We start from the raw sequence: 60,948 nt of genomic DNA on the forward strand, positions 1-60,948 counted from the left end.
TACATACTACTGGTGTTTATAATATAAGCGCTGTGTTGTCATGAATGCGTGTGTGTGTATGTGTGTGTGTGTGTGAACAAGTGGGGTGGGGGGAGAAAAAACCCCACTTGGGTATGGTATATTCCCTCACCACTCACCAATGCGAAAACACAAGCAAACACACACATACACACCCACAAACAAGCAAACAACAACAACAGCAACAACACCGGAATCACATCCGACACCAGCTACATGTACTTGAGGTATTCACCCCATAAGAATGAAACCCCTTGAAACTTTGGCATCGGAATCCATTGTGTTCATCTGGTTGAACAATTCTTCGGCCTTGACCCACTCCTCCTCGCCATCGAGCCAGGTATCCATCAGGAGGAAACGGTCGGTCCCCTCGTGGTACGCCGCCAGCGGGCTGTAGTGGCCGACCCGGACCACTTTGTCGCCCTGCTTCCAGTGGTACTCGTAGTTGACCACGACTCCCTGGCTGGAATCGGTGTGTGAGAGCGCCGCCTTCGCCAGGGAACGGAATTCATCCAAGCTGCTGCCGTCTGCATGGTTCTTTTTGGCGGGAATCCCGAAGGCCAGTAGGAGATCCTGGAGCTGTTGCATCGTGCTCCCGACTTGGCGCAGTCGTTCTTCGTCGAGGACCTTGGTCGTCTCAGGAAAGGAGAACAAATTGGTGTCCTTGTAGGGAACGTCGCTGACATCGCAGTCGGTGTATTCCTTTTCGTCGGGGTACTTTTTCCCGAAGTAGCGCGCGCTCATGAGGAGGCCGACCGTCTGGACTCCGCAGTATCCCATGGAGCGCTGCTTGCTGAAGACGCGGACTAAAAGTATCTGTTTGATGGCCGTGTCGTTCAGAAGATTCTGACCGTCGGCAGAGTGAAGGACGACCACATCTCCGGACTCCATGATTGTTACTAGAAAGGAAAGCCGAGTGGCAAAATGAAGGGTATATAACTGTATTAAGCAACGCAAGAAAGCAAGCAACGACCACTACAATAACCTCTTGCAACACGATATCTATGAATATCTTCAAGAATATATTTATGAAACATCATCACAGGGGTAAGCCTTCCCCATTCGTTCCGTTGAAATATCTACCTCTAGAACATAGCTCAACTCCATCAATCGTTTCAATACCGACGATTTTGATTTGTCGATTGTTTTTAAACTTAAGCCGTCGCATTTTCCTATCCCTCTTATCAAATGAAAGGCGTCACAGACAAAATTCAAAATTAGTTTCCGCTTAGCTTTTATTTTTACATCTTAACATGAGTCTTGCATTATCGATATGAATTTGTTTTGTGCATGTTTTAAGCTCCTTCACTTTTTAAGTTCTTCACGTACAAACAAGGTTAAAAAAAAATCACAAAATTATACAGCTTTGTTTTGCATCATGTTGCACTTAACATTTCATTTCATCACCCCTTGAATCGTTGTACCTTTGCTGGTCAATCTAATTAGTTTAGATTAACGTTTTACTTTTAAATCGTATCGCATTCCCGCAAGCATTATAGAAACATTATCAATCGCGATAGAAAGAGAATATTGATGTAGAGAGGCGAGGTGTGTCAAAATCGTATTGACGTGGAAGTCAACTTGATTGGTTTAAACTACACGTTGTTTTCGTTTTCTCTCAATATTCCCATTACATGAAGAGATTTATGTTTATTCAACTGTCGTTGCGGGCTTGGCAACATCCTTTCTGTAACAGCTTTCTTTTCTTTGTCTTTGTCCTACAATTTGGGCTTGGCGACATCAAACAGAACATTTTCTTTATTCGCTCTTTGTCTTGATGTTTGTGTACTCTGCAATGTATTCCGTTTGGATAGATGTTTAAAGTGCATCGCTAGAGTTAGAAACAATACTAATCGTATTGACGTGGAACTCAGCTTGATTGGTCTGAACTAGATGTTATTTCCGTTCCTTGTTATCTTTCAAGGAGAGACCTTCGCGAAGCAAGTTTATTCTGCTGTCTCTATCTTCAAGAAGGTTTGGCGACATCCTCTTTTTAATCTGAAACAGCTTTCTTTTCTCTGTCTTTGTTCTCATTCAGGCTTGGCAACATCCTTCCAGGACCAGAGATTTTATCTTTTGCCACATGTTACATTCTTAAAGGTCTTGTTTACCTTTGGGAGAAGTGATTTAAAAAATGTCCAAGATATCACATTCCATGCATTATGTACAGTTCTGTTGTACCACAAAACATCGTACCGTACAAAGTTTTACAATAAAGCGTAAAATATAAGGAAATATCAGTATTTTTCTCAATAAACCGTAACTGTAAACGGTTTAGTCTGGAAACATTTTTATTATAACTATTTTCACATTTTGTACATATAACAAATACTTAACATCGCTTTTACTGATTAAGAATTTTACTGCGGTTGTTTCTATCCCTAACTCACATTAATAGAACTATTCTAAGCCACTAATGCTGGGTTTTTGTTTCATCTGCAAATGGTAAATCATGCCTTTAATGTTCCCTCTCCTTGATCCGTCAAGTCTGTTCGTTGAGTTTCAATAAAGTTTGAATAAATATTATGAACTGAATTGCATTGTCACAAACAAAGAAACATTATCAATCCTACGGACGTGAACATATGATTTGGTCTGAATTACGGAGGCGTTTTTTTTTTTTTCAACATGTCACCTACCATGAAGTACATTAAAGAAGTTATGTCCTCTGCACTTAGAGCGTATCTCTCACTATACACAAGATCAATGTTTCTACTGATAACTAAAGCATATATGTAGAATATAGGCAAAATGTAAATCCCATAAAAATGTTATTATGCCAGATTTGGTTTGTTCTCCGGTACTTTTTTTTTAATTTGCCAATAGGCTGCAGGATAATTTCTGGCTTCTAAATCTTATATCGCGTCGAGTACTTGCAAACTGGAATCATGAATATCATTCGAGACTTGAGATTATCAAGACTACTGATGACAGGCGAATTAGTTCACTAATTTGCGTTTTTCTTGTGTCGAAGTATAGAACTTGACAGACATGCAATTCGCAGGTGGAGTTTTAAAAGTGCTGAAATCAGACGTGGTTCTATACTCCGAGGGTTTCAGGTCCTGATCCTGTGTCTCTATACAATATACCTTCTTTTCGCCTTCTTTCATCATCATCACCATCATCATCATCATCTCCTTCTTCTATAAAAAAAGAAAAAAGTGTCGAGTGTCGAATCCTGATATATCTATCCCTGTCACAACCTGTACATCTCTACATAACCTGCGTTATAGGTCCACTAGGATCTAATTTAACGAAAGAGAACGCCCTTTACTTCAGGTAAAAGTTCGTTATTCTGAAGGTTCGTTAATCCGAATATGAAAGTTGGTATTCCCAAGGTTCGTTTATCCGAAGACGAGATAATATTCGTAATTCCGAAGATTATTCAGTTTACACGTCATGTATTTTTTCCATTTTCGGATTAAAGAACTTTATTGCATTTTCGAACTATCGAACCTTGGGAATAATGAAACTTATTCCATATTCGGATTAACGAACCTTCAGAAAAACGAACTTTTGAATAACTGTAACTGTGAAATGAAGGGCAATCTCTTTCGTTAAATTAGATCCGAGTGCACCCAGGGTGTAGAGGTGTAGAGGTTGTGGATTGAATAAAGAAACTTCGGAACAACAAACCCTATTTTATTTTTGGATGGATAACGAACCTTCAGAATAATGAATATTCGGAATAACGCCACCCTGTTTCATTTTCGGATTTATGGACATTAAGGTACAGGGAATTTGAGAGTTTCGAAATTGCAAACATTTATTTCGGGATTAATGAATCTTTTGAATAACGAACATCCCAATGCTCCGGGTGGACCTCAACTTCCCAATCATCTATCCTCATTTCCACTGTTCGTAACTGTATTTCTACTCGGAACTTTTTCTCTTTTTTTTTTTTTTTTGGCAGTAAATGGATACCTCATCTTCATTGCTCTTCGCTCACCTATTTCTATCGTCTCTAACAGTAATATAAGTTTTTCTTTGGATAATATTACATAATATGTTAGCGTATAGCTATTATATTCGTCAGGAAACCTTAAGTAACCACATTTCCAAAAGGAGAAGACATTGAAACAAAGTTTTTAAGTTTTGGATCTAACGAAGAATGTGACATCTCTACGGGTGATGCTCGTTATTTCGTTGTCATTGTCTTTAGGTTCGTTATTTCGAAGGTTCATATACCGCCCCCCCCCCCCCCCCCACTCAGGTGGTCATTCTGTACCTCATGCGCGTTCCCGATTTTTCGGGAAAGGGGTACTTTTTCGGGGCTCAGCTCGGGGAAAAAATCCCCGAAAATTACTTGAAATAGTGGTTCTTTTATGTTTTCTACTTAGGGGTAGTTTACAAATCTTTCCCAAGCAATCGTGAAACAGCCAGATACCGAAAATAAGAATAAAAATAGATAAAAATCTGAAACATAGCTGCATGCTTTGCTGCAGTGCATCCAGGCTCTAGCTGGCTTCTTTTCATAGAACATTTCGCTATATGCGTTATAGACGTACGTCATGCTACGAATGGCTGTCCGTCTGTTCAAGCACGGCTTATAACGGCGGCCCTCTGCATCATATGTATATATTATATATTGTACTGTGAATTAAGTCATTATTGGCCATATAAACATTTTGTATGTTATTTAACGTTTCATTTGTCTTTACATACAAAATATGACTTACTATGTAATATGTCAATAATTTTCAGAATTGTATTTGTGTAATTGAACCTGCCTTTGTTATTTTTGTTATTCTGAAAGAAAATATGAAATGCAGAAAATAAAATCTTTTCAAACAAAAAAGAATACATACACGACTCTATAGGCGCTTCAGCACTTCCAAAAACATGTGATAGAGAGGCAATTCTGCTGCCTCCCTTCCAAAACCCTGAAATAGGGGGGTATAGTTTTGATTGTCCCTTTGATTGATTCCCTTCCGTAAAGCGAATATCTCTATATGAATTTGGAACAAGCATTATGGTCGACCGTCTGGGGGGGGGGGTATACCGAAATTTCGTTATTCTGAACATGCAAAAGTCATAGAACTAATATTTGATTGTCGTATTAATAACTCTTATTTTACTTTTTTATATAAACCCTTTATCATGGTCAGATATGATTGTGCATCCTTTCTCATTTTCGAATTGAAGAACTCTTTTACATTTTTTGGATATAACAAAGTAAATGATCCTTCGGAATGGGTCTTTGCAATAACAAACCTTCTGAACAACGAGCCAAAACAACCTCTATTTACAGCACGTCCATGGAAGATAGACACTAATACCTGGCCATGTATAATCAACTTCGGGAGAGTGGTGTATTACGGTACTTTCCACGTAAGAAAAAACATCTCCAACTGTATGCTCCATGCAATGTACATATTGTAAATGATGACATATTTTGCCTTAAAAACATCCTTTCCATGTCAAATATACCTACAGAAAGAAACTCAAGCTAACAAGTAATTTTGAAAAAAATTAGCCGTTGAGGTGTACTTACACGATTCACAGAATTAAACAAAAATAGCAATGTTAGATATATTGTTATTATGCTATGTCTTTTTAATTTCCTCCCATATTTCAAAATGGCAACATTCTAATCACGAGACTCCACAAAACCACCGCACAATACATTCTTTCCTTCATTCCAGAGTCGTTGAAAACTATTATGCCATTATTCTGTTTGTGCATAGAAATGCCCATCCACTCGGAGGCTCGATTTTTTTTTTTTCAGGTATGGCTAATGCTGACCGGTTCAACCTCAATCACTCAATCTCAAGCGTGAAAGGATGTTTTTCTTCCAAAAGCAATCCATTTATTCAATAAACCTCATTCAATCAATCAGTCTATCAATCAATCAATTAATCAATCAATCAATCAATCAATCAATCAATCAATCAATCAATCAATCAATCAATCAATCAATCAATCATTAGCGGAACTCAGCTACAACAGTAAGGGAAGGAAAACGGGTACAATGAAAGAAAGGACTAGTGCAGATTTGATAAAGCAAAATCGATAAAAAACAGAGTGTGGTCGTCGTCATTTCTCGTTCTTCGTATGAAGATTCTAATAGACATTATAAAGACAATTCTAATAAAGCCCTAAGTATACCCGTTTTACGAGTTAGGGCAAAGTCCCGATAAAAGTTTCTTATACGCAAACGAGATTCGAGCAAAGTTGGTTGTGGTATGGACAAGAAGGTTGCAATTCTTTATTGCGAAGGTTCCTTAATCATGTTGAAATCCGAAAATGAAATTAGGGGCATTGTTCCAAAAGTTTTGGCCTGTCTAACCTTTGAATTCAGAATAACGATTCCGTATTTTTTTTTTTCGGACTAACGAACCTTCTGAGTAACGCCCTAAAATAACCGGATTAACAGACATTAGGCCTGCTTAATTTGCGGAGTGATGAACATCTCTGTAAAGAGAATTATTGTGCCGTTCGGAATAACGAACCTCCGGGATAACGTACATCATCCGGATAAGAAATATGACGTAAGGTTGTCAACAAATAGTATGAAAAACAAAGACATTTGTGAGTATCATTGTTGTGTGCCGGCGAAGGGCTGTAATACTTACCAGGCGCTGTGCGTAGAGAGAACTACTGACACTGTCTTGACACCTTGGAATGTACAAGTGTGATTTTATTCGGGTAGCAGCTGCGGAGACCTCAACGCCAGTTTCTCACCGCGTGCAAAATGGTGATAGAAATCTAAGTCCATTTCAAGACGGTATTTATTATAACTGCTGTCTTTCCATTTCAAGAAAGCGAGCACGCTCATGCGCGTTCATTACAGCACTCGCGAGAGATACAGTAGTCTGTAACTGCACCACAATGTAATTTCGGTAGCTGGTCCTGTTACGTGAAATGCTAAGGGTTAAACTCAGTGAAGTTATGGTTACGCACTGTATCAGTGACACTGATCATGCTCATGAGAGTGCGTAATCTCGTATGCATTGAATTTGATTGTGTAAGCATGGCGTATATGCAACTTACTGAGCCCATCACCCTAATGGCTATGCTCTTTTACTAAGGTCGGATGTTCAACATTTAACACTGCATTTGAAGTGCTTGAGCAGTCTAGAATACTGTACTAGTAAATTACAGAACATGTACATAATTTATTGTAAATAAGGGTACAGAATAATCAACCGGTGGGAAATTCTCATGGGTATGTCGCTCGACCGTTCAATGCTTTGCCGAAATATCATAGTGATGCTGAATGCCATGTGGTGGTATATAGTCAATCTGAAAACAACCATGTTGATTGTGTGCACACATTTTCTAAGTCACGCAAAATAAAATGTAAACTTGCCGTCTGATAAACGGAGTATATAATATATCATGTTAGCATGTTGCATAGAAGACAACAATTCAATATCGTGTGCGAATGTATTGTAAACACAGCTGTGCGCACCGAGCGCGTCCTTGGTTTCTTTGCTGGTGCCCTGTTACATGTATATTGTCTTGGCCTTTTATATCATTCAACTACAGTGTCAATTAAATGCAGCTCCATAGCTCCGTGATTGAAAAAACAGTAGCAGCAGTGACGAAGTGAAGGATGATTTGGAGTGATAGGAACATCACAGTGAAGTCTAAAATGAGGCCGATGCGTATCCTGGTATTCTCTTTCATTTATTTATTTATTTATTTATTTGTTTATTTATTTATTTGTCTATTTATTTATCTATCTATTCATCTATTTATCTATTCATGCATTTATTCATGCATTTATTTATTTACATATATATATATATTTATTTATATATATATATATATATATATATATCTATTTATTTATTTATTTATTTATTTATTTACTTTACTTTATTATATACTCTCTAAAAAATCGAGTGAAAATATTCACTCTTGAAGGAGTGAATACAAAAAAGAGTGAATTTTGAGTGAAAATGTTCATTTTCACTCCAAAACGAGTGAAAATGAACATTTTCACTCGAAATTCACTCCAATTTCACTATATAAGCTTTTGTGTGTATGTGTGTGTTGTACCAGAGGGCTTAGATGTGCGGGTAAGGCCTTTTTATTTTTTGCTTGTCAGCTGAAGAAACCCGGAAGTGGCACCAGAAATATAAACTGGAGCTCCCCCCCCCCCGAAAAAAAAAAAATGTGGCACCGCGGCCGTGGATTGTGAAGACATTACCTTGTGGTTAAACATTTAGACTGCTTTATAATCCCACCATCACTCCCCTTCCACACACACACACACACACACACACACACACACACACACACACACACAATCTTTAGTAAATACCGTTACATTCGCTTTTACATCGATCGCATACCGCCGCGCATATGCTAACACAATACATGTTCCAACGAAGAAGCAGTATAGAAGAGACGAAGAGAGAAAAAAGTAAAATTAAAGAATATGCAATTTATATTTGTAATCATTTTTATATACATGTATCGTTATTCCGAACAACAGATATGCCTTTAATTTTCACACAATTTGGTATATCGCTGCATAATCCTCATTGTTATCATGCAGGCATGATATAAAGAGAAAGTATATCCATTTGAGCTTTAAATAGAATTACTGAAAGACATTAAATGGAAAAATCCGAACATCCTAAATTAGTACGGGTGAAAAAAACAACAACAACAACAAAATAGCTTTAAATGCAGCAATCACAGGATAATCTTTATACGAGCAAGTGAAACACTGCATTAGCTGCTGCTGCAGCATTAGATGTATAGGCCCTACTTTTGATTATTCTTGTGAAATGTTCCCTATCACTTCCAAAACCGTTGTGTATTTGGATGGTATTCTATTATATCCTTTTACTCCTAGATCATTGGGACCTACTAAAAAGTTTGATCGAAATTATGACGGCATGCACACGAGACCAGCCTTACGAAAGATCGACCTTGTGTTTGTTTGTTTGTTTGTTTGTTGTTTTTCTTTGCGCGTGTAAGAATAAAGTACCAAGGTCCGTCGAGCGAGAAATGCCATTACTTCCTGACCATAGAGGGCAGCAGAGAAAGAATATAAACATAATACGGGAGCTTGTACTGTTTAGTTAACCCTTCGAGTGTTCTATAATACATGTATGATGTGCCGATTGGCACAGATGACTCCGTAACACACTGTCAAATCTATTATGTGACGCATGTGGCAGGAAGGGTTGGGATCATCGCTATGGTGGTATTTGACTTAGAAACGGGAATGTAGGTTCAAAGAGTTAGCCGTCTTACCACTTTCTATAAACACAAAATTGATATGGCACTTGCCCATGAGGTAAATTCTAACCGAAACAACATCCATTACAAAGGAAACAAGCATAAAGCCGCCATATTACAACAATAGACACTATACACTCTTTCACACACACACACACACACACACACACACACACACACACACGCCTATTCTTTTGAGATCAGAATGATGACGTCATGCTGTACTGTTCCATGCGATTGAATGTCATACTATTTCAGTTCCAACATAAAAAAAGAAATGCAACTACTTATTTCGTCATACAAGAATGGCTATATGATATAATTGATTAGACGATATCTTTTGAGGATAAAAGTGACCGCGCTAACAATTGTGCTCATCAATTTTGAAGTCATTGAGTAATTAGCATTCTATGAGATTTTACAAGGAATCAAAAGAAGAATGTTCTTCCTGTGGTGATCTGATCACGCTGAGTAGCATGCAGTATTGAGGTAGACTAAGAAAACATATTACCAAGCACCAAATGCGATGAGTATACTTGCACCCTGATACAATGGTATTAATTTCCAGACATCCAAACGATTGTGCAATTTTGTGCTTAATTCGAAATAACCATAACGACCTCAGAGAAGTAGGAGATTGAGAACAAGCAGTGCGTTAGTCTGGTCATCCGGTCTGACTGCATGGTTGAGTTTACAAACCCATGATCAAAAATCCTCTGCTCAGTCCCGAATCTGAATCAGTGGTGGACATCTGACGGAATATGTCCACCGTGGGAGCCCAGACCACTTGACCGTCGAGACACGAGTCCATCATGAGAAAGCGATCGCTTTGCTCGTGGTAGGCTGCCAGTGCGCAGAAGTGACCATCCACCATCGTTTTGCCATCCTTCACCCAGTGGTACTCATAGTTGACCACGACTCCCTGGCTGGAATTGGCGTGTGAGAGCGCCGCTGTTGCTAGGGAACGGAATTCACCCACGTGGGTGTCGTCTGCATGAATTCTTCTGGCGGAAAGTCCAAACGACTGGAGCAATTCTTGGAGCTGTTTCAAGGTGATTCCAACTCGAAGCAGTCGATCTTCGTCTATGACGGCTGTAGTCTGTGGAAAGGAGAACAAATTGGTATCCCTGTAGGGAACGTCGCTGACGTCACAGAGTGTCTGTTCCAGTTGCTCGGGGTACTTTTTCCCGAAGCAGCGCGCGCTCATGAGTAGACCGGCGGTCTGGACTCCACAGTATCCCATGGCGCGCTGCTTGCTGAAGATGCGGACCAAAAGTGTCTGTCTGATGGCCGTGCCGTTCAGAAGGTTCTGGCCCTTCGCGGACTCAAATGGCACGAGATCTTTGGACTGCATCCTTAGTCCTAGAACGTGAGTAGAAACCAAAGATAAGGCATAATAAAGTCATAATACAGTAAATTAAATTGAAAGACATAATGTTCCTATCTACCGAAGATGATCCTTTCCGTAAATCATCTGGTGTATAATTGTACAATTTATTCGATCCACTTCTCCCTTTTCAAATTTCTAGTGGTCCACTTTGGGCATAATACAATGACCTGCTGGGCCCCGTTTCACAAAGATGTTAGGATAACAACTCTTTCCGGAATGGCAATTTCAATAGCAACAGCCACTCAGTAAGCTGGATTCTTGTCGTTACCATGACAACTGCCATTCCAACAAGAGTTGCTGTCATATCAACTTTTTATGAAATTGGGCACAGGTATTTCTGATGGTATATAGGCCTAGTAGGTTGTACCCCTAGTTGTTTTCTAAAGGTTATAGAATAGACTCTTTACAGTTTTCTAATTATCAAAATGTAATAGAATTCGACCTGGGATTACAATCAATACTTCTGCAAGGTATATGAGAAAATGCATAAGAGTAAAGTGTATTCATCTAATAAAAAACAAACAAACAAACCCGATACTGATATACAGTTTTTGGCTAGTATACACTGCACATTAAGCTTCAAATTTTGAGTATAATTCAGATACCCATATCTCTATAATTCACGATCACGCAGCCCGGGTTCGAACCCGAGTCTGGACCGAGCAATGTTGTGTGTAAGCATACCGTCCCCTCTAGCAAGAGGCAAAACACTCTGTCCCTCGGATAGGACATAAAATGGAGGTCCCGTGTATGAGAGAGTAACAACTCATGCACGTAAAAGAACCCGCTTCATTCATTCATCGCAAAGAGCAGGGTGTTTAACCCGGTGAAGTGGTCCCACCTCACATCCAACTGGACCCCATGGAAGACCAGCTTAGCATAGCTGAATATGGGCTATCCAGCCATCTTCACAGATGGAAAATGAGCAAACAAACAAACAAACATGTCGAGTATATGTATCGATTGAGAATTAAACACAAAATCATACTATTCCGTATTTAAGGCATCCGCTGACGGACTAGATGCATACTCCGTCAAACATGCCACAAAAATGAAGAGAGAAACTAGGAATTCTAGTCGGGATCATTTTCCACTGATGCATTTCTTCATTGACCATATTGGTTGATATTGTAAGTGGCGGATCCAGAGGGGAGCCCAACCGGCGCATATTAGTTGCCCCCCCCCCCCTTTAGAGAATCCCTGGATCCGCCCCTGATACACCACAGATATAGCAAAAGGCATGGAGATGACGCACTTATTTCCGAAAATGTAGGCAAAATCTCTCATTTTCCCTTGGGGTTAGTATATTTAGGCCCATCTCTACGCCCATTAAAATATCCGTTTGATATTACCTGCAAATAGATCAGTATTACGGCAGAAATCTGACAATAAAACTTACTCGGAAAATCAATGTATATCAGCGAACCGTGGTGGCAGCCTCCCTGAAAATCATTTGTAGCCACTGGCATGCCATGTACCACGAATTAAGCTGCGCCGACCATCGATCCTGGTGAAATATAGATATTGCATAAAATAAAATATGATACGATATGTCTAAGCTAAGTAAACATAGGTAGAGTACCGCATTAAAATACTTTACACCGTGACTGTGCGATATCGGGAGATAGTGCGCTGTAATGTGCAGTGTCATTCACTCGTTGTAAAAGCCTACGAACTGCTATTCTTCAATACTCCCTAGTTACATAGCATGCGCTTCGCAAGGTCAGCTCTTCACATAGAATATCTCCTCTGTTTCGGGCAAATTCTACAGCAAACCCTCCGGTTTATATAGGTCTACGCACTAAAACAGGACGTACAGCATAATATATTGTGTATGTACAGTGATTACTTATATAATAGAGCAAGCCAATGCTTCTCACCTCAACCACCTCCTGATCAGCTACGCTGATAGTTATTTTTGACGTGGCATCTGCGTTTCTCGCTATCGTTGAATATAACCTCACTTACACGCTAATCAACGAGTCCATCGATGTTTTGGTATTATAACAATTATCGCTGTTGATTTTGTGTGGCTTAGCTTTGAGCTTGGTGTTGAACAGTCCTAAAACCAGTTAAGAATGGGAAAACTCGCAAGGTTTATGTACACTGGAATATGCACACCATCTTTCTACAATGCAAGCTGCGGCTGGCAGGCGGTGAAGACTATTGTACTCGTGTATATCGAATAGACTCATAGACTTAAATGATAGGTGTTTGCTCTCGCACCAATGCACACCAATGCACACCAATTCACATTCATTCTTTCATGACTGAGTTGCCTCCAACCGCGGGCCCTGCCCATACTCTCCGAAACAGGTCCATGAAGATGTTTATAGCGCACCCAATAGTGCACCTGACTAAATTGACGCAAACAGTCAAAATGAAATTAACAGGCTCACAGAAAATCTCTTGATAAAAAACAAAGTCGGAGCACTTATTTCCCTGAAAAACTTAATTACATTTTACAGATTAAGTGACCTAACTTTTCTAGTATGTCCAAAGTTTGCACATGTATTGTGTTCCTGACGTCCGTCAGACATTCATTTGTCATTAAGTTGTTAGCACTTTTACTTTACTATACATGTACTATATACGTGGACTATTGTACGCCATTCTCTGATGTGTTCACATTGACTTTCATCCAAAGAGAAGTAAAGTTGTGGGGTATAGTCAGATAGTTCCATCATAAGTCGGAAGACACTTTAAAAATTTCAAGTAGGCCCATTATAATCCTTCAGTTATAAACTAATAAGGCAATTATTGTGACAGGTTCACATCGGAAAATTCGTCTGTGATTATGACCAACTTGAACATCATTGTTCACGCTTATGAAACTTTCAAAATCAGAAATAATTGTCTTGCTTGTTATACGTACGCCCGATTTTGATGTAATCCGCAAGTTCCTCATAGGCAACCATGCACCTCTCAGGTACAAAGTCCTGACCGCTCAGAGCAAAGGGCAAATTCTCAATCACGCCATCTTGCTCTTGCCCTAGCTGTCTGATCTTGGGTCATGATAAGGAAAAACTCGATATAACGTATACACATACATTGTACAACGACCATTGGGGGGGGGGGGGGGGGATCTAGCTTTTTGTTAAGAGATGGGGGGGGGGGGTGGCCCAATTACAATTCTCTCGTCAACTAGCTGACAAGCGAAACTGTTTTTTTTTTGTGTGTGTTTTTTTTTTTTTTTTTTCGTGCCATCTCTGGCAACGTAGGTTGAGGAGCCTCCCCTAACCTACGTTGCCAGAGATGGCACGAAAAAAAAAAAAAAAAAAACACACACCAAAACCCCCAAATAACCGTTTCGACTTGTCAGCCGAAGGGGGAGGGGGGGGGGTAGGTCAAACCCGGTAAACCCCCCCCCCCCACCACCACCACACACACACATACACACACATCGGATGTTTCTGTGGTCCCGCTTACAAAGCAATGTAGGCCTAATATAAGTTGTTTTTATCATCGGAGATCTGCTATAAGGGATAGCCGTCATAATAGCAGCAAAATCTTATGGTTTGCAAACTCTTAACGAAAAAAAAAAAGAGGAAATGCAATATAAAGCGAGAGAAAAATACAATGATTACCTGCGTGACAAAACATGCAAACAAAACAAACCCCAAAGCAAAAACAAAAATATACAACAAATATATTCCTTGCCGGCATTACTAATGTACGTATTGGTGTCGTGTATACAAAAAAGTGTTCATATCATTATATCCTTTCAGGGAAGTGGAAAACAGAGCCTCTGTCTATACCTCCCTGATCCCATAATATGCGACCCATACTAAAACTTTCGTATTGGGGAGCGTAGTTATGGGTATTGTTATGACCATCAAAAAGACCTCCTGCAACAAAACAGGGGCCTACAATTTACGAAGTTTCCCCTGTAGTTCCATATTATGAGGAATCGCTGTTGCATGTGGGTTGATCAATGGTCACAGAAATATATATATATATATATATATATATATATATATATATATATATATATATATATATATATATATATATATATATATATATATTGCGTATCATGTTCTTTACTTCCGCGGTTTGTATTGTTTGTGTTTGTGTGTTTGTGTTTTTGTGTGCTTCAGTTCATACAGATTATGCCTGCCTTCAGCACAAAATAGGCCTACAGTTAATTGTCTGAAGAATATGCCCTACATGTACAGGGCACTCCCGTTAAAGGTCATTAAGACCTGCGGTTTTCTTTCGTTTCTATCAAAATTTCGTTATGAACAAACAGTAAAACACGTATAGGCCTATTTATAAGGGCGAGCGATAATCTTTGACGTGAATTTCTACTTCATTGTAACGAGCACTTCGTGTTAACCGTGTTTGTTATAACAGGAGTTCACTGTATGCGGATACAGTCCCCCCCCCCCCCTCTTTCTCTCATCCTAATACTCTTTATTCGACACAATTCACAATGTCTCTGTTTAGGTTGAAAAAGCTTTCTTTGATACTATTCAGTGTAATGAGCTTACGATATACATGTGTTTTCTCACCTTTCTCACCTATATGGCAAGATAAAAACGAAATATTTGTTTCAGCTATTTTTGTACTTCACATTTTTTTTTTCACTCACCTAAATTGAGCTTTTGTTATCATACTTCTGATGTTTATAGAAAAATACTGGTAATATACTCAAGTTCCAACTTCTATATCTTTCCATAATAATCTGATGAAGATGGAAATGCCAGTAGGTATACTTTCCTCCCCCTCCCTCTCTCTCTCTCTTTCTTTCTGTCTCTCTTTCTCTTTCTCTCTCTCTTCTCTCTCTCTCTTATGGCAGATTTGGAACTGTGAACAGTAAAGTTTCCTAAATACAAATGTATGCTAAGATAGTCAAACAGTAGCCTACTGCTTTAGGGGTTGTGGCCATTTGATCTGAAAGAGCATCCCTTTTCCAGCTTAGTGTACATCAGAAGCTTGGAAGCACTAAGTAAAAGTTACATAACATTCTTTACAGTTTCATAGAAGTATATTTATTGCTTTGACCATGCTTTTGTCTTTTTTTTACAACCACAAGGTTCATAATAAGTATGCATGAAGACACCTCAAAAACTTTCAAGCAGATGATTTCAACAATACCTTTAAATATTTGGGAACACACTGTGCTTAACCAGTGCTGTACTACATTTTACCAATACATGTATTCAAGATATCACAACCCCCACTGACAGGGTTGTTATCTGCAAAGCTTTAAATTTCCATTGTAATACAGTGTAAGTATAGTATACATGTATTTCAATAGACCGTTCATTGCAAACCTCTAATTCTCAAATGTCACTTTCACTGTGAAGGGATTTCCTTTGATAGTTGTCCCTGGCTAGGCATAAGAGATTCCTTCATATTTTTCTTGGGACATTTTTTATTCTTTTTTTTGTGTGTGTCTTTGTGTGTTGTCATGAAGACGCATATCAATCCTTTTGGATGTATGGCTAAATGAGCATTTGTGATACACAAATCGTCTGCTCGATTTTTATCTTTCAGGTCAAAAGACAAAGCAGTACCATAATGTTTGCAATGATTTCAGAGGGTCTGACTAACAAACTAACAATAACCTTTTTTCACTGGGTAAGGAGTATTAGAGTTTGTTATACAGGTAGTTGTTCACACAGTGATCCTTACTTTGAGGATAAGCTCATAGTTAAGTATGGGGCGTCAAGTGTCACATGGTCTCCTTTGTCATGAAATGACATTTTCCGAACAAACTTGCCATTTTGTCGGCAAATGATAATTTTGTCATGAAATAGTCATTTCGTTGACAAAATTGTAATTTCATGATGAAAAAGACCATGCAACACTTGGCACCTCAAACTTAACTACAAGCTCATCCTCGAAGTTAGCTTATCCTCAAGGTTAATGATCACCGTCTGAATGTTGTGATGGAGAACAGCAGTGCAAAACTACCTCCTTGGTGAAACCAGGGTGGGGTGAAATAAAAGTGTCCATTCGGGACATGACAGTTGGAGTTGGCAAACATGGCGTGAACGGTTGTAGTCATTCGGTGCTGATCCAAGAATGTTTTGTCGGTGTATGACAGATGTTATGTCGGTGCTGACGGGTGTTCTGTTGGTGCATGACAATGTACAAATGTAACTGACGATTTACATTCATGTCATTTAATCTCATAATCTCTGCCCTCAAAATCTGAACTAGTCTAAAAGCATATTTCACATGTATCTTCTGTTGCTGTTGTAAAGTAAAATCACAAGTAATTTCTGGAATGGAAGAATCTTGGAAGACCTCTACAAGGATGTGATGCCATAGTTGGACAATGTACAACAATTTTACTACATGTGTAGCAATAAGCATCTATATATATCATACATGCTCACAAGAGGAGGAATGTGTACATAATTCTCAAAATAAATCTAATATTTACACAATTTCTCCTGATTTATTTGTCAAGACATTGGTACTTCATGCAACATCAAATCATGTAAATCTACAGAGTAACACAACACATAAGACAAATCACTTTCATACTTTTGTGTGTTTGAATAACAACAATGAAAGCTCTGTGGATATATTCAAGAAATTTCCATTTTTTTTTTCCGTCTGGTCTATCAAGAATGTTCAAGACATTGACTTACTAGAGTTGGCTGTCGGAGTGTAATACATCATGTACTCGTAATCTTAGACTTTGCAAACATAAATCTAATGATACTGTACCTGGTGAAGTGTAGACAATGTCAACTTTGACACAAGACAAATAGCTCGCCATAGGCCACTATTCAACAACAGTACTGTGTTCACTTGTTTTTATTGCAACTGATAGACAAAAAAAAAATGTTGTTCATTGAGGTAAATAAACATTGATTATGGCAGTGTTTGAGTAGTAGCCATGATAAAAATCATGTGTATATACGATCCTATCCAAGTATGTATGCCCATTGACTTTTATCAAGGCTACAACTTAATTTGTTTTTAATGCAAATGATTGAGAAATGTCCTTTCTTAATTTAAACATCCACAGATTATTCAGTGTTTGAGTAGTAGCCATGATAAAAATCATGGGCATACAGGATCCCACCCTATGTACACCCATGACTTTTATCATGGCAACTTTTCAAACCCTGAATAACAGATATAAATGAAGGACAATTTTTCGATCAGTTGCAACAGCACTGCGTCTTATCAGTAGCAGCACTGCCCTCTTAAATCTCTCACAATGTTTACCAGATAATAGTCTTTCATTCAACCCTTCAACAGCATACACTGGCCTGAAACTCTAAATCATACTTGTTCACTGACAGACAAAGTTGACAGGGTTAAAATTTGTCTGTGATGCATCAGGCACAACGTGTAATGCTCATCTCATATCTGTCAAAGCCAACGAAAGTGTTGCTTTAGGAGAGAAAATACAGTAACTAAGTATTTTATGATGTGACCCTTAGAGCAAGACCAAAATGCCCCCTATTTTTTTTTTTTAATTATATACTTCCAGGGTACTTTTTGTACACATTAAGAGGCTTCTTAAATGATGAAGCTATCTGTTTAATAATTTGGACCTCCCCATTACATACCCCCCCCCCCCAATGGAGAATAGAAAAGTCCACAGAGTTTGGGTGAGGAGAAGCAGTGGCAGGATCCGGAAGTCGTAGCAGCTAGTGTGCCATTCCATGCATATACGCTGCTACCACAACCATCTACATGTTTCTTCTCAGCCTTTTATCATTCCATCACCCCGTACCCCTGCAGGGGTGTTATATTTTCTGGAGGCACTGCCCGGATGGTGTATAACCAGTGATGTCTGCAACACCTATGCGGCATTACTAGTTAATGCATCATCCACACACCCTAAGAGAACTGGAGACCAGCCTAGTAATATCTGCAAAACAGTTGTGACTTTGGCTGCATGCAAGTCATTACCAGGGTTTCAGTGACAATGACAGGGCAGATGGGAGAGCTAATGACCAACATGCTTGGAAAATCAAAGGCCAGCAATGAGGGGGAGCTCCTTGAGATAGCTGAGATGCTGCACCTGAAGGAGGCAAATGTTGCCAAGGCTAAGTTGAAAGGACACACTGGGCTCCTTTGACTCCTGCACTACTGAGCAGTGAGGAAGTCGAGGATCAGGATGACGAAGGTGAGGCGTTACGGTTGAAGCTCAAGTAGGCTCTTGGCAAGAGTACAGATGAGGAGGGTGCTGATGAAAAGCCTGACCAGATGGGTGGACCAGATCAAAGAGTGAGGGAGGAGGTAATGGAAGTGCAGACAGCTGCAATTGGCAAACCATTACAGATCCCTGGATCCCAACAAGACCAACCTGGAATCCTCCCACTTCCTCTTCAGGTCCGAAACCTGTCTCTTCGCCGTGAGTTCAAGATCTTTGGGCTGATAGGTGAACCACAACAGAAAGATCACCAAACTTTTTTAGCCCGATTCGACAGATAGATAGTGGCTCAAGGAAGGGATGCCTGGAAGAGGACATAGTAAAACAGGTAATATGAGCAATTGTCCCCAGATTAAGGCTTCGCAGTTTCGAGGGAAGAACAGGACTAGATCTTCCAACCCTGAGAAGGATTCCCCGGGCTCATTATAGGGAGAAAGATGCCACCACTTTTTTTCCAGGAGCTCTCCACAACAGCCCAAGATAGGAAAGAGGCAAAGCACGACTTCATCCTCAGGGCAAAGGACTCAAGACAAAAGATGTCGTATGCCTGTAACGAGAACGAATCCGGCAAAACATATGAGGAGCATCAGGTGCAGATGTTTCTTCACGCCATCACGAAGGGTTTACATAGTGATATGATCAGCAGGAGCTCAAGCCATTTCTGAGCAGTGATGAGCCAGATGAGACACTTGTTGAAGAGGAGACGTTTGCCGTTGGTAATGAGGCAGGGGGAAAAAGAAGTAGGCTTTGAAACACAGCAAAACTCCATCGGTTAACAAAGTTTCTGCACATCAGACAACAACAGAAGACCCCCAAACCAAGCAACCCAAGAGAAACGAGCAGCGGCAGCCTGATTTACCCAACTGGGAGAATATGCAAGGAGATACAGACACAACAACCCTGCCCCAACCTCGTCTACATCACTGTCACAGGGGTGCATCAATTGTCAAGAGGCCAGTCAAAGAGACAACTGCATGCACTGTTTCCGATGTGGGAGCAGTGAGCACTATGCCTGAGGATGCCACAGCCACAGAAATGGCAATTGGGTGCCCAGACGGGACATGGAGCGCCCTAAGCAGTGTCATCCCGATAGCCAGTAGGAAGTACCACAGTCCAGGGAATCGACTCAGGGTGGTCAGATTGGTAGATGACAGGTGCAATATCTACTGATACACTGGAGAGAGAATTTCCAAGGCACTATGGGATACAGGAGCCCAAGTTTCTGTGCTCTCCAAGGAATGGCTGAAGAAGCACCAAACAAGGAAGGAGATTCAACTGATTTCAGATTTGTTTCCTGATGACTATCTACACCTTTCCGCTGCCAACAGCACCACCATACCATTCTTGGGGTATGCTGAGTTCTGTGTTTGTCTGGATCAGCCAACAAAGATTGAGATTTTGGTAATGTTCCCGATAACCCAAGTGTGGAGGTAGGGGCAGTCGTGTCTGCTATACTGCTGGACCAACCCCAGCCAACAGGCAATGCCATTGTAGACCTAATAACCACACCGTACACAATGCCCGTCACACTGGTAAAATCAGAGAAGACCACAAAACGCATCCCTCCTGGTAGCTCTATCTTCACCTGCAAGTTACATTCTGGAGACTTACGTGGTCATACAGCGTTGTTAGAACCCGCCCTTGACCCTTCATTACATGAAGTCCTGGTTGTAAACCCAGCAGTTGTGAAGATTGGAAAGGAAAAGTTCAGTAAGGTAAAAATCGTGGTGATTAACTCTTCCAAAGGGGATGTAGTGGTACCAAAACAATTCATGATTGCTATACTGGAACCAATTTCTGGCATTGAATCAGTCCCAACTGTCAAGCTGGCTAGCGCTGAAGAAGTGAAAACAACCCTCGAAGATGACTGGCTAACAAATTTCTGTCTAGACTACCTGTGCCCTCCAAGAAGGTTATGGTCCTTCAGATGATGCTAGAAGAGAGGGAAGCATTTTCAATGTGGGAAGAAGACACTGGGAATATAAGTAGCCTTCACATGAAGATAAACCTACCGATCTAATCCCAGTGCAGAAAACATACATGTCTTTTCCTCGCACACTGCTTCGTGAAGTTAAAGACTACATCCAAAATCTCTTGTAGAAGAACTGGATAAGGAAATCTTGGATCAGCCAACAAAGATTGAGATTTTGGTAATGTTCCTCATAACCAATGCCACAGATAACCAAATCATATTTGGTACAATGTAATTGCAAAAGTTGTCTTGGTTCCCGATAACTCAAGTGTGGAGGCAGGGGCAGTCATGTACGCTTTACTGCTGGACCAACCCCAGCCAACAGCCAATGCCACTGTAGACCTCATAACCACACCATACACAATGCCCATCACACCGGTACTATTAGAGAGGACCACAAAAGGTATCCCTCCTCATAGCTCTATCTTCACCTGCAAGTTACATTCTGGATACTTACGTGGTCATAAAGCATTGTTAGAACCCGCCCTTGACCCTTCATTACATGAAACCCTGGTGGTAAACCCAGCAGTTGTGGAGATTGGAAAGGAAAAGTTCAGTAAGGTAAAAATCGTGGTGATTAACTCTTCCAAAGGGGATGTAGTGGTACCAAAACAATTCATGATTGCTGTACTGGACCAATTTTTGGCATTGAATCAGTCTCAGCTGTCAAGCTGGCTAGCGCTGAGGAAGTGAAAAAGACCCTCGAAGATGATTGGCTATCAAATTTCTGTCTAGATCATCTGTGCCCTCAAAGAAGGTTATGGTCCTTCAGATGATACGAGAAGAGAGGGAAGCATTTTCAATGTGAGAAGACATTGGGAATATAAGTAGCCTTCACATGAAGATAACCCTACTGATCTAATCCCAGTGCAGAAAACGTACATATCTATTCCTCGCACACTGCTTTGTGAAGTTAAAGACTACATCCAAGGTCTCTTATAGAAGAACTGGATAAGGAAATCTTCTCCCTGTACTCTTCCCCAGTGGTTTGCATGTGGAAGCAAGATGGATCACTGCGCCTGCATTATCGAGCCCTCTATGCTAAGACCATACCTCACATACAGGATGTTCTCGACAGCCTTGGTGGAAACTAGTGGTTTTCCACCCTTAACCAAGGGAAAGCCTATCACCAGGGTTTCGTTGCAGAGGGATGCAAGAACGTGACAACATATGTCACCCCTGGGGGTTGTACGAATGGAACAGGATCCCATTTGGTTTCACACATGCCCCTGCTGTGTTCCAAAGGTGCATGTAGAGTTGTCTGGAGGAGTTGAGTGGTGATATCTCTCATGTCTACCTTTATGATGTGTTGGTCTCCACTTCAACTATCGGAGACCCCACCAAACATCTATGGCAAGTCCGCCTGAGGTTGAAAGCCAAAGGGATCAAACTGAAACCATCCAAGTGTCATTTCTTTGAGAGGGAAGTGAAGCACTTCGGAAGGATTGTATCCTCTGAGGGCCATCGTTCAGATCCAGCAGGAGTCCAGGCTGTGGAAGCTCTTCAGGAAAAGACACGCAAGACAGAAGGTGAGCTGAGGTGTGTACTTGGACTCCTGGGCTACTGTCAGCAGTATCTTCCAAAATTTCTCAAAGACAGCTACACCACTGTATAACCTCCTTTCCATCTCCCCTGAGTACGAGGGAGGGACAGCGTGCGGGAAAGGGAAGAAGAGTGACCATGTACTTCCTTTTAATCACCCAATCGAGGGGACAGACAACCACCACAAGATCCCGAGCTCCTTGATTGATAGCATGTGGCAAGCACCTGTCATGGCATTTCCAGATTTTGAGAAACCGTTTGTGTTGCACACAGATGCTTCCAACCAGGGACGAGGGGCTGTGCTGTACCAGAAGAAAGGAGAGAAACTCAGGGTGATTGCCTACGCCTCATGAACCTTGACAACAGTGGAAAAACGGTATCACCTTCATTCTGGGAAACTGGAATTTCTCACACTGAAATGGGCCATTGATATGTGATCAATTCAGAACTACATGTACCTGTATTACCACCTTTCATAGTGTACACCGAAAATAATCCATTCATGTATGTTCTGACTTCCGCAAAGCTCAATGCTACAGGTCTGCGCTTGGTGGGAGAGCTAGCAGATTTCTCCTTCACAGCAAGTACTGGCCTGGAAGAATCAACATGGATGCTGACTCCCTTTCCCGTGAGCCCTTGGACTACTCCGCAATGCATGATTTTACTGAGTGCATCTCCCCTACAACACTCGGTGCTGTCCGCACAGAATATGGACTGCTCTGAAAGTGTTTCATGAAGGAAAACATCCAGTATCCAAGAGAGGCAGCAGCTGCCCAGACAGACATGCCAAATCCTGGGGGAATGGAAGAAGCTTGAAATTGATGAACATGGTATACTTCGTTGCAGAACTGCATGTCTCCAGCTCGTCCTCAAAAAAGAATATTGCGCCCTGGTTTAAAGGGAATGATACATCATTATGGGCCATCTTGGACGAGAAAAGGTACATCTGGACAGAGAACATTTCTTCTGGCCAAACATGGTGGACGATGCCACTGATTTCATCACACACAAGTGCAAGTGTCTCAGACAGAAGAAACCAGATTACTAAGGCACCTCTTGTCAACAGTGAATCTACCCATTCCTTCGAGTTAGTCTCCACTGACTTTGTTCACTTAGAGAAGAGCACAGTAGCTACTAATATTCTAATGATCATAGGCCACATCACCCCAATTCCCAGGCATATCCCACCTGAAACAAGAGTAGGAAAATAGCTGCAGACATCATCTTTAATCATTATTGTCCAGTACGGTTTCCCCAACAACTGCACCATAACCATGGGAGAGAGTTTGAAAACAACCTCTTCAAGTGACTGCAAGAACTTTTCAGTGTTGGCCATTCTAGGACTACCCCACACCATCCTCAAGGTAATGGCTATATTGAATGGTTTACCCGCACCCTGCTAGGAATGTCACGTTCACTACCAAAAGGGGAAAATGCCCACTGAAAGGCATCTGTTGACAAAGTCGTGCATGCATACAACTGTATGCGGAATGAAATAGGTTTCTCCCCCTCATTCCTGTTGTTCAGCCGTCATCCAAGGCTACTGATCGACCTTGCCTTTGGCTTTGAACATGAGACAGAGGAACAGAGTGAGAGCATGGAGGCCTTCGTCACATGCTTGCAGAGACAAATGGAGCAGGTCTATGACATCGCTGTGAGGAATGCTGGACAGGCAGCTGCCTGTTCCATTTCATCCTTTTATCATCTTAGCACCCTGTACACTTACAGGGGTGTCACAATGATATAAAGGTACTAATTAAGAAAATGAATCCCCTCCTACACATAGGAAATTCTGTAAGTCTTGCATAAAAGAGGTATTTCCAGAATGAAAGATTGTTTTGTATACGGTACTCATATAAAGCAAACACAATGTACTTTTTTGGTATGGGACCTACAGTGTATGTACATGTATATGATATACCACATACCACAATATACCACAAATTTTGTGTCAGTGACCAGTATGAAAACAGAAAGCTGTGTATGGGAATGTCCTAATATTTCAAAGCAACTGCTGTACACATTCAATGCCCTTCCCACAAGAATGGTCTTATGGGTCTGCACTCAAAGGTATAGAGAATGTGGTCAGAGCACACTGCTTTAGAGCAAGTTCCTTCTTCAAGGCATGTAACTATTGTGCGGGTACATAATGCGGTCAACACATTAATACAATGTTTATAAAGATTTTTCGAGGTAATCATGTAACATATAAAATGTCTACTACTAAAAGATGATAGGATTTCTGTAAGAAGTTGACAGGTTCTTTCATATGATACAGACAAAAAAAAAAATAACTGTAATCCACATTAATAGACTTTTTTTCATATGACACAAAGCATTAGGCTACTATGCCACATAAAAAAAGATTCCACCTTAAAAACAGCTCAGTTTTAGAAAATGTACTAAGCATGGAAACAAATGCTGATTTTCACAACACCACACCACCAAAATTACCCGATACACACAATTTCATTAAATATATACCCAACTGTATATACCTATACCCACAGTACACAATTTTTGACAAACGACATAATTAGCAAGAGTTGACTATGAGTAAAATCAGCCCAATTTTCAAACAACCTCCACCTCTCAAAATAATTCCCAACAGAGTAACTTGAAAGCCCCTAAATGTGAGGATAATTATCAACAGAAGGTAAACACATCGATTAAAAAAAAAGGAATCATTTTTGTCACAAGCCAATGCCTCTCCTTCATAGGTATGTACACAATTTGGCCAAGAATATGCAAAGTCTGCAAAGTTACAGCACATATACACAGGCGACTCCTGCTACAATACAGTCCTCAGGATTGGCAGTTTTCTTTTGGTATATCAAAATATTGTTATAGCAAAGATACACAGACAATAATTTTGGTACCTAAATATTGTACTTTGTTGTACATAACAAAATTTGTTATTACAATGTTTGGAATAATGGCAGCAGACTGTACTTTCAAAGGTGGTCATTTACTTTCCCTCATCCTACTATCATGAAACCGCGGTACTTCCCAGCATCTTTATCAAAGGTGTTCATGCAGCGGAACAGGTCTTCCGCTTTGACCCAGCAGTCGGTGGTGTTGAACCATGTGTCCAGCAGCAAGAACCGGTCGGACGGCTGGTGGTACCCCGCTAGCAGGCTGAAGTGACCATGCACAAAATCATTCTGCCCCAAGTCGTACTCATCAAAGTTTACGATCACGCCCTTTTGGGAGTCGACAAGAGATAGAGCGGATGATGCCATGGTGCGAAACTCATCCACGCTGCTCTCATCGACATGAACCTTGACCACCGGGAGTCCGTGAGCCTTCAGGAGGGTTTCAATTTCCAGCATCGTTGCTCCAGCTTTGTCGATAGTCTCAAAGTCCAGAGCTCTTTTGGTCTCGTCAAAATCAAACATGTTGCCCTCCTTGTATGGCACGTCCTCAAGGGGGCACTCGGATTGGTCTGACGGTTTGGGATACTTTCTTCCAAGATGCCTGGCGCTCATCACCAGTGCGGAGGACTGGATGCCACAGAACGTATCGTTCTCCTGCTCCTTGAAGAGTCGGATAAGGAGCTTCTGGTGGGCGGGGCTCTCATCCAGCATCCTCCGGCCTTCATCGCTATGGAAAGGGATCTTGTCCTGCACACGATCAGCCATGCTGTTTCCTGCAAAGAAAACAGCATGTATGTTTGTAGGGTTACGATAAATATGGTGACATCAAACTCAAGTAACCTGAGAGGATTTCCTTAGGTACAGTATGCAATAAACTCTGCATCTAGATATTAAAATGGAATGACCTCTATAGGCATTTGATCAACTTTCATTTGTAGGATGTAGAATATTTTTCAGAGACTGCCTTTCCTTTTTCTTTTTTTTCCTTGAGATTTGCATAAGCAAATTATAATGGGACTTTACAGTAAATTGTCTTTATTCTTGAATACCAAGGTACCTGTTAAAATGCCTCGATAAACCTCAGTAATTTTTTCCAGGTGTAATTTTTATATCTGTCACGTTTTGCACACAAAAGAAAAATAATTCTCTCTTAGTCTTACAATACCATGACAGCCCAGTTTGTTCAAACTACAGTGTAAAAACTGTACCTGTATTATAAAAGCTTGAACTTGAAGTATACTGCTCAGTGGTCAATAGAGCAATCTAGTTGCTTTTATACAGGAAAACAAACACAACAATATAAATGGTACAAAGTTAAAGGGATGGTATTGTTGTGTAATGATACACAAAGTTATCACTACCCCCTCCCATTCTACATTGATGACTGGACATACACCACCAGTTCACCTCCACCAGTCAATGACCTCTACCAATACTCTCCACCTCATCCAGTGAGTCATCGACCTTCATCATCCCTTGAGTACTTCTAGCCCCATCTAATTTACGACCAGGCTAAGCCAAACCTAAACATCCTGCCCTTCCTCCATTGATTACTTAGAATTGTTGTTAAATCCAAATCCAAGAATACTACCTCCTCTTTAAAACTAGTCCCGCCTTTGTTCCTATACCAACCAAAGTTTTGCCCAATTAAAACCCCTCTTTAACATGAAGACTCCACCCCCATTCACCCATCCATAGTGTGTCACAACAGTGTAACCAGTAACCAGCAGTGTAATCCTCGTGACTGAATGTATGATCAGAGAATTGGATCATGTCTTGAAGAAGACTTAAGGAGTTCGGATTCAACATCCACCATGGGAACATGCCACCTTCGGATTGCTCTCTGATATTATTGTAAAGGCGACTTGCACTTGTAAACTTTTGGAGTCTTGAGTTATAAACTTAAACTCAAGAAATAAATATACTCTGAAAGACAAATCCAGTCTCCGGAGCCTACGTTTCTCTTGCGTCTTCATATGCATATCTGGACTTGGTACCTCTATATCAATCAATGAACATACCGATCCCGAGTAGCTAAACACCGCTACACAACAGTATAGTTCTGAATTGGTTGAGGTGAGGATACAGGTTTCACTTTTTGCGAGAAAATTAGAATGGCTGAGATATCCAAAAACAAAGAGATCCTTTCTAAAAAAATAAAAATAAAAAGTGTAACCCACCTTTTATCAGGACCACTTTGTTTTGCTTTGTTTTTGGATATCTCAGCCTTTCCAAAACTGATTTTCATCAAATAAACTTTGAATTCCTCTTAGAATTCATATCCTCTTAAATATTATATATGGGCCTATTAAAAGTGGTTTCTAATTATATTGCAAAAAGGTAAAATCTGAATCCCCATCATATATGGGATGTACAGATGTAATCTAGACAGTAGAGAAAGTGCTGGTTATATGTGTGTAGGTGAATGAAAGCTCTTCTCTGAAATCAAAGCTTTAATTGGAAGGGTACGTGGCAGTCATTAAAACATGAACACACCATGATGAATACAATAAAACTTATGTACAAGTAATATTACGGTAGATACCCGGTATAGGCTAGACAGTGAATCCTGTATTCACTACTTTGAAATGTCAACAATATTCAGTAAACTCTACATCCCGAAAGAAACCACTGAGATAACATATTGTAACAAGTCCCCTTCGGCCTTGCGTCTCGCGTCTGCTGCTAGAGGCACAGCTCTGAATGAGACCAGGGAGGTTTTCTCTTCCCATCTCCCTGATGAGACAGCTGACAGACGAACGATCGTCTTTCGGGGGTTGCCCAAGCCAAGCCCAGACAATTACACAAGCAATTAAAGGCCAGGGTGGTGAGATTACCTGATGAGTTGCGGTGTACCTGCTGCCTTCTGGGTGCTGGCAGAGAGCTAGGAAGCTGGGAGCTGGTGTACTTCTGTTCCTATTCAGAGCATATGCATTTGGGCCTTGGCCTTGTTCAGTGCTTCTGAGCCGTTTTATATTCAAAGATTCTACAATCTTTGATATATTGCTATATTGCTGAGCGTGGACAGGTGTCATTGCATGGCGCATCCACACGACACCGACTGTTCTCTATGATTTTCTCACCTCACACAGAGCAGCATGCATGAGAAATAATGCTGCAAACTTCTAGTCTAAATTCAGGCAATGCTCTTGACAGTCTTGTCGTCAATATACGTTTCGTGTCTAAAAAATATCATGCATGTTTCATAAACAAATAATACGGCAAATTATGCTGATATGTACATTTATAATAATACTATGATCAAGAATTTGAATCGTGATATAAGAATTGATAATTCCAATTAAAGACAAATTCTCATTCTGTCTTGCAAGCAAGCTAACATCAACAAACCGGAAGAGCACCCCGAGGGCCCACCACACTGCACTGCACTACTACACACATCAACGGTGTCGTCTACTACTGTATCACGCATGGACTGTGTGTGTGTGGTGTTGGTAAATTCTGCGCTTGCGACAGACAGAATCATCCCGATCTCCATCCCCTGATTTCACTCTACGAGTGCACAATAATGACTTAATTGTGGTAGTCGTAATACCAGTATTGGACAGCCAATTTAGAATCGTTACCTTCCACCAAATTAGTGTGGGTATTCGTTGAACATTTTCATTTAATTTTTCACTGCCTGCGGTCACTCCACGTACGCACATATTGTGCCATACGTTCGCCACAGCTCTCGCGATCGCGATCGCGGTCACTCGGATCTCGATCGCGGTCACTCGGATCTCGGATCCGCTAGCCGTGCTGTTCACGTTGATGCCAAATTTCTGAGTTTTTCAAGATGGGGAAGAACAAAAAGAGACGTGAGTATTTCTAAACTGTTTGCTTGAATAAGTATATTAATTGTATTGACGGGAAACTGATGTTTGTTGACAGTTCATCTAAACGTCTAACGTATTCTAGATTCTACACTGTAGGTCTACCGTCTAGTCCCCGGCATACCCCATCTATCTGTCATGTCTGTGCGGACGAGTGATAGTCTATTTTACATTTTAACGTAAAAACTAACGTTGGAGTAGAGAGGTGATCTAGATCAAAATCATGCTGTGTTATTTCTGTCTCTTTCTGTTTGAATTCATTGTTCTGAATGTCTGAATGTTAGCAATGGTAACTGGGTGCACATTATATGCTTCTCTTTTGTTTTGTTTTTTTCCCGTGGATGCAGCAAACCTCTCTCATGCAGAAATGATGATGATGACGGTCTCCGACATCGTCAACCAGCTCATCAGTGCTCATGAAGAGAACAAAGATGTCAACCTTAACAGGTAACTCACTGCTACTTTAACCCATTCCTCCCGTAAATTCTATGGTTGAGAGCCTTCAAATGCCCCAAAATGAGATTCTTTTTACCTATTTACTGTCAACAGAAAACAGCTAGTCTCTACAGGTTGGTAATCAGCCTGAGCGAAAGCAGTCAAGCAGTGTATGCACATGTGTCCCCTTTCCATGGTCAACTTCATGTGCTTGAACAACAGAAATATCGATAGAGCATGCACTTTGGGCTCACAAACTCTTTTAATTTGTATGTTTTACACACAAGAGGCACCTGAATGGAGTCAGCAAAAGCTGAAATCTACTACAAAGCATGTTTGCTGCAGTTTGTTGAGTTAAGCTTTTGTTTGGTGAACATAATTCACATTAATGCAGTAAAATGCATCTGATGATTTGAAAGTGAGTTTATAATTGCACGAGACTGTCAGATATGATTATTGTTGTAGACTTGTTTCACCCTATGACAATCGCACTTATACTATAGTCACTCATGGTTTGCTATGAAATATTGCATTTCTTTTTCAAATGAAACAGGATCAAGAGTTTGACAGCCAAGAAGTACGGACTGACCTCTCAGCCAAGACTGGTGGACATCATCGCAGCTGTGCCACAGGCTCACAAAAAGGTTTGATGTACAATGATATCTGTCCAGAAACTGTCTAAAAGCATCTAGTACAGTAGCCCGACCAGACGCTGTTAATACGCTACGCGAATACAGCGTCTGACCAACGAGCGGGCACCTACAAAGTGGGGAACCACAACACAACTACAAAACTTATGAAAATTTATACGTTCTTTATAAACAATGTACACGTTACCAAACGTTACTCACCGTAAGTGCATGCTTGTATTACAGAAGGTTCGTAAGTCCATTGAGAGCCCTCGTGATAAGTCCGTGGAACCAAAAAATGATACTTTCTGGCGGATTCCCTAACACCGTCAGGGTTCATCGTTGCAGAATTCAAAATGGCGCCTTGATCTCTGCGGAAATCTTTTGCGTGCGTGCGATGCGCTGCTTGAGTGTTGGTCTAGCAGCACGGTCGACAGCGCGACCTTTTGAAAGGGCATTCAGGTCATGTGACCTCCCGGATATTGGAAATGGCCTGGCGTGAAAGACGATGTACCGTTCGTGAACCGTTCACACATGCTGCATATAACCATCATTTTAGGTAAGTTATTAAATATAAATTTCAATATTCATAGCATAGATATGAAGTCTCATTATCATTTTGTTCGTCAGATGAGTTTGAAGTGACAAAAAAATGATCTAAAGTATCAAAATTCAATCCGATCGCATGCGATCGTTGGACCCTCTTCGTGTTTGGAGCTTCGTTGGTACAGCCCTGTCGCGCTACGTATGTACAGCGGCGACTGGGCTGTGTATAGTTACTAGTACAGTGGACTCCCGTTATAACGAAGTCCTCGGGACCGGCAGTTTTCTTTCATTATAACGAAATTTCGTTATAACCGAATGAAGAAACAATAAAAATACGTAGAGTTGATAATGTTGCGGCCCTAAATTTCATTTCGTTGTAACCGGAATTTCGTTATAACCGTGTTCGTTATAACGGGAGTGCACTGTATTGGCAAGCCATACTTGAGAACTGTTGGAGGGGAGTGCATGCAATGGCAGTTTGTAGGGAATTATGAGCCAATATTCTTTACATCATCTAATCAGAGTTCATAACCCTGTAGCAAGTGTTTCCTTCAACAGAGGACATTAATTCACAGAGCAGGCAGTTTTTGCCTTTAGAACAGTAGCAGTGAGGCTGCTAAATTTGTTACGTAACTGTTTTTGTTGTGTAAAACTAGTTTGTCTTGTTGTAGTTAAGTGAACCGACAGTTGGTTGAAACTGTTTATTCATTTATCTGTGTATGAGGCCCCAATATCAAGCTCGGCTTACTGGGGATCCTCCTGTATGGTACCTTGACTTTTTGTTTATTATCATTATGTCTTTGTTCTTTGTCACTAAGATTTGATTACCTGTCATGTGCAAAGTCAGCCATGAATTATTATGAATCATATGTTTATCTCTGAAAGTGATCAGAGTTGATTATATTGTGCCATACAGAAACAATAAAATGAAAAATGAAATGAATGAAATGAAATAAATTGTACACTGCACTTACATGTGCTCTCAAAGGATATTGCATCATGCCTGTTTTATCCTTTATGGTGCAACATGCAACAGTCCTACAAATTGGTTGCTGGAAAGGGATGCTACTTCTGTTGATAATGATAGTGATAGTGATGATGATGATGATAATGATAATGATAATTTAATGGTGATGATGATGACCATGATAATGACAATGATGATATCATGATGGGCTATCTGTGTATTTTACTAAATCTTGTTCTTTCTTCATTACAGGCCCTGATTCCAAAGCTGAAGGCCAAGCCAATCAGAACAGCCAGTGGGGTGAGAAACTTGTGCAAACTCTCAGCTTTAAAGATAATAAAAAGTTTTGGTACCTCAAAAGTGTCCTTGAATTTCCTTGTCTTAGTTTGACAGGACCTTAGGAGAGCTACATACAGTACACTGAATACTACAGCCAGTGCCTGCGAACACATCACATGCGCACAAATTTCAAATCCATGAACGGATAAGATGTTTGTGTGCGCATGCGCTGGCCATAGTATCCAGTGTATGTAGCTCTCCCAAGGTCCTCTCCACCGAGTCACATTCAGTCATCAATACGAACAGAAAGGGACTATTGGCAGAACCAAACGTTGTTCGAAGCCTGTTTTCAATACTTCAACTTAATTGGTAAGTCTTCAAATCGAAGAAATTTTTGGATTTTAAGTTGACATTTACCCGCGATACTAATTCTGTCATGATCCTGAATGCTACAATGCGAAGCCCCATTACGCTCTGCGTAAGGGGCTGCTGGTCGCAGTTAGCTATGCGTACAATGGGCTGCACGCTGCTGGTCGCAGTCAGTGGTTTCGTACAATATTTATCGACGGTTCGGCTCTGGTACGAAACCATTATTGCATGATTACTAAGACATGAGAGCACTTTGGGTCGAGTAATTCTCACGGACAACGTACTTTAACCCGAAACACAAACCAAGACAAGGAAATTCAGGGAAGCTTTTGAGGTACCAAAACTTTTTATTATCTTTAAAGTCATTGAAGTCATGAGGTCATTATGTCATGCCTTTCCAGCATCCCTTGATAATCATGAATGTTGTTCAGATTTTTAGGGCTTGTCACCCCCCCCCCCCCCCAAAAAAAAAAAAAAGAAATTAAAAAAAAATGGGGGAAAAAATGCACTCTTACTGGCCAGAATGGATCTTTGGGCAAGGGTCTTGTACTTAACCCATTCATTGCACTTGCCAAACAGTGACATTAAGTTTTCAAGGAGAAGTAGATTTGTACTGCACGTATTGTGGCAAAACCATCAAGTTTAAATGTATGTCAATGCTCCCTATTAAGTTTTAACCATTTCAGTGTAAGTGAGTCATTTTAGTGGAATGTTATATTCTGTGGACCCTTTAATATGTTTTTTATAGTCTTATGATATGACTGCAATGTCTTGTGAACAGTGCCCCTTCTTTTTTTTGACTTGGGCAATATAACTGAAAATATATCTTTCAGTTTGATAGGTGCTGATATAGTTACTTCTGCCTTAAAGGGTGGCAAATCATGAATATACTGTACTACATAAACAGAATGATAAAGTAGAATGTCAGGTAAATAATTGTATTACTAAAAAGAACAACAAACAAACATGCCTGAAGTTAGACACATTTGCAGCTTGTAATTAAAGAGCCATGCAATCAAAGACCTTGTCTCAATTTTTCATAGAACTGCAGTTTTTATAGGCTTCAATGCTTGCAGCTAGCTGTCATGACCACAATTCAAATCCTGACACCTGATTGGTTGTTTTATGACCCTTGCCATGACAGCTGGAAAAGTTGTGACTTATCATTGTCAAAAGCCATTCAATGCGTGGGATCATTATGGGGCCTACGAGTGGTTCAAATGTCCGAGCCAGCTCTCATTTTCCTCTCTTTCCAGATCGCCGTTGTGGCTGTAATGTGCAAGCCCCACCGATGTCCGCACATCAGTATGACTGGCAACATCTGTGTCTACTGCCCCGGTGGTCCGGACTCAGACTTTGAGTACTCAACACAGTCCTATACTGGCTACGAGGTAAGTTGCTGTGCTGTGCTGTACTTTGGCATAACAAATGCCAGTCAACTCTTTGCTAAGAGGAAGTGTGTATCATCCCTAGGGTGCCAAGACCGTGTATATCTCAACTGGCATATATTCAAGAACCTCCAATATTTTGAATTTAATGAAATACTGTACTGATTTGAGTGATAAGTCATTACAGTTATTGATGTAATCCAAGACTGTATTTCTACATTATTTTACGTTAACGTTGACATTATTTTGCATAGATGTTGTGAAAATAAAAAAGGGGTTGCACTGTCCTGAAAATTCATGATTTTTGAGGTACACAGGTCTTGTCACCCCAGTGACGATGTATATACAGGTAAACTAAAAGAGACCTAACTAATCTCATAGTCAACAGGTTGAAGATAAAGTGGAAGTTGGCAAACTCATGTTATATTATGATTATTACCTTTCAGCTATCAAAAACATAAGTGATAGCGTTCATTTTACTGCTTTGCAGAAATCAGTAGTACCTGATACTATTTTGTCATCAAATGATTACCAAAAATGAATATAAAAGTGGTTGAAAACACATTTTAACATACTGTAAAACACAATATATTCTCGACATGAAAATTTCGCGAATTGAAGCTGACAGGCTTTTTCGCAGAATGAAATTTTCGCAAATTGCCACTGGCATCCAGTGCATATTGTGTAGGCAAAATCTTTCTTGTGCATTTTAATTTCGCGAATTTTGGCACTTGCGAAATTCACAGAATTAAAATGCATGTGAACATTCCTCGTTTTACAGTAGGACTTTGCAAGTCACCATTTCCAACTAGATTTGAATCACAGCCTTACTTATTATATAGTGTTTCACTTGTGGCTAAAAATGTTTTTTTTTTTTTAACATGTGCTCATATCTTATGCAGTAGAGAAGAAATACTATTCTTCATACTGAATGATAGTTCCACTTTCTGTACTTTCAAACTCTATCCATATCATAAGTAGGCAGTCAGTTTTTTAATTTCTGTGAGAGAACAGTAATGACATTTGTTGGCTTTTGAATTCCAACCAGCCAACGTCCATGAGAGCCATCCGAGCCAGGTACAACCCCTACCTGCAGACCAGGCACAGGGTGGACCAGCTCAAGCAGCTGGGCCACAGCGTGGACAAGGTGGAATTCATCGTGATGGGTGGGACCTTCATGGCCCTCGCAGAGGACTACCGGGACTACTTTATCCGAAACCTGCACGACGCCCTCTCTGGCCACACCAGCAACGATGTGGATGAAGCCGTTAAGTGAGTTGAGTCCTCAAACACAGATGAGGAAGATTTACGACTTCACCACATGGCGCAGTGTTAACATAAATCTCAAGTCCTTTTTTTTTTTCTGGGGGGGGGGGTCCTATGATGAACATGTGTGTTGTACGGGATAGCAACTGCATTTACTCTTATGATGGAACTGCTAATTTGAAACATGATGCAAACACAAGCAAATTCTGTATTTTGATATCATCAAAAATGAGTGAGCGACTTGTGTTCATTTAAACCCTTTATGTGCCGGGGTGCTTAGCATACCTTTCCAACCCTCTTCATTAACATTCAGTAACTTGGCATACTGTAAAACACAATATTTTTGTGGCACGAATTTTCGCGAATGGCAGCCGACGGCCTTATTTGCAGCTTGAAATTTTCGCGAGTTGCCTCTAACATTCAATGCATATAGTGTAGACAAGATCTTTAGCGTGCATTCTAATTTCGCAAAACTCGGCTCTCACGAAATTAAAATGCACGCGAACATTCCTCGTTTTACAGTTGTTGTAAACTTAGCAAGCTTACTGAGGTGTAGCAATGTGGCCCCAAGTCCAACAGGTATACTGTACCATGGTGACACAATAAGGATTTAGGGGGATTAGGTAATCTCTATTCATTGACAATTAGGTTCCAGACAGTCAGTCTGTGTAGAAAGCATTCCAGCATACATGCCAATCAGCAATCAAAGCACAGTATTGAGTAAGGGTTAATATTGCTCAATAAAAATTTCATTGTTTATTGTAAAATGTGATAATAAAGTGAGGTTTCGTTTTCCATCTTTCAGGTTCTCTGAGAGGAGTAGGACAAAGTGCATCGGGATCACCATAGAAACCAGACCGGACTACTGCCTCAAGAGACATCTAAGGTAACTCTTGTGGTTGACTGAAATCAAAGATGCCTTTCTTTACTTGCTCTAACTATCTGTATTTACGCAGATCAAGGCAAAAATCAAAATAATGGAGAAATGGAAAATATGACCCTTCATGTATCTCATTCTGACTGGTTGAAATCGCAGGCATAATTTCAGCAGTTGCCCACACCATGTGCAGCTCTAGTGCATCCAAACTGCAATTATAGTGGCAAACAGCCCACAAAATGACAATAGTCTGTCGAGAGCTGAACTGTATGTAGTCTTAGGCTTATGCGATTTAGATGAGCCTGGCCGCACAGTATTAAATTGTCTCTAAGTCATAAGCAATCCACCCGCTCTATCTCAGTAAATGCAAGAAGTGGGGCACCTATATAAAAACTGTATGTTGTGAAATGTATTCACAACGTTCTGCCTTCGTTTCAGTGACATGTTGAAGTATGGCTGCACCAGGCTCGAGATTGGAGTACAGAGTGTGTATGAAGACGTGGCCAGGGACACCAACAGGTGAGTAGAAAGATCTGTTTGGGGAATGCTTTGTGATGCCATCCTCTCACCCCTTCTCTGCAACTTTTCACATACAAATTGAGGGACATTTTGATCCTGTAGGAACATATAAATCCTCCTCGTATGCCTATGCATATATGTGTGAACACTGAAGTTGGGATCTGAAACGAAAAAATGGCAGGGTGATCCTGCTGGATTTGTTTTGCGTGTTTGTTTTTTTGGTTCTTTTTGTTGTCGTTTGTTTGTTGTTTGTTCTTTTTTGTTGTTGTTTGTTTTTTCACTCAGTTTTGTAAGTAAGCAACTGTATGAAGATGATGTGAGTTTGTGTAGTTTGTCAGATGCACCTGATGGATGGAATACAAATTAATTTGTCTGTGTTTTGCATGGTTTTCTTGTATTCCAGAGGCCATACGGTGCGGGCGGTTTGCGAGTCATTTCAGATGTCCAAGGATGCTGGCTTCAAGGTTGTGTCCCACATGATGCCTGATCTTCCCAATGTCGACCTGGAGAGAGACATCGAGCAGTTCATCGTAAGTATGGTAGTCCGGCTAGCGAGCTTGTGATTATGATAGATTTTAGCTATATAGCAGTTTTGGGGGTTGTTTTTAACTCCTCTTTATTGCCATTGCTTTCTGGCTGTTGTCTGTTATTGCCATTTCCAAAAGCTCTATATTCCAGTGACCAGATCAGGCAGCTGAAATTCACAATAAATTTTTATATTTCATTCTATTTTGGGCCACCAAATTTTTAAATTCAAAAATTTTAGTGGCCTAAACGGGGCCACCAGAGAAAAAGGTAATAGTGTACAGCCCTGTGTTAAAAGCAATGGGTACTGTGTATTTATCTAAGTTAATGATTTTTGCATTGAATTGTTTTATTGTTTTATTACATCATTGAAGGGCAATCTGCCAATGAGTTGCAAGTGCATTTAAGTTATCAGTCTCTCATAGTCACCTAAATGTAATCTGTCACTATTTCAGGAGTTCTTTGAAAATCCAGCCTTCCGACCGGATGGTCTCAAACTCTACCCAACCCTCGTCATCAGAGGTACCGGTCTGTATGAACTCTGGAAGACAGGGAGGTACAAGAGCTACCCGCCCAGCACCCTGGTAGACTTGGTTGCTAGGATACTGGCCCTGGTTCCACCATGGACCAGAGTCTACAGAGTCCAGAGGTGGGTCCTGTTCCAGAAACATCATAACAGAAAAGTTGTTTCCTTGTATTTTCTTTTTGTAGCTAAACTATAGAATAGGTAAATGTATGGCTGAACACATGAGGATGAGTTACAATAAAGGATATAGAAGCATGGCAATTGGTGTGTACTGAGTTACATGTAGCAATGTGTGAGAAAAATTGGCTCTTGATGTGTGCTGCCTCATTTAGTGCAGTTTGAATGGGAAAACCCCCTATATTTGTTCAGAATTCAAAATGGAGCCGGGCAACTGCAGATAGTGGTTGACTTCTGGAATACGAGCAAAGTATTATTCTGAAGGCAGTGTGTTGATGACAAATTGTTAAGTACTTGGTATATGTCAGACTTTGTGCTTTTTTCATGGGGGGGGGGGGGGAGGAGGGTATGGGGATAAAAGCTCTCGTTTCAATGTCTTTGGTTTAGACTTGCTAATAGTTCTCTAATTTGAATAAGAATTGGAGTTAAAAGGGGCCTGAGCTTTCAATCCTAGCAGAATCTCTGTCGGAGGCAAAACAGTGTTTTTTGTTGTTTGTTTTTTTCTATGTTTATATGATTGTCATGTATGTTTGTTCATGTCTATGTTTATGTTTGAGAGTGTGTATGTGTTTATTTTGCATGAGAAGAGATTGCAGTGTGCATGGTTCCTAAAATGGATCCCCCTTTGCTCCCCTTCCTGTCCCAGGGACATCCCCATGCCTCTGGTGAGCTCTGGGGTGGAGCACGGCAATCTGAGAGAGCTGGCCCTGGCCCGCATGAAGGACCTTGGGACCCAGTGTCGGGACGTCCGCACCAGGGAGGTCGGCATACAGGAAATACATCACAAGGTCAAGCCATACCAGGTCAGGGGTCATTCTAGGCTTTGGATAAGGCCTTCGCTGCCGTGAATGTAGACTAAGTGCGCTACTTGTGATCTATTGTGTTTACAATAGTAATCTACGGGGAGAGCTGTAACAAGCCCCTCTGACATGGATCTTATATCACGATTAGTCTCCATTCAGATGCACAGGGGGATATCAAAGCCCAGACTGCCTTGGTTAAATGCTTGGGCATTCTCAAGGGTGGTGGCAGATCGCAATCACAGATCTTGTTATGAATACACTATTTACTGTTTACATGGAGATTGTTGCTCATACGAAATCTGCTCAGTTGATCATGTCACAAGTCACATCTCATTCCCATTCACCTTGTGTCCTGTCAGGTGGAGCTAATCCGGCGAGATTACTATGCCAACAGTGGCTGGGAGACCTTCCTGTCGTACGAGGACCCTGAACAGGACATCCTGATTGGCCTGCTGCGACTAAGGAAGTGTTCCGAGCTGACCTTCCGACCTGAGCTGAAAGGGGGCGTGTCCATTGTCAGAGAGCTCCATGTGTATCCTTATGTTTTTATACTGTCATCCGATGGCTAAGACTGTCTTTGAGAAGACAGTGGTGTGCTCTGAGAAATGGCCCAAGAGTTTTATAGGGATTTATGTTAGTACCTACATGCACCTAGTTTATGCTTGTATTTCTCTCACATTTGTATAAAGTCATCTGATGCCTGTGACTGTGTTTGAGAAGAGATGATGGACTGCGAGAAATGGCAAAAGATTTTTGTAGGGATTTGATACCTCCCTGGTTTATACATGTATTTCTCTTCAAAGGATCAGTAGTGTTTGGTTTTTGTTGTGGGTATTTGTTTCATCCTCGCAAAGCACAGTGGATAGGCCATTTGTCTGACTACAATGTGACTGCAACATGTGCCTTCAGCCTAATTTTTTCAAAGGATGTAATGAGAGTACACCATATTAGATCAATGCATATAATTTACAGCCATCCGAGAAAAGGAGAGCACTGAATTAAGTCTTTTGTCATTCTTGTAATCTCTCCTCTTTTAAGTTACATTTCTCTCTATTTTCTTGGGGAAGGGGGTTATGCCAAGGAGATGAATGGACAAAATTACCATACAAGTGAGCAAGAAGTAATGAGATAACCGTTTTCCTTCTATTTGTGTTCATATACACATGCAAGTTGGGTTCTATTCATTGTTGAGCTCATGTTTAATGGAATTGCTCTAGCTATCTCGAGGAAAAAGAACACAAGTCAAACGTTAGAAATAAAGCTGCTAAAAGCTCCAAGTGGTGAGCCAATGGAGTATTAAATGGAGTATCAAAATAATTAATGGAGTCAAAAGAGTCCTGAGCTTTCAATCTAACAGAATCTTTCTGAGGCAAAATTACAGACAAATAGGGAAAGAAATCACATGATGGACTTCACACAACAAGCATAGTCTGAGAAGGGCTAGGGACACAGAACAATGAAAACAAAAGGGGTGGGTTAGAAGTCAAAGGAAGGGAGCCAAACAGGTATAAAAGGAATTGGGATTATAGCATGAGAGTGAGCAGACAAAGGCAGAGGTGGACCACTGATAATCCCCAGGATCATTGGGGCAACCTGTGAAGGATAGGCTAGAGGTGAAAATTAATAGGGAGGCAACATCAAACAAGATATGGAACAACGTAAGGATAGAGAATAGGAAAAGAGTGAAAATAGCAACAGCTTGAAAAGGGGGGGGGGGGTGTGAACAAGCAGCGAGCCCTGAATCTGTGTAAAAAGATGTGGCAAAAAGTTGAAAGTGAGAACTGACCAACAAATGCAAAGTATGAAACATATCTACTTAAAGGACAAGCTCACCTTCATTAACATAAGGATTGAGAGAATGTAGCAATTTTAGTAGAACACATCATTGAAAGTTTGAGGAAAATCGGACAATCCGTTCAAAAGTTATGAATTTTTGAAGTTTTTGTGCAGTCACTGCTGGATGAGAAGACTACTGCAGTGTATGATGTCGCATGCGTACAACAATAAAGGAAAATATAAAGAGAATTTCACAAAATTTCATCTTTTGAAAAAAGTACACATTCCCTTGACCCGTTACTGACATATGTTATGGGTAATATTATTCCCATTGCCTTTAGAAAGAGGCAAGTCAAGTGTTCTTTTATTATGCGAAAAAAGTGAAAATATGTTGAATTTTCTTTACATTTTCTTTATACTGTTGTACTCATATGACATCACGAGCCTTAGTAGTCTCCTCATCCAGCGGTTCCAACACAAAAGTTTTAAAAATTCATAACTTTTGCATCGTTTGCCCAATTTTCCTCAAACTTTCACTGATGTGTTCTACTAATATTGCTGCATTCTCTTAATCCTTATGTGAATGAAGGTGAACTTGTCCTTTAATAATGTTTTTTAAAAAAATCCAAAGTCTACCTGATATTAAATTCAATGTGTTTCAAAGGATGCTACCTTTATAAGTGTGCTAATAGTTAGGAAATTAAAGTGCATGTTGTTGTGGAAATGAATCTGTCTTTGTATGAAGTCATGCTTTTAATAGTACTATCTACACTACATTGCTGTTTCCCTTGACCTAGTACGTCAGCTATGGTAGCGTTGTTCCCGTCAGCTCAAGGGACCCTCGCAAGTTTCAACATCAGGTGAGCCCTCTATGGGTGCAGAGAGAATCAACTGCGCATAATCTTTCATTCAATACCACCCCCCACACCCCCAGCTACAGAACAGCCAAAGAAGCCCCGTTTGGTTAGGGGCTTTCATTTAAGATTCACCTGCCTGGACTCCCTAGCAAACTGGGAGATTCAGATCCCGTTAACATGCGCACAATATCATGCTTGCATAGCACATGTCATGAAGGCAAAGCGTGACATCCCATGCGGCTGGGTTCCAGGGCCCACGTAAAGGACCTGATAGCTCTAGGGTCATAGCTGTTCTCTGGTGCTAAATCTTAACTCTTGAATTTTGAACATATAGGACAAAATCATGATGAGTCTGAGAAAGCTAAAATCAAAGGGGAGAAAATATGTCTTAAGCGGGAGACACAGCTTAGAGCGGGAGAAATTCAAACTCAAGCAGGGGAAAGTGGTCTCAAAACGTGACAAATGCTGGAAATCAGTTTGATACCTTGTGATGTTGAATATTGAATGAGGGAAAGGAAAAAAAAAAACCCACAAAGTCACAGACTTGATGTTTCTTTGCTCACTCTGCCAGGGTTTTGGTATGCTGCTCATGGAGGAAGCCGAGAGGATTGCGCGAGAGGAGCACGGATCGGGAAAGATCTCCGTCATCTCTGGCGTTGGAACGAGAAACTACTATCGCAAGCTGGGTTACGAGCTAGATGGACCTTACATGTCGAAGATGCTGGAATGAAGAGACAGTGGAAAAAAAAAAGCAGCAAGGCAGGATTTCACCCCTGTTTAGTTGCCATGATGTAGTTCAGTACTTCTGTCAACTTAGGTGTCGGAACAGGGAACTACTACATCGCCGGCTGGGATGATAACATGACGGGACAGATTTGTCAGAGCTGGATGCGGAGTGATAATGTGAGAACATCAAGGCAAAGTTTCCATCCCTGCCGCAAGGATGGCTCTATATCTGCACCTTTGTATGTCAGCTCAAGAGCAAGAATGAGGAACGACTTCTTCAGGTGTGGGTTGGAAATAGAGCCACACTGTGTGCCTTGATGCATTGCTTTTACTATGAAGCTGCAGATATGTTGGTTTAGAGTGACCGTACATTGTAACAGATGCTCCGAGACAAACTAGTACCTCTGCCATCTCGCACATGGCAACACAGAAGTGTTAAAGGTTTGCAAGCCGGGATACAAGCTAGACAAGGCTTAGCGTATCAATGTTGCTCTTGTGGGTTGAAAAAAAAAACAGCAAAGCATTGTGTCACCTCTACTACTATGCTGTGATGAAGTCTAGAACATATCTTATGATGAGATTTGGTTATTTGTAATCTCAGGGTGTTACCTTGCTGTGTCTTTTACAAACTGATACAGTTTTAGCAAAAATTTCTGCATATGGTCAAGATAAAAATGATTCAGATATTGTTTCCTACTCTAAAGTAATCCAACTCATATTATTTTCTCTTATTTCAATGATGTTTCTTTTTCACGCATGTTGTTTGGTTCACTACCATTATTTATTATCACAAAATTCCAAGTTGACTGATATTTGTGAAATTTTGAGTTGCAAAAACAGTGCCTCCTGTAAAACAAATGCGCTGTATATAGTCTCCAAGCTTGGAAATTGGTAACTTTTCTCCTGAAAAGGGATACAGTGCACTCCTGAACGAGCATGGAAATAATGAAATTCTGGTTACAACAAAGTAAAAATTCAGGCAGGAACATTATCTGCTCTATGTCTTTTATTGTTTATTTGTTCGACTACAACGAAATTTTGATATAACAAAATTGAACTGCTTTCTTCATTATAACAGGAGTCCACTGTAGTAATCTCATTCATTACTTTGGTTCTCGATGGCAAATGCAAGCACTTGCAAAATTGTCTTTACCAGGTCCAAATTCGTGAAATATGCTTGTGTACACAATCAAGGCGTAAGCAATTGCCTTGCCAGAGCTTCATTTGTCAATGTCTGACACAACAGGCGTAATTTTTAAAACTTATACTGTTTCCTGAATGATCATGGCAAATACAATTTGTATTTCATTTTCATTAGGAATGATACCAAACACCAGAATGTGTTTTAAGCTTAAATAGGTGTGAATAGCATTGAGATTGTACATAAGATACCACTGAATATTGCTAGTCTATACAACTTATTCTTTCGCAATGGGAGAACATTAAATTTGACTTTCATTAATAAACGTATACAGTACAGTGTATCAGTGTTGTGCACGAGGTTGTCTTCTTTTTTTCCCCCATCTACTATACATAAACCCTAATAACCTAAATTAGGAGTGTGTGATGTTGTTTGATGTTGGCAAATCACGAAAGTCGCAGTTAACAAGACCAGAATTTCCCTCAATGTTTATGCGTAGGTAAGATTCCTGAATTCATACTATATTATATATGCGACTGTGCATCACAAATTGAACAAAAAGTCACATGCCCTGATTTTACAAGAGGACTCAAAATATTTAGTCCTCTAAAAACATCAACCTAGTCAATCTTCAGTTTTTCACATTTTCTGAAAGAGCAATTCATGTACATTATCCTTAAGTTTTGGATCATAAAATGAATCAGAAATTGTGCATGTAGCGGGTTTTCTTGAACACTATTTTTGTGGGATAATATAAGGTTTGTCTTGGAGACCCCTTTATATTTCTTAAAACCCTGTACACTTCACTTTCGACTCAAAGAACTTTTGAAAGAATGATGCTACTGCTTTGAAGTTGGCATTAGACATGGAGAGAATGTGTTGATAGTTCTTGCTCAATATCAGCTTAAGCTGATAATCTCTTCATTGTTGTTGCTGTCGAGTTCTACATCCTGTTTTTTTTGTCCCATTCATTGCACCTTGCACAGCTTTGCAAGATTAAGCACTTGAATAGACCCTGTACTTCAGAGCCTCTTTTCTCAGTACACATACACACTTTTATAGAGTATTTGCTTTCTTTCCAATATTTCGGTAGGTTAGGAGAGTACATTTGAATTGAGTTATACATCATTTTAAAGCTTATAGTCTGCCCTTTCGGAGTGTGTCCTTAAAGGGACATTCCAGACGATTTTCATAATTTCACATCATGTAGTACATAAATTGACAACTCCATGTATAGATTTGTGCAATTTATTGTGGTTCTTGAGCAGAGAAACAATACTTTGAGAAAAACTTAAACAAATTACACTGAACAAGGATGATGACATAGGAGGTTCACATATTTCAGAAATGTAGCAGTGTAATTCCATTACAATACCGGTACCGCTTGCTTGCGAGTTCACCTGTGTGTAATCTATGCATGCCTTCTTCTTTTGTTCTGCTTCCTTGAGCCCCAACTCATGCATTCTTATGGCGACTCTGCCATGTCATCATCCTTGTTCATTGCAATTTGTTCTAAATTTTGAAAATATTCTTATTTTTCATCCCAATTACCATATACATGTATTCTGTAACTTTGTCCTCAGTATAACTAATTCATAGTTGTTCAAATGTAAAAATATGAAAATCATCCAGAGGTCTCCTTTAACTAAAAATCCACATCTGGTGACTTTTTGTTCGTTTTGTGATGCAGGGTCACATACAGTAAACTTGCCATATGCACGTCTTGGTACAGTGTACAAGTAGCTCAAAGATATTATATAAACTACAGTTGAACCTCTCGTATCTGGACAAGTCGGGACCGGGGCTCATCCGGATAAGGGATTTGGCCGGATACGGGAGACTCAATGCTTTATACGTGTACATATACATACACATGTACTGATATAGCCCATTGCAGTACCACATGTAGTAATGTGTATACTGCAGCCTTTTCATTGTTACACTCAGTAACAGACCCCCAAATAGAGGTGTATGTTAATGTTGGAAGTAATATGTAATTCATGTGTGTTTGTGTAGGAGTTCTCAAGGAGTTGGGAATCCCCCTTTCCTCCCGTAATTATTAAAAAAAAAAAAAATCACGGCGAGATTGCGTCCGTATAATAGAGAGATCCGGATAAGAGAGGTTCAACTGTATGTGTGTACATAGTATACAAATGTATTAATATTCATTTGTATATGAAGAATTTGTTTGCAAAAACCGATAAGTCCATTTTTAAAGATTTTGAAGTACGGTTCCTGTCAAAGTACAAAATAATACCTTTAAAATGATATATTGGTCACTACATATAAAGGTACATTTTTGAAGTTATGGTCAAAAGAAGCAAAAATTTTCTTATTATTCTCTTTATTTTTCTTGACCTTTAATCGCAAATATCTCAATTTGGCAAATATGGACTTATCGGTTTTTGCAAACAAACTCTTCATATAAAGATAAATTTATGCATACCTAGTACATGTATGTGGTATGAATTCAGCAACCGTGACTCGGGTGTGGCGGGCAAAACATTGAGAATGGAGTAATGAATGTTAAGGGTGTGTATGTGTCAAGAATTATTGTAGTTGGCCAATGCATGTACAATTGTATGATGTTAGGCTTGTCTCAAAAGGCTATGAAAATGAAAGGCATTAATTTTTTGGAGATTTTTTTTACGTGACTGGTGGTGGTAGAGCTTGATCACATCCCTGGTGCCTTGTACAGAAGTGTAGAAACCAAAATGAATTTCTGCATCGATTTAGAATTGCCTTCCTAGATTGGTGGACAAAGAAAATTTGTGATTCTCTTTGTCACAGGAAAATCTTTACATAAGATCAACACAAACAAAGTAAGCACACAAAATTCAAAACATAATTTTGCAATCACAGTTTAATGTCACATATTTTGTACATCACTGTATGAAATATGCTGTTAGAATTGAAAAAAAAAAAAATACTGGCATATAAATAATCAACTGCAGAGCTGCCAAGTCTCCCTGATCCTGCAGGAGGCTACCTGATTGGTTGAGAAAGGGTTTTAGGTTTCCATTGTTTTATGATGATAAGTTTTTGAGATACTGACAAACCTCTTATAAAATATGAAAGAGCATGTAATTCCATTAACGAGGAATTAATATTTAATATCTTGTGATATCATTACAAGAGAATATATAAATCTTCCCGACTTGGAAATTATTTTGGCCCAATGAGATGCCATGTAGCATGCCCACATTTTCCTGATTACTCTTTGGAATCTCCCTGATTTTGATGTTGGAATGTTGGCAGCCCTGCATCTGACAAGTAGAAGGACGCTCCGTACAAAACAATGGTGTTGAGATTTAACATCCTTTCTGCTCTCAAGGGACAATAAGAAAGAGAAAGAATTCATGTTTGGCTTTTGTTTTTGCTGTTGCTTCTTTTCCTTTTTTTTTTTAACCTACAATGTACTTCTAAATCATGTAGTGCAAAGTATACTGAAGAAAGACTCTCCAGGAATACATTGCATGAATTAAAACTACAAAGTATTAATTCCATGAGAACTCCAATAGGTCATTAAGTTAATACTGTTCATGTAAATTCAATGTACACACCGAGTACACTTTACATGCTGATCTGCAAAACACGAGCTATGTACCCATGAGGCAATCGGCATGGGTTATCTGCCAACACTGTTTTCCAATGAAGTAACAAAGTGTGAAGTCTTAGCCATTCATTGCTATGGAAACTGGTTCTAAACAACCCCGAGCCCCAGTAAATGTATCTATGAACACAACTGTTGCTAGCCTTGTTACGTTGCTCATATACGTGTACCTAGTCCAAACCCACTGCCTTGTGGAAGGATATTTTGTTCAGAACCACCACTATGTAGTAACAAAAGACCGTGACATCATCACCTCCACATTCCATTCTAAACAACCAAACAATTGCAAATAATTTGATAGAACATGAATACACTTTTACTTCACCAAGGTTAGAGTAAAATTGACTGTGACAGCAGTTCGGCAAGAAACTAGAAATGTCGCTACGCCGACTGGTGTATGCCTCCGCCATAATGCATGGTTCTCCTAATAGGTCAATAGTACAATGTCTTGACAATGTGTGATGAAAGTTTCACACAATTGGCCAAATATTAAAATGGCAGGTTTGCCACAAATGTGCTGAATGTTCACTTTCCTAGAGCTAGGTTTAATTGGATGAATGATTAAAACATCAGAGTGCAGGTATTTGGGGGAGCTGATGATTTTTACTTGACTTTTGACCCTTTTATAAGTTTATGCATTGAGTAATTTTCAAGGTATTGAGAAAAAGTATAATTTCAGTATCAAATGGTAAAATAGTATTATCTAAACCTGGCCTTTGACCTTTGACTTCACAGTTCCAAAGAGAATCACTGTTAGGTAGAACATGCATAAATATGTAAGTTTCATGATAATACCTTGAGTTACTTTTGAGATATGGAGGAAGAAGTGCAATTTAGCACTTTCACTTGACCTTTGACCTTTGACCTTTTGGCAAGAAACTTCCACAGAATATATACTGGGTTATACATGCATACATCAAGTTAAAAAAAAAAAAAAATCCTTCAGGCATTGCATAAATATAAGGAAAGCAGTGATATTTTGAGGAGTTAACCTTGACCTTTGACCCCTTGACCTTTGACCCATGACCCCCAACTTCCCTAAATAATCACTGCCCATCGGTACGTGCATATATACTAAGTTCCATGAAGATACACCTTGTACCTTGAACCATTTGCGAGATATGGAGAAAAACATGAAATTTCAACCTTTTTTTCACAAAATAACCTGTGACCTTTGACCTTTGACCCCGTGACCCTAAAATCCAAACAAAGTATCATCCCCCCAGGATATACCCTCATACCAAGTTTGATGCAAAACCACCTCACGGTTCTTCAGATATCGACAAAAACAAAACGGGACGGACGTACGGACGGACGACCCGAAAACATAATGTCTCCGGCCACTTCGTTGGCAGAGGCATAAAAAATAGTTATCTACAATAATTAAAAGGAAAGAAAATCTCTTGATAAGTTACCAAATGTTTCAACAATAATCCTTCAAAAGGCAATATTCACACACTACAGACAAATAACGGTCATTGAGAAAAGCAGATAGCTGAGCGTCGCAACACTATTAAAACCAAGGAAAGCAAAATACAATAAAGGAATTCTCCATTAAATGCATTGGAATACTGCAGTCCCACCCACGTACTTAAGCCAGTACCAGGTAACAAAAGATAGATTTAAAGCACTTTGTTGCTCTATTCAAACTACAGTACATAATTAGTTCCCCCAAGTATCCCTGAGGATACAACACACTCTCGCTAGCCTTGTATCAACAGAGTGTGAAGGTTCGGTCCACCACTGAACTCAGCCATTTCAGAGTCTTTGATGGCATCATGCGATACGGATGGACGTCATAATGAGCATACCCTTTACAGCTTGACCAAAGTGAGAAATACAGTCGTACTAACCCTACCGTCCCCCCCCCCCCCACAGGAAAAAAAAAAGGAAAAAACAGAAATATCCAATATATTAAATGGTGATGTTGGTCAAAAAAAAAACAAACAAACAAACAAAATACTGCTACGCTGATGGAATGCAGGTGGGCCCCAATTCTATTAAGAATTTTGCTGTTGTTGTGAGTTAAAATAATTGCATTTCCAGTGGCCTCTTACCATTAAGAACACTAACATTAACATTTAATGCTTGTCACAACAAACCCAAGTTCTCTTGTTCCAGAGTCCAAGTTTCTTTGTATTTCATTGTTGTTCAGACCTTGATATAACAACTTTCTAGATATAACAACTTTACAGTGAATTTGTCAATCCCCAAAAGTCTGATCTGTTATGAAGAGAGTTCCCTGTATTATGGTATTACCATGGAAACAAGCTATACAGTTGTGTGCATTGCAGTCAATGCCATGGTAACTGCAATTATTGTCAGGTACAATCATTGAAACCGACCCATAGACAGCAGAATCTCTTTCACTTTCCAAGTTTACAGAACAATACTACAAGTATACTCTAATCTTATTACATTATGGTTGTACTACAAGTACATGATAAATACAGCTGCACATTGCATGTGAATGTACTTAAACTTGTCATCCTGGGGGGAAAAAAAAGAAGAAAAAGAGAAAAAAGTTTACTGTCCAACTCAAGTCCTACATACAGTCTCGGTCACTGCAATCATGGCTGAAAGTCTTGGCACGAACTCGGCTTTGGAAAATGCAGCAATGCAGGTTTCGCACGCGAGTGGAAGTCTGGTAAATTCTGTCCAATATCATGTTACAGCACCATGCTTTGGTGGTGGCAAGATATTAGTGTGCCAGGGGACTAATTCGCCCACTGACATTATTCCACTGAGAAGTTTATCATCTCAGATACAGATCACAGAGAATTTACAGAGCAAATTTGAAAATCGTCGTTTGATTAATATCGCCTCACACTTCCCATGCATTTCCCCATCATCTGACTGCGATTTCCTACAAGAATGCAGTCAACAATTCCACAATTTCATGGGTGCCGAGAGGAAAACTTTTCATCACAGATGAGAGACATTGTTTGTTTCAGGTGATCACCAGCTTGTACTACGACCTCATCACCATGTGGAACTCAGAGCGAATCAGCGGGAAGAGAACGCAGCAGGCTTTGCCGAAGATGAGCGTGGACTCGTAGAGGGCCAGGGGCTTGCTGTACCACGGCTGGTCGAGGAACGTGATGTAGATTGCGTACAGGGCTACGGCAAAGAAGTGCCCAATCAGCATGAATGGGTTTGGAGTCAACCTGTGGGAGAGACACACACATGGAGAAAAATAGATCACACACAGCATGTTACTCTCATCATACATTGTCTTTATTTAAAAGGGGGAGACATGAAAAGTTCACCAACACTATGCATTTCATACATTAACCTTTTATACATGCTCATGTAACATATCACTCATGCCCTGTGCATACCCAAGAATGACTGTTAAGCAGACAGCCATCTTGCTTCCAACTTTTTCTTAATTCAGTGGTTCTACACAAATCAGTGAAGCTCTGGGCCCCGTTTCATAAAAACTTTATACGATAGCAACTCTTGCTGGAATGGCAATTGTCAATGACAATGACAAACATCCAGCCTCCTGATTGGCTGTTGCTGTTGGAAGTTGCCATTCCAGCAAGAGTTGCCATCCTAACATCGTTTATGAAACGGGGCCCAGATCTACAGAAGACTCTCACTACACGACAATCCTTGGGATCAGTGAATTGTTTTGTTTTATCAGAATTTTGTCATATCAGGGTTTGAAAAACAATAAATTTGAAAGAAACTTTGAACTGTGGGCCAGGACAAATTGAACTCAGAACAATTTTTTTTTCTTTTTTTCTTTTTTAAATATGGGTGTTCTTCACAACAAGAGTCCACTGTATCTGGGAACACCATCACCACCCTTATTTCCACCACAGAAATTCAACATCATTTTACATGACATCGTTATTTTAAAATTCCCACTTAATTACTTAAGTAGAAACAATACACAAGTGCAAAATCACTGCTACTTTAGAAAGAGGATCAGAAGGAAAACAAATCATCCAGCAAACATAATTAAGGGTGCAAAAATGAGAATAATAATTTCAGCAGACTCAAGCAAATCGATACTCACACAGACAAAAGTCCCACTGGGCCTGATACTGCTCTGCCGCCAAGTTTGAAATAATGGAAGCAGGCCTCCCGAAGCTTTACCAAATGGACTATGGAAGATGGAAGATAGAAAAAGTCAATAGACACATAAAAAGAATGTTTCATACATATAAAGAGAGAGATTTTCTGTTGCTAGCGAGGCCTTTGAGTAGGTTTCAGATTAACATGTAGAATATGAGACATTAAGAACAAAATAATGCAGAAACTGAATATAACACATCTTTCAATGTAAGGTAGATCATCATTGTAAAATCAATGAAGCAATTGGATACCCTTTTGGCTGAACTGTAATGGACGACATTTTCCCTTGGTGAATAGCTACGCACAGTCCCCATGCAAAAAACAATCATACCCCAAAGTGGTAATACAACTGTATTCAGCCAATAGAGATCCCTTAAAGGTAGGGAATCCCATTTGCATGCCTTAAATGAAGAGTTGTATAAATACAGTGGTATGTTGAAGAGAGTATCATTTTAGAAACTCCCATAAAGTATTGAAAGTGGAAGGTAACATTTAGTACATTTTTATTGACCGTTAGATTTTGAATTGAATTTTTTTCGGGGCTCACCGTAAATTCCAGTACATTACTAGGCTACCTTTGCAGACCCATGCACTGCATGTGTGTCCATCATGTATATTTTGTGAATAAAGTTCATCAAAACCTACAAACATTTCTATATACATTCTTGCCACACACTCTATATGTTATTACATCAGCTCTTATACTTTTAGATTTGTGTTTATAGATAAAAAATACAGAAGACTGCAACAAAAAGGCTTAAGTGTGGCTGACACACAGAACTACTGAGTAGTCGAGTTTTGTGCATTATTCAAATTGTAGATAACTGTTGACTTCCAAATTTCTCAGCAGTGGCCTAAACAAGTCCCCTGAGGTTCATATTTAATGTTTTGCTGCATTTTGGGAGGTCTGTAAAAGGTATCCCCTGCCTTTAAGTAGTCAAGATAACGGGGTTGTATTCTTGCAGAAGTCCAAATTTCTTTATACTTGCAAAAATTCACTTTGTAAAGCAATCCCTAGTCATCATCAATCTTTTTAATGACCACTTAATCATCGCTTCCAAGCAGGGAAGTGAGTACAGTGGAACCTCATTATTATGAGGTGGGATATAGTGAGATAAAGTCTGTACCTAGGGAAACAAGGTAATTCTGCACATCCCATTCCTTTCAAATTCTTCTGTTTTCATTCCTGGGGCCTGTTTCATAAAGATTGAGCGTAACTTGCAATCAATCGCAAATTGCGTTTCATAAACAACTTTGCGATTGATCGCAAGTAACGCTCAATCTACTGAGAGTTGCGCTTGATTTTTTTTTTCAAAATCAAGCGTGACTTTATGAAACAGGACTTATGGTTAGTATTGAACTTCCACTCGATTCGACTAGTTACCCTCAATAAATTGAGTTTAAATTGAGCGTAAGATCAATTGCAACTCTTTATGAAACAGGCCCCTGATATAACAATTTACAAGATACCCGATAAAAAACAGAAATTTCAGTGGACCCAAGAAGCTCGCTATAACAAGGTTCCCATGTACGGCTCTTCATAGTTACTTACCATCAGTGGCTGCAAACAGCTCATAAAGAGCCTGGGCAAGAACGTTCACCACAAATGCATGAGAAGACTTCCTCTGCCAGTGAAAGTGGGACAGCGCCTTGGCAACCACCTCATCATCACCTGTTAGAATTCAGGAGAAAAAGGATGAATGTAAATGCAGACAGCTGTTTCAAGCGCACTGTCAAATTTCTTTCAGTATGTACTACTGTATACGCCAAATATCTTGTGAGGTTTTTATCTTCGCGAATTTCGCGAGTCAGGTGCTATATGCGAAGTTAAAGACACACAAAAGTATTGACTCTGATCAAGCTATGAATGTGACATACACATATATATTTCTCCATTCAGTACAGGCCAGGACTCCACATTCGTGAATTTAACCACTTGCGAAATTGTCGGGAAGTTCCAATTCGCAAAAATTTGGACTCGCTAAATATATGGCGTATAGAGTACTGTATACGCCATATATTTTGCGAGTCTAAATTTTCACGAATCGGGAATTCCCGACGATTTCGCGAGTGGTTAAATTCACGATCGTGGAGTCCTGTACTGAACGGAGAAATGTACACATCAGGGATCAGAGTCAATATTTTCACGTCTTTAATTTCACGAATAGCACCCGACTTGCGAAATTCGCGAAAATAAAAACCTAGCGAAATATTCGGCATATACAGTAAGTAATAGTAAATGGACCAGTCTTTTGAGATGGATGACTACTGCAGAAGTCAGACTATGATGAACTAGAAAATGTTGCTATGGCAACTGGTATGCCTCCACCATATTACATTATTCTCCCAATAGCTCAGCAGTACATTACTGTCGATGTGAGACCACAATTTCACATGACACCGTCCTATGTAACATTGCGCTTCATCTCATGTCAAAATATGGATGAAATTCCTCTTTAATCTATGGTTAAATCAATTATCCTAATTGAAGAAAGTCACATGTAAGACTCTGTATGATCATATAAAGTAACAATTTATCTGTTCAATAGACTCTAGAGCAAAAAGAAGACTGAGACGTCCTACCAATATTAGGAATGGTCTTGAAGAGTTCCCGCCAGATCTTGACGTCGTTCAGTGCCACACTCATCCCTCCTCCCGTCAGCGGATGCCTCATGTTGTACGCGTCGCCTAGCAACAGGGCTCCCCGCTTCTCCACCGGTGCTGGAGGGAGGAAGCTGTTGGGCATGCTGCGGATGCGGCCGTTTTGAATGGAATCAGCAAAAGGTTCTTGAATATGCTCTGCAATGACAAAAGATATCACAATATGTCGAGTACCATCACTGCATAATCATTTCTAGAGGGCCATCACTCTCACCAAACTTTCAATCTTTCAGCATCCATGATTGGTTCCTTTAGAATTGATCTTCCATGTATGCTACAAATACATTAGCATGTCCACAATACATGAGTTTGTTTACTTATTTGTTTGTTTGTTTTCATTTTTCATCTGAAAAGATAGCTGGATAGCCCATAATTGATTCAGCTGCACTAGCTGATCTTCCATGGGGACCAGTTTTATGTGCCTGGGGGGAAGGGGGGCCACTTCAGAGGGTTATGCACGCTGTTCTTTCCGATGAATGAAAGAAGCGGGATCTTTACATGCGCAGGTTGTAACTCTCCAACACAATATGGGACCTCCATTTAATTTGTCCTATTTTGAGGGTCAAGAGTGTTTTGACTCTACTAGAGGGGATGGCATGACAACAAACAACATAGCTCAGTAAGACTCGTGTGGATTTGAACCAACGCCCAAACCTGAGCCATTTGAGTGAAAGGGAGATGCGCTACCTACTGAACCACCCCGCTGCCCTTTGAAATTGCTGTGTATTGAAATTTCTGCACAATGACATTGCTAATCACTGCCTTATCTCTTTGGATCATACTCCTTAATAACAGCCACAATTTCTCTTTTTGCTCAACATATTCTATCACACCTATCTTGACATTTATTTCATCGTGCTTAAGATGTTTGAGAGATGATGCTCAATCTTTGAAGGTTCACTTACTCGGCAGCTGTGGATGGATGCTGTCCATCATGTACTCCTTGATGTCCTTCGGCATGCCTCCCCGGACGTCCACCAGCACACGGGTGTCTTCTGATGAGATCTGGTAGATGAGGACCGGAGAGGGGTGGGCCAGGACCAGCTCGGCATGGTTGCTGGTAAACTGGGGACAGTTGTGCATGAGGGTCCCGACAAAGTGGGAGGAGACTTGGGGCGCGGCCGTGGTCAGCTGCTTCCGGAACTTGGAGAAGCAGCCATCGGCAATGATGGTGAGGGACGCTCGGATCTCCTGTTGCGACATTGAAAATCAAGAGTGAAGCAACAGGAGTGATAAAATATTGTGCATATAGCTGACATTACCTTCTTAAAGACTCCACTGTGCAACATTTATATACAGCATCAATTCAATAAACAAATGACTTCAAAAGACTGAATAAATTAAAACACATTAATGAATACAAAATGGAATACATGAATACAAAAATAAGTTGGGGGAAATTATAAGAATAAACGAATCAATACACCCAGGATATAGACATCAAGAGATACAGTACTAAATAAATGGAAAATGAAGAGAATAAAACTTTAACCCGTTGTGGACGAGTCCCAAGTATACTTGGGCAGGTGTCTATGGGAAATGCATGTTGTCGCAGAATCAGTCCGTCCTCAACACTGACAAACAAAGGATATACAATTACCCTACATGCAAAGTACTACGGCATGAGACATATTCAAAGATAAACTTTCAAATATGTGTTTCACTTGAACAACTACTGAAAATGAACTACAGACATCTTTTCTTTTCTTTTTTTCAAGAGACAAGCAACATATGATCAATTGTATACTAATGGTATTCAGATTCTAAACACCTTCAATGATGAAATAAGAAAGTTGATTGCTTTTAAAAATCCACAATAATATCTCATCGTAGTCTTTATTCAGGACTCAGACATGATGTCAAGGTCATGATGTCAGAATGAAAATCATTTTGAGGTCCATATATTTTATTGTGTCAGATAAATCCCTAACATCAAAACTGTTTTATTTCTGGTGAAACCCGATTAAGCCCATACTTTACTGATACTGATATGATGATCACATCACGTGACATTTGCAAAAAAGACATTCCCAAAGAGGTATATTTTCCCTTCTTTCAGCAAAGTACTGACTTTAATTTGTGTGGAACAGACAGAAAAAGGAAAATGTACTCCTGCTTATCATTTCCCTACCAAACAGAATACAGTCAAACCTGTCTATAGCAGCCATCCAAGGGAGACGAAAAAGTGGCCATTATAGACAGGTGGTCGCTATAGACAGGTTATTAAATTTTGTGTGCATTGCCTACATGTACATGTATCATCGTCGTATACATCTATAAGTACTTACATGTACATGTATGTGTGTACGTATGCACACGTGCGTTTCATGCATTGAACAATGCCGGTGTTTATGAAATTGTTGCACAGTAGATTGTGTACAGTCGTGAAGAAAGCTTAACTCTATGACTGAATGAGTGATGAATGCAGCGGTGGCTATCACTGCACGTTGCCCAAGAATGACTGGCACGACTACAAAGCAGCAAAACACACTGTATTACCGGCTGGGCTATGGCTCCATCGGGTCTGTGGCCACTATAGACAAATTTCTGAAGTAAATAATTTTCACACAACAATAGATATATAATGTACTCTTAAATGAATCCCACAAGGATTGGAACAATCATCCTCCAGCATTCCCACTGATTCCCACTGATCAGTTACTAGCCATCCCTTTTAACAGGGCTTTTCTCTTGGGGGAATTTTTCAGTGGCCGCTATAGACAGGTGGCCGCTAAAGCAGGTTTGAATGTATCAATAAATATTCATTAACATACCTTGACATCCTGGGTCCCTTTCAGTTTATAGCTCACGCCAACAACTCGATCATTTTCTTCCAGGACCTTTGTTGCTGTGCCTTCAATGTATGTCACTCTGAAGAGACAAACAATTGGTTGGCGGCAATCAAACAGATTTGAAATGGACTACAAATACAATAAAGATTCAAAAAATTTGTGTTCCAAAATATTTTTTTAAAATCATACTTTGCTGAATTCAAATCTCTACTCTAATAAGTCATAAGAGTCTCCATCAAGCTTATAGTGTTTGTTTTGTTGTTGTTGTTGTTTTTTTCTGGTACCAAACTGCAGAGGCTCAATAAAAACCAATGCAGCCAAAGAAAAAGATGTACGTTTTTGGATTTGCAATGAGTGTAGCAGTCAGGGACTTTAGCCTGATGTTCTTATACCTACTACAGCCGCGCAGAATATCATTGCAATGCTTTTAAAGAGAGTTTGACAAATTTCTCATCAATGATGTCATTACTTGAAGGCCATCGGCTATATTGCACAGCTTTCTTTGTAGTTGCAGCACTATCAAATTCAGCAATAGATTACTTTACTCTCTCCCTTTATATTGACATTCAAATTCTGTCATCAACTTTGCTGACTAAAAAATTCCAAGAAGTACTGAAATGTACAATATTGTACCTCTCTTCCGCCATGGCTGCCTTTCGTAATCCCATGACAAATCTGCCATGGTGGAATGACCGTCCAGTGATTGGTTCTCCTGACGCACCGTCCTCTGGATAGGGGACAGTGACCTGTGACCCAGACTTCATGTCATGGATGACGTAACCTTTGACCCAGTGCTCGTCGAGATGCTCCACACAGCCTGTGATTAAGAAGAGATGGAAAGAAGGGATTAATTCAATTTTTTGAAAAAAGCTGTGAACATTTTTGATAAAAAGACTGTAAGTTTTCTAATTTTCTCTACTACATAGGTGTAAGTACTCTGTCCTATTCAGGATTCCAGGCATTGTGTTTTTGCACTATTTGAATATCTGACTGTACATGCAATATGTCTAGCAAGTCTAATTTTACAGGAATCAAGACCTCCCAACAATTTCGTGAGTGGCTGATTTTGTGCTGATCAAACACGTACAGTACAGAACAGAGAAATGTTTACGTGCATGCCACATTCATGTTGGGAACAGAGTTAATATTGAACAGCACCCGACTCACAAAATTTGCAAAAATAAAGACTGTAGATTAAAAAATGTAGGCTTTTTGGCACAGAAAAACTATCATTGGTTGAGAAAGATCACAACAAAATCAAGCTTCAACCTTAATGTATTTGACTGACTCAAGCTTTTCTCCATTCTCTGTGAACTTTCTCAAGCCAAATGATTCTTTTTCACCTCTGCTGCCTGTCCAAGATGCTTTGGGATCACTGGGCCATAGACAGGGGACAATATGTATCCAGAATCCTTATTCAAAGCAGGATTACTCATTCTGGAATGTCAAAGAAGCAGTCTAGATCAGTAAGACTAATCCTGCTTTGAATACCAGTACAGGTAGGATACACATCAATTGTCATCTACATAATGTATAATAGGTCTATGCAACAGTTACCCCAAAGAATCTCCAGACAGGCAGCGAAGCTGTGAAGGAATTGGTCAGATTGAGTGAGTCTACAACAGTGGATGAAAGCTAGTCAGTCAAATCATGACGGTGGGACCCTCCCTGGTCAATATTATATAAATTTTGGTTGAAGCTTATTTTGTTGTTTGCATTTTATTCATTCCTGACTTTACAGTGATTATGCAAACTGATTATGTAAACTGAGAATTTCTACAGTTTGTAGTCACCATGAGGAAATTGAGGGTTATACATATCAGCACAAGATATGGAAGCAACAAAAATTAAAACAAAATGATGTAACTCATTGGTTGTTGATGGGTTGAGTGGTATGTTTAATTTGTCTTGAGAGTTCTAACAAATTCTTTTTTTTCACAGTTGCTGATCATTATTTCATTTGGTTTTTTTTATCATTATTTCATTTGGTTTTTTTTTTAGCCTTTTGTATATCAAATGTGTTAACTGCATATGCTGAAGGCATGTATGTTTACAAGGCTGAGTCAATGAGCAGCAGTTAGCATAATGTAAACAGTACAGACATTGACTGTAACAACATGTAGATAAGAAAATGAGGTTGTGGCATACGTGGATAGATATAAAGATGGATAAAAGGATAGATGGATATATGGATCTATAGATGGATAAACCAATAGATAGATAGATAGACATACAGATATACAGACAGACAGACAGGCAGGCAGGTACAGGACAATGACACAAGGGCTGTCAGGATAAGTATCTCTCTAAAGAACACACTATTTACTTTACTTTATCGTTGAACGACTTCCCAAAGGTTGATGCCTTCCAACAGCACAGGTTTATCACAGGCAAAGAGAACTATGACCATATTCTATTCCTGTTTCTTATCTGAAGTCTGCCACTTGACTGACAACAGTATTTGTATGTCAAGGCCAACCTGTTTAAACAATAAAATTGATCACAGCTAATGGCCTTGGTTGACTCTCTGTGAATCAGTTACCCATCTCCCTTTCGATTTATATATGAATAACCATGCGGTACTTGCCACATCTCATATATGGAACATCATGGGGTACAAGTGGGAAAGGTCCTAGAAACTTACTTATCATCCACCTCCATACTTGTACACAATACATCTACCTAAAGGTGAGACTACATACTCATTTTAAAGGTCCAGTTTACCTTTGGGAGCAGTGATTTCAAAAATGTTCAAGATATCACATTTGATGCATATGTGTAGGTCTGTTGTATCACAAAACATCCTACCATATAAGATTTTTGCAATAAAGCCTAAAATATGAGGAGATATCAGCATTTTTCTCAATAAACCATAACTGTATACGGTTTAGTCTGGAAGCATTCTTATTATAATTATTGTTCACATTTTGTGTATTCAACAATACTTAGCATCGATTATACGGATTCAAATTTTTACAGTGGTTGTTTCTATCCCTACCTCACATTTTAGAACTATTTTAAAGCACTAATGTTGGGTTTTTGTTTCATCTGCAAATGGTAAATTATGCCTTTAATATAAACTCTTCATTTTATTTTATTTCTCCTTCATTTACAATATATACGGTGATACCGTATATAACAAACGAACAAACAAACACAAACACCATGGTACAACACTGTACACTGTAGCTGTACTGGAATGAAATTGCACCACCAAATACCGGTACTAATATTTAAAAATTGCCCCAGTCAAAAGAAAAGGAACAATGACATTAATTACGCCTACTGTCGTGTATACAGCAAATTATTGTCTTGGTATTTAAGAGCTAAGTGATAATGGATGATTAAAAGCTTCTGCAAGAGGGAGCTCATCATAATCACTGTCTCCACACAGGAGCTCAAGAAAGCACCTTTACATGGGAGCTTATAACGGATAAAATCTATTATTGTGGGTACAAGCCAAGCACACCAGTAGACCTGTCTACTGGCGGATGGCAAAGCTTGAAGGGATCAGGGGCCCTTACCTTGCAGGCCCAGTGCCGACAGGGCCCTGTATCCACCCGGCTGAAGCAGTTCCCCGACGATTCGATCGGGCTCCTTGAGGTCTCTCTCGATCACCGTCACCTTGCGCCCGTCTCTCCCAAGCACCGCTGCCATGGCCGAGCCCAGGATCCCCGACCCTATGATGAGCACCTCTGTGTCAGGTGACTGAGATGAGGTCACATGACTGGCTGTGGGAATCTGTCTCCGCTACATAACAAAGAGGTATACACTTTATTGCAAAATACAAGATACAGCTGTATAACATGCAGAATTGATGAAATTACATAACAGCAGGGGCAGATCCAGGAATACCGTAAGGGGGGCGCAAACAATATTTCTGGTGCTTCTTCTGCGTTTCATCTCATTTTTTTTTTATTTCTTTTGTTTTAAAAACAAATAAAGAGGGGGCGCGCGCCAGGTAATGTATGCCCCCTCTGAATCCGCCACTGTAAGACTGCATCCAATGCAAACCTTATGTAAGATGGGGTGTGAAAATTTATTTGGTTTGAAGGGTTGTGCGAAGAAGTAGTTCTTGAGTGATGTTTCAGATGTTTTGTAGACAGAATGTAAGATCAAGTACTCCAAATTCAGGAGGTTTGCCGGTGGATGAAATTTGGGTGATGCTCTCATCATATCAGGTGGCAAGCAATGTGCATGTGGGTGCACATGAATTACAGAGCATAATTCATTACATTGTAACAGAGGGAGACAATAACAAGAACTTTTTGTGAAATTTGTGGGCATCAAAGTACACATAAACTACAACATCACACTTGGCACAGAAAGCTAAGTAAACAGTTTCTCCATAAAGTGTCAAAAATCAATATACAAATACTTTTTGCCACAAAAAACATCTTGTGTAGCTGAGACGTTGCCTGCAGTGATACTAGTTGATATACACACAGTGCTACATGTTTCCTTTCTTCTTCTTTCTTTCATGTTTTCAACAACCCAGAACAATTATGAAAACAGCTTGTTCAGCCATTTTAACCTATTTCTAATTCTATAATGTAGAAGCATACAACTTCAAAGTTGCAGAAGTTTCTTCTTGAAAAGCGACTGGTCACCAAGGTACTCACCGAAGATGAGGGTTTGCCGAGAACAAGGTACAACAGAAAGCCAAAGATAGCCGATACTCCAAGGGGGTATAAAAGTCCCTCAGGAAGGACAGTCAACATGGATTCTGAAGATGCCATTACTTACTTGTAATTTTCTTGCTCAGGTCTGCAGGAAAAACATAAACCGAAGAGATCTGTGCATCATAGAAGAGTTATACAGAATCAACACTTGGTATAGAAACCCTACAATACAGACTAGTTTAGGATAGAGCAAGGAGCTATTACTGTGTCATGATGTTGTGCATTGCTTTTAACGTTATGTACAATGTAATGGTGTTATGGGCACTTAGACTTGGAGCAAGAAACAACGTCAGTCTCATTAAAACTGATGAACTATTATGCACCTCCCCCCCCCCCCCCCCC

The 60,948-nt window shown here is 40.0% G+C and overlaps 5 protein-coding genes across 5 annotated transcripts; 1 reads left to right on the forward strand and 4 right to left on the reverse strand.

Moving 5' to 3' along the window:
• Window positions 1–101: 101 nt before the first annotated feature.
• On the reverse strand, window positions 102–909 carry LOC140233595 (uncharacterized). The gene has a single exon (XM_072313685.1). The coding sequence runs from the start codon at window positions 907–909 to the stop codon at window positions 250–252; it is 660 nt and encodes a 219-aa protein (XP_072169786.1). The 3' UTR covers window positions 102–249.
• A 9,001-nt stretch (window positions 910–9,910) lies between these two features.
• LOC140234110 (uncharacterized) lies at window positions 9,911–12,078 on the reverse strand. The gene is made up of 2 exons (XM_072314188.1): window positions 12,009–12,078; window positions 9,911–10,581 (listed from the first exon to the last, which is right to left on the reverse strand). The coding sequence occupies exons 1-2, from the start codon at window positions 12,076–12,078 to the stop codon at window positions 9,911–9,913; spliced, it is 741 nt and encodes a 246-aa protein (XP_072170289.1).
• A 12,907-nt stretch (window positions 12,079–24,985) lies between these two features.
• Window positions 24,986–28,009, reverse strand: LOC140234345 (uncharacterized). The gene is made up of 2 exons (XM_072314403.1): window positions 27,968–28,009; window positions 24,986–25,903 (listed from the first exon to the last, which is right to left on the reverse strand). The coding sequence occupies exon 2, from the start codon at window positions 25,893–25,895 to the stop codon at window positions 25,233–25,235; it is 663 nt and encodes a 220-aa protein (XP_072170504.1). The 5' UTR covers window positions 25,896–25,903; window positions 27,968–28,009; the 3' UTR covers window positions 24,986–25,232.
• Window positions 28,010–28,577: 568 nt separating this feature from the next.
• Window positions 28,578–43,109, forward strand: LOC140234473 (elongator complex protein 3). The gene is made up of 14 exons (XM_072314516.1): window positions 28,578–28,951; window positions 29,314–29,413; window positions 29,955–30,045; window positions 31,796–31,843; window positions 33,448–33,582; window positions 34,628–34,851; window positions 35,651–35,731; window positions 36,161–36,241; window positions 36,645–36,771; window positions 37,222–37,415; window positions 38,116–38,272; window positions 38,632–38,804; window positions 40,854–40,908; window positions 41,477–43,109. The coding sequence occupies exons 1-14, from the start codon at window positions 28,930–28,932 to the stop codon at window positions 41,633–41,635; spliced, it is 1,647 nt and encodes a 548-aa protein (XP_072170617.1). The 5' UTR covers window positions 28,578–28,929; the 3' UTR covers window positions 41,636–43,109.
• Window positions 43,110–49,240: 6,131 nt separating this feature from the next.
• On the reverse strand, window positions 49,241–60,682 carry LOC140234224 (squalene monooxygenase-like). The gene is made up of 9 exons (XM_072314286.1): window positions 60,547–60,682; window positions 59,449–59,674; window positions 56,558–56,741; window positions 55,907–56,003; window positions 54,038–54,323; window positions 53,055–53,270; window positions 52,024–52,143; window positions 50,413–50,500; window positions 49,241–49,552 (listed from the first exon to the last, which is right to left on the reverse strand). The coding sequence occupies exons 1-9, from the start codon at window positions 60,661–60,663 to the stop codon at window positions 49,357–49,359; spliced, it is 1,530 nt and encodes a 509-aa protein (XP_072170387.1). The 5' UTR covers window positions 60,664–60,682; the 3' UTR covers window positions 49,241–49,356.
• Between the last annotated feature and the right edge of the window lie 266 nt (window positions 60,683–60,948).

This window comes from Diadema setosum, chromosome 10, assembly GCF_964275005.1.
Source record: "Diadema setosum chromosome 10, eeDiaSeto1, whole genome shotgun sequence".
Lineage (NCBI taxonomy): Eukaryota > Metazoa > Echinodermata > Echinoidea > Diadematoida > Diadematidae > Diadema > Diadema setosum.

Coding starts and splice junctions, on each gene's coding strand:
- LOC140233595 (XM_072313685.1), bottom strand. CDS start 909: ATGGAGTCCGGAGATGTGGTCGTCCTTCACTCTGCCGACGGTCAGAAT.
- LOC140234110 (XM_072314188.1), bottom strand. CDS start 12,078: ATGCCAGTGGCTACAAATGATTTTCAGGGAGGCTGCCACCACGGTTCG. Junction 10,582..12,008: donor GATATACATTGATTTTCCGA/GTAAGTTTTATT, acceptor CTCACGTTCTAG/GACTAAGGATGCAGTCCAAA.
- LOC140234345 (XM_072314403.1), bottom strand. CDS start 25,895: ATGGCTGATCGTGTGCAGGACAAGATCCCTTTCCATAGCGATGAAGGC.
- LOC140234473 (XM_072314516.1), top strand. CDS start 28,930: ATGGGGAAGAACAAAAAGAGAC. Junction 37,416..38,115: donor AGAGTCTACAGAGTCCAGAG/GTGGGTCCTGTT, acceptor TTCCTGTCCCAG/GGACATCCCCATGCCTCTGG. Junction 38,273..38,631: donor ACAAGGTCAAGCCATACCAG/GTCAGGGGTCAT, acceptor GTGTCCTGTCAG/GTGGAGCTAATCCGGCGAGA.
- LOC140234224 (XM_072314286.1), bottom strand. CDS start 60,663: ATGGCATCTTCAGAATCCATGTTGACTGTCCTTCCTGAGGGACTTTTA. Junction 56,742..59,448: donor GTCGGCACTGGGCCTGCAAG/GTAAGGGCCCCT, acceptor TCTTAATCACAG/GCTGTGTGGAGCATCTCGAC. Junction 49,553..50,412: donor CCAGTGGGACTTTTGTCTGT/GTGAGTATCGAT, acceptor TCTCTCCCACAG/GTTGACTCCAAACCCATTCA.